This window comes from Coenobita brevimanus, chromosome 98, assembly GCF_032717465.1.
Source record: "Coenobita brevimanus isolate Jiangsu-jjx chromosome 98, ASM3271746v2, whole genome shotgun sequence".
Lineage (NCBI taxonomy): Eukaryota > Metazoa > Arthropoda > Malacostraca > Decapoda > Coenobitidae > Coenobita > Coenobita brevimanus.
This window is the reverse complement of record NC_137051.1, coordinates 40,551,226-40,623,314: the sequence shown is the minus strand read 5'-3', so window position 1 is coordinate 40,623,314 and position 72,089 is coordinate 40,551,226. Positions and strand designations below refer to the sequence as shown.

The 72,089-nt window shown below is 42.5% G+C and overlaps 1 protein-coding gene across 1 annotated transcript; it reads right to left on the bottom strand.

The window, feature by feature from the left end:
- Nucleotides 1–45,737: 45,737 nt before the first annotated feature.
- On the bottom strand, nucleotides 45,738–53,745 carry LOC145414046 (protein Star-like). Its single transcript, XM_080283609.1, has 3 exons — nucleotides 53,689–53,745; nucleotides 48,156–48,384; nucleotides 45,738–46,462 (listed from the first exon to the last, which is right to left on the bottom strand). The coding sequence occupies exons 1-3, from the start codon at nucleotides 53,743–53,745 to the stop codon at nucleotides 45,738–45,740; spliced, it is 1,011 nt and encodes a 336-aa protein (XP_080139735.1).
- Nucleotides 53,746–72,089: the final 18,344 nt, after the last annotated feature.

Below are 72,089 nucleotides of genomic sequence, written 5' to 3'. Positions count from 1 at the left end.
GGTTTTTCTCTTTACGCCCCTCCCCCTTGTGTCGTATCATACAGATGTAAAAATCCTTATGTATCTCTTTAGTGTCAGTGCAGGCCAGAGTTAGCCTAAATAACACTTACATTACTGATGATCCAAGGGTGGTGCTTAGTGAGTCGAAATTAAATACGACCAAAAAGATGCACTAGTTACGACACTACTCTTTACCCCTAAAGTCTGAGGTGTTCCTTAGTTAAATAAATCCCCTGAATAAATAACTCGACAGAATAAATCATCCTGTCTTTTAGCATGTTTGATCAAAACACAAAAGTATGTCAGAAGAAGAACTACGTCGTGTAAAAAAAAAAAAAAAAAAAAAAAAAAGACACTGTGACGTCACCGGGAATAGTTCTGAGAAAGAGGGTTGTTGATCACCCGGGTAAAAGCCAGCGTAATTTTTTTTTTTTTTGTACAGCTATTTCCACGAAGCTAACATATACATCAAGTACTACAAGAGTTGTAGATAGCTTAATGATTTCTCTCTTCCCCACTCCCATCCTCCCCTTTGAAACTTTGAGTTGGAATATACTAAAAAAAAGTTATAGGAATATTCTGTGTTGCCTGACCAAAGCTGTAATGGTGCTATGTGAAGAAAAGGTGAAATTATAAGTTTGTGGGAGAAGAATGTGTCAGTATCGTTTTTATTCCCCTAATACCCTCTGACCACTGGGATTCCTCTCGACTGAAGAAAGTCGTTTTGTGTTAGCCTAAATTCAGTTCATGGGTGTATCGGTAACAGAGGAAGTGTTAGTTAGGACAGAAATGGAAGACTCAATGGTAAGATTTTTCGCAGTTGAAGAAAATTCTCTGAACACAATATCGAAGTGCTCTAATCGCAGTGAAAGGGTTACTAAAACTCTCAGGCTGTTATGACTCACCCTCAGCTGAATCACATCGTCTGACGTTAGCTGGAACAGAATACTAGAATTATCCCCATGCTGAGAGGGTCAACTTACCAAGTAGAGTGAGCAGCAGCCAGCCTGCTATGTCGCGGCCGGTCATTTTGTCCTCTCGCTGTCTTGGGTTGCTTCCTGGAAATGAGGCATACTTTTAGTCAGTGTTTGTTGAGTTCACAGGCAGAGTAGTATCTGCAGTGCTGAAAGTCTGAGAAGATTCAGTGCCCGTACTTAATGCACTGCAGTCTGTGGATACAGCGATAAAGCGACAATGTTCAGATCAAGGCTACAGCAAAACCAGGAAATATGTACAATCAGCATCAAAAGTCCTGTCGCTTCATCTCTCTCTCTCTCTCTCTCTCTCTCTCTCTCTCTCTCTCTCTCCATGGACTTTGAAAATCACTGTGGTGGACCTGCGGTAAACGACGCTGATGACATTGATCTGAGGCCAAATCAAGTTACTGGTGTTGGCTGCTTCGGACTGACCACACTGATTTACAATGTGCATGAACAGAAATACAGGAGACGGGACAGGAGTTTTGATACCGATTGTACAGACAGGGACAAAAATTTGGTCTACTATTCCACTGCATCTACTTCACACTTAGGGCATGTCCTAGCCAAAGAATCCTCTATGTGCAGGGAAATGTACTGATCCAAGCCGCTCTCAGTTTAGGAATTAACCAGCGGAGGAAAGAGAGAAGTAGAAAAGAGGAAATATTAGGTTAACAGATATACCATTCCTCTCTCAGCTTTGGAATAATAACCAGCAAAGGAAAGGAAAATGTGAGAGATGAAATACTAGGCAGAGAAATACATCAGGCCTCTTTCAGATTAGGAATATTAACCAGTAGAGGAAAGGGAGAAGTAGAGGACGTGAAATATTAGGCAGTGAAACACGCCAAGCCTTTCTGCGCCTAGGAATTTTAGCTAGCAGAGGAAAGACACAGAAGAGGTGGCATATTAGATAGAGAAACACACCAAGCTTTTTTCAGCTTGGGAATACTAGTCAGCAGAGGAAAGTGAACCGTTGTATCGGTGAAATATCAGGTGAACTTTCGTCCTTGATTGCACATGCAGGAGGATCAAACAAATGGCACAAAATATACGAACACACTCCCTTTTTTACGGCACCCTCATTCTCAAACCTCTCAGTGGCACACAAATGAATATCCTGTCCTGCCTGCGTCCGACACATCCAGCATTTGCAAGGCGAGACTGGAGAATAAGAAGAGATTAAGTATTCACGTATGTCTGCCTCGGGGTCTGTCTGTTTGTGCTTGATGGAGTGAGATGGATGAGAGGACGCACCGGCTCTATAAGGGTTCTCTTGATTATTGATGGAGGAGCCTGAAAGTTTAAGATTACGGAAGATTTGTGTTGTGCGGGTATTGAGAGGATGTGTGTGTGTGTGTGTGTGTGTGTGTGTGTGTGTGTGTGTGTGTGTGTGTGTGTGTGTGTGTGTGTGTGTGTGTGTGTGTGTGTGAAACAGAATATGCGTTTTGCAGTGTATTATGATATGTACACGTGTCATCTTGTCATTGTCAGTCTCTCTCTCTCTCTCTCTCTTAGATGGGGTGAAGTGCTACTAAAAAAATTGAGTTTTTGTTTGTGACAAAATGTGACACGAATACCACGCCTCCCTACCCCCTCCACACACACACACACACACACACACACACACACACACACACACACACACACACACACACACACACACACACACACACACATACACAATGCCTGGAACTGTAACTACGTGAATGGGGCAGTTTTTCTTTTGCCCTGAGCGTTACTGGTTCTGACAAGAGAGATTTCCACAATAGACGCAAATATTTCTCGAACAGACACAAAAATTTACACTCGATGAGATAGATTCCCACAGAGGACAAGACATCAGCTCATCTCTCAATTAATCGGGCTTTCCTGTGGGACGATTATTTACCCTTGGACTGATTTTATAAAGTCAACTGTTTTTCTCATTCCAAAATGCTTCACTGAGTCTTTACCTGGGATCATATTTCCACATTCGCGGCAAAAGAAAAAAAAAATACTCTTCTTTTATTTTTTTCAGGCAATTATTGACCTATGCACCCAAATCGCATCATATTATTTGTTTTTCTTAATTTTTTTTTTTTTTTAACCCCTGAAATCAGTTATCGTGTTTTATAGGCTTGTTTTTTGTTCTACTTCCGGACGATTTTGTTGATGGAGGCGATACACAACCTGTTTTGCTCGCATATGTAGGGTAAAATCGTCTGAAAGGAGCAAGAATAAAACAGTAAGTCATGGTAGTGAAGAGGTTGCTACTGACACAAAGTCGTGATTGTGGGTTAGTATAGGAAACCCACAAGACCATTTATCTGTCTATCTATCTGTCTTTGTCTGTCTGTCTGTCTGTCTCTGTCTCTGTCTCTGTCTCTGTCTCTCTCTCTCTCTCTCTCTCTCTTTCACCAGACGCCTTCTACTCGTAAAGAATGGTCAAAAACGATTCACCTTCATACCACCCTGTCCTCTGCCATTCTGCTGCCATCTCTCCAACCCACACCTCCCTCTCTCATATCCCTCTCCAACCCATCCTTCCATCTCATCCATGGTCTCCCTTTCTCCCTCCCCCCCTCCACCTCCCTCACATACATTCTCCTAGTCAGTCTCTCATTATGCATCCTCCCTACATCGCCAAACCATCCCAGTGTATTTCTCCTAATGCTCTCTAGCACATCAACGCTGCTCTCGATCAACAGTAATAGGAGAACGTGAGTTGTAAACGGTGCCACGGTAAACAGATCCAGCAGTTTGAGATGACAGTTTTAGGACAACTTAAGGCAAAAGGAGTATGGCAATTCATATAAGAGACTGGAGCTTAAAGGAGTCCCTCAATATGAAAGCAGTAGTTTATGGTGTCGAAATTAGCTCCTCACCCAATTCCACTGTCCCAGAAATTTCTTAAGGGAGGGTTCAAACAGTGGTGGGTGGGGTGAGGCAGGGTGGGGTGAGGTAGGGGTATGGTCAGGCATGCAAATGGAAGGCTCATGCATTTCTTAGTCGGTGGGGCGTTATTAGAGTCTATGGTTACAGAGAAGGACGCACATCGATACATTACGCCCGTCATTCAAGGCAGGGCTGAGGGACTGTGTAAAATGATTATGGGGAGTGGTGATGACAAAGCTGGCGGAGAGGGAAGGGAAGGGAAGAATCTATCTATCTATCTGTTGCCAGACGCCTTAATCCTGTAAGGGGTGGCCACAACAATATCGCCTCCACGTTGGTCTATCCCTTACCATTTGGCTGCCCTCCCTCCAACTCACACCCCTTCCCTCATATCTCTCTCCACTCCGGGGAAGGAGGGTGGAAAAGATGGAAAGAGAAAAGCTAATGAGGAAGGGTGGAGTAAGACGGGGGAGGGGAAAGCGATGGTTAGGAGGACGGGGGGGGGGGGCAAAGGATGGTTCGGAGGAAGAGATGAAGCCTTAGAGTAATGCCTGTAGACTACACGAAGGTCATTTAAATAGATAATTGTTTTTGCTGGGTCTTAGCCTTGTCCTAAAATATGACTCGCAACAATCGAAATTACATCCAAGTCCTCAAATGTAGTGTTGGATGGAGAGAGACCAGATGAAGGTGAGGGGCACAGTAGGTGGGAAGGAAGAGGTGGCTGGCAAGAGACGAGAGTACCGCTGTGGAATGGAAGTGATAAGAGAAGGGGAGGTAGGATGGTGGTGGTAGTAGTAGTAGTAGTAGTAGTTGCTGTTGTTGTTGTTGCTGTAGCCCTAGGTCCATATAAAGTGTAACCCGATGGACTGCAGGTTGAAACTGTGTTCATCCTGTAGGTCACCATCCTCCTTTTGGGGGATAGGGAAGTAGCTGAGGGATGTTTGTATAACCAGACTGATTTGAGCCACTTGGTTATATCGGTGCCACCACGTGAAGGCATCTCTCTCCAGCGCCTCACATAAAGTACAGGAGGTGGACAGGAAACGTGTACGAGAGTGTGTAACGAGGGAGGTGTAAGGTGTGGCGTGGGTTAGAACAAAAACAACAACAACAACGAGTGGTGAATGCCGGTCAGTGGATATGCACCAGGTAGCTATACACTGTTCACTTTCCCTTGGGCTAAAATTGTCATGTCTTTATTTTGAATACCGAATTGTAACAAGAGATTACACTAGAATGTGGTGTTAGTCACAACTCAAAAAGAAGTGATGTGGAAAGAATGTAGAAGCGTATCATTCTCTTATTCTGCCACTGAACTGCAGGAAATCATCCGGAAAAGGACGAAATTTTGCTCCAAGTTAAAGTGAATAAACTATTGGGATGCAGGGGAAAAGGAGGGATTTCGAAAGATTTAAGGGTGTGTGTGGTAGTTTCTGAAGAGAGGGAACGAGTGCTAGTTAAGGGGAGGGGGAGGGGAATTTGACTGCAGGTGTGGGCGATGTAGCAGTAAAAAGACTACAGAGAGGAGCATGCAGTGGTTGGAGTAAATAAGCATGAAGCTTTGTTTGGTGAGTATATACACATGGTTCAAGAAAAAATACATCAATGAGTACACGCTGATGACTAACTTATGCTCTGGTGGATGGGCGCGTAAAGGAAAGGCATTTTTTGTGAATGTTCTTATGAAGGCAGCAGGGATTTCGGAGTGAGGAGAAGGGGAAAGTGGAAGTCCAGGACGGATTATGCCAAATATATCCTGAATCACACAGGTTCGAGTATCCAGGAGGGTGCGAGGCTTGTATGACATGGAACAAACCGGAATAAAATATTTTATGGGGGATGACACATCGTCACAGTAACAGGCAAGAAGTGAAGCAGCTGTGTTAAACCGTAATCAGAGGGGGCTGATTATGGATGGTTTAAAATCGCTCTGATGTAGTCCACTACATACGGCAGATGAGAGACTGAATGAGAGTGAATGCAGTTGCTTTCTCCTATTTTAGGGTGCCATCCCACTGCAGTATTTGATTTCGAGCATGACCTACTGTATGTTTGTATGTCATGGACTAATAGGGAACAATTTAGTCTCGTCAAGTGGTTGAATGAAAGCACTTCAAATGTAGACCTGCAAAAGATGTGGAATGCCTTTAGTGCACAGTATGAACATTGTCGGGGCCAGATAGTCGGGGCCAGAACACAGCCTTGTGGGACACGAGATCTTAAGCCAAAAATTTCACCCAAGACAGAGTTTATCTTACGATCCTGACCTCCCTGTCATCCAGGAAGTGTCTCTAACTTTTCCAGGATAATAGGTGGCTGCAAGTGCAGATTTCGTATACTTCATTTTTAGATGGCAAAATCATGTTGAATGTTTTTGAGATATTCTTCAAGATTAGTTGGCACTGCTTCTGGTTTGTTTTGTAGGTGACAGTCTGCTCTGTTATTAATACAAGTGCAGGTATAGTTCTCTTACCAGAGAGGAATCTGAACTAATCGGGGTTATGCACGTCTTTGTCTTCTGTGTACATCTTAGGAGCTTGTGTATTATCCTCTCAAGGATCTTTCCACGGACCTCTAACAGAGATACTGGTTTGTAGTTCGAGGAATTCTCTGTTCTTTTACCGACTTTGGATATAAACTTTATCGGTGATATTTTGAATTTATCTGGAAAACCCACCTGACAGGGCTGCACTGTATATATTGTTAAGGTGGTGATGTCCGAGTGTGGCAGATGATCTAAGACTATTATATTAAGGCCGCTCTCACTCGGGTAGGTGTATGCGTCGGCGTGATTATTGCCACTATTCCGTCCGTATTGATTAGCTTTGTTAGGTATAAGTAAGGTTAAAGTCTTGATGGATTGGTATTTTTGAAAGGCATTCTGTCTCTGCTGATTTTTAGGAAGTTTCTAACTCTTAGTTTCTTTTCCTCTCCTGTCAGGTTGTCGTCTTACTCCTTCACCGCATTAAAAAAAAAAAAATCCAATGTTTTTGTGTTTTTTCCCTGTTCATCATCTGAGTATCTTTTTTCTTGTGGTCGTTAGTTTAGCGGGGTCACTGGTGCATTTGGTGTTGTCTGCCCTGAGAGGATGCGAACTTCCCTCCCTCTGTATGTATTTTCCAAGTATGTTAAGATGTTGCCCCGTTCCTCGGCTTCTTCCTAGGACTGTGTATATTCTAAGGATGCTTTGAGTGCACTGTAGCGTATGTAGAGTAATATATTTCAGGCTTTTGTTTGAATGTGTTCCATGAGGGCGTTGTACGGTACTATGCAATGATCTGTTGTGTTTCCTGGCTGGATGTTGTAGCTGCGATAGACCTGTTTGCAGTGTTAGGAATAGTTTTAATGACTGAATGTCTGTGCTGGTTGGTCTTGTTTTGTCTATTTCTTCTGGTGTTCCATAGCTCAGATCTGCGCGTGTGTCTGAGTTTGTGTCGTTGTGTGATCTGAACTGTTCCTTGTTGGTAGCTTTGAAGCTGGGACATGCAGGTGTGGGAGGTAGAATAGGAGTTATACTGTTTTCGGTCAGTATAAAGGCGTGGTCGTTAGTCAGGGATCCTTGTGTTATATGTATGTTGTGGTATGTTTTGTAACTGGTGATAATGAGATCCGATGTGTTTGCCGACCATGTAGTATGTGGGGAAATAGAGGCCTATGTGCTGAATGGTTCTGTGTAGGATGATTAGTGTTAGATTACAGAAAAGGTATGCAGGTGTGCTTCTCCTGAACATAGTGCTATAGTCAGACACTAGGATGTACTGTCTGCCTGGAGGAATGTAGTACGTGGCTAGAGTGATGTGTCCAAGGTAGAGTGGGATTTCTATGGCAAGGAGGTTAATGATGAAGCTGTCTATTAGTCTGGGAATAATGTATGTTTGACTGATACCATCCACAAATATAATGTGTTTGTTTAAGATATGAATGCTATGCCCCGGAAATCTAAGGGACTCGTCATCCTTCACTTCTTGGATATGGAGTAAAATTACATACGGATTTTCATGGAGGTCAGAGAAATATGTTGTCTTTTTAATCTCTGGACCATCTTTGTTTGGTGCTATGAGGATTTCTAGTTTTTTTTTTTTTTTTTTTTTTTTATGCGAGGAAGAAGGAACCAAAGGCCATGAGCCCGCAGTAACAGTTCCCCCCAAGAGAAAAACAAAATACAATATAGAGCCAAATTCAAGATCCGATCATTTTGAGATGCCTGGACACACTGCGTTTGAAAGACTGGAGATCATAGGCAGCAGGAAATACAGACAGAGGGAGACAGTTCCAGAGCTGACCTGTTGCATAAATGAAAGACTGGGAGTAACGGTTAACTCTTGCATTAGAGAGTTGGACAGAAAAAGGATGAGAGTCTGCTGCCAGACGGGTGCTACGCGCCCGTCGTAGAGGTGGAGGAATGCATGCAGACAGTTCAGAGGAGCAGTGACCATTAAAGTAGCGATAGAAAAGAGATAAAGATGCAACAGTGCGGCGAAGAGACAGAGGTTGAAGGGAGTCAGTAAGAGGAGGAGAGTTAATGAGACGAAAAGCCTTTGACTCCACCCTATTGAGAAGAGCTGTATGAGGGGAGCCTCCCCACACATGAGAGTTGCTTGGTTTTGTTTATTTTCTTCGGTAGTTATTTTTGTGTTGGAAGGAAGTCCTCTATTTGATGTACAGAGTTGTGGAATTTGGTGTTTGTGTGACAACGCATTGGGTGATATTTGATATGACTGAGTGGGCTGCAGCTCTGGCTTCCTAAGGGTTTGCGGTGGTGTAGGAGGAGTCACTTGAGGGATGCTGGTGGAACTGCGGTCTGTTGGCTGAGTTACTTCTTCCTCAGTTGGGGATTCATCTTCCAACTCGAGGAATCTGTACCTTTCTTATTTTGAACTATATCATTGCTTATCAACTGTGCAGCTACTGGGAGGACGTCTTCTGCAATATCTTTGGATGGTGCGTCTACAGAAAAGGGAACTCTGGCATGGTTGCTTTTTTGTGTGCCTTTGTCAAACGTCTCTTGGAAGCTGCCAGGCTAAATCAAATTAACCATATAGGCATTTGTGAGACATAATTAATAAGATGCTATGGAGCTGTTGCCCTCAAAGATATCTCAAGCTATGATGGTGTTAGTAACTACTGAGACTGCCGTTTTGGCGTTATCTGAGTATTTTTTCTTATGTACTTTTTCTGTGTGTTTTTTTTTTTTTCTCCTGACTCGAATGTCTCTTTCGCTTTCGGGCACTTCATGGTCATTGTCCTGTGAGTAACACAAAAGTTTTGGCATTTCTTTTCTTCGAATTTGCAATATTGCCATGTGTGCTCAGTGTAAGAGCACTTAGAGCAAACTTTGTGGCTGGGAGGCTATGAGCATTCATTGGTTATATGAATTTCTATATCAAAGCATTTTATGCATGTGTTCACGAGAATGTATTTTTCATTTTTTATTTGGTGTTATGCAACTTATATGTATAACACGAGGACGCATTATTTTGCTGTATCTGCCACACGGACGTCTTCAAACACGATCTTCGTCGTGTTTATTTTCCTGTTTACGTTGAGGAATTTCACTTCTTTCCCCAACTTAAGCCCGTCTCTGTTGTCGTTCAGTCATATCGGTAATTTCTTGTGCTTCATTGCCAAAGACATCTAGTTTTTGACATAATGGTTCTTCGACATTTTGCCTCGGGTTGGATGATAGGATCGAAGCCTTCTTTCTTTGATAAGGCCGTTCCTTCAGAGTTCAAAAGTAGGTATATGTCTCTGTTACGTGCAGTGAAGTTATGTTTTTGTCTACTACTGTCTCTAAAAGTTTGAGTTTAGTGTCCCTGTCTTTTGGCTGTTTATACTTTAATGTGGCCTTAGCCATGTTATTTCCTTAATTTTCCGGGTAAAGCTAAATAGTACAGTATTTCGGTGTAGAGGGATGATGGTGATAAATCCTGGGCTGGGTTCTTGCCTGTCTCTAGGGCTGTCCTTGCCTACTGTAGTGCTCTTCCTTGTATCAATGAGTATCGAAAAGTCCCAAAACAGTTGTCCCTGAGACGTCACTTGTGGGACAGCCAACCTTAACCCTATCAAGCGGGGGACCTACTCTTGTTTCTTCCCTCCCCATCCCTGCAAAGAGGCCCTTCAAGCATGTAGCGTCAGGGTTCTGTTCGGGATCCGGTAGAGACTCTAGTGGCGAGCCAGATGATTAGTAAAGATGGGTGTGATGACGTGAGAAATAATGTAGTTGTCCGTTTGAGCGGCTACTGGATGAGGTGATGGTGATAGTAGTGCTGGATCCAGTTGTCCTGTGGTGAGAAAACGTCTGCTGGATCGAGCGCGTATAATGCCTGATCAATTTAGCTTCATTTAGGGCCAGTCACCCCCACTCAGGTTCATCAGTGCCTCTTGAACACAGTTAGGCCCATTACATCAATTTCGGCCAATTTTCGGGTGAATCTGGGGCAGCTGACCGGTTGATGGTAATATAAAAGTAAACATTATATGTATATATATATATATATATATATATATATATATATATATATATATATATATATATATATATTTTATATATATATATATATATATATATATATATATATATATATATATATATATATATTATATATATATATATATAAATATTATATATATATATATATATATATATATATATATATATATATATATATATATATATATATATATATGACTGATTCAGAAGAGAGATTGAGACAGTTGGTAGAGGAGTTTGGAAGGGTGTGTGAAAGGAGGAAATTGAAAGTAAATGAGAATAAGAGTAAAGTGATGAAGTGTACGAGGTTGATAGATGGTATGGGGATGAAAATAGTTTTGAATGGTGAGTTGCTTGAGGAGGTAGATTGTTTTAAATATCTAGGGTCACATGTTGCTATGGATGGAAGAATAGATGCAGAAGTGAAGTTTAGAATAAATGAAGTAGGAAAGGTGCTGGGAGGAATGAAAAAAGTGTTTAGATGTCGTTCGATTAGAATGGATGTAAAGAGAAGGCTGTATGAGGGTGTTGTGGTACCGACTGCATAATATGGGGCTGAAACATGGAATATGGGTGTAGCAGAGAGGAAAAGTTTGAATGTAACGGAGATGAGGTGTCTGAGGAGTATGTGTGGAGTGATGCGTATGGATCGGGTGCGAAATGATGAAGTGCGAAGGAGAACTGGAGTTGTTCGGGAGATGGCTGATAGAGTTGAGCAGAGGGTGTTGCGATGGTTTGGGCATATGGAGAGAATGGATAATGAGCGATTGGTGAAAAAGATAACTAGATCTGATGTGAGAGGTGTAAGGCTGAGAGGAAGACCACGAATAGGATGGATGGACAGTGTGAAGAGAGCGCTGGATGCGAGAGGGATGTCTGTTGAGCAAGGAAGAGTGGCTGTGCGTGACAGAAATAAATGGAGAGAAATTGTGAATGAATAAGTAATGACGCAGCCCTGAGGGGATATTCTCCCGCATTTGGTCTGATCAACTAGTTAGGTCAGGTGCGGGTAAGGGGATGGGTCTGTTATGATGTGGCAGGGGTAAACCAGTTCTGCTGTCGGGCCCTGCTGCGGATGTCACTGATTGTATTGCGCAGTTGACCCTTGTGCGGTGTGGTGCAGTGAGGATCTGTCCGTTCTCCCCTTTGGGGCTAAGATGCGAATGAATGTATTTGAATGGATGAGTAAATGGGGAGTGTGTCGTCCTGTCTCGGCTACCTCCCTTTCCTTGGGGGAAGCAGCCTAGGTATATATATATATATATATATATATATATATATATATATATATATATATATATATATATATATATATATATTTTTTTTTTCCGTAAGATTTTCGACGAAATATAAGTCCCTCTTACAGCAAACGATGAAATGCGAGTCCCAGTATAGGTTTATCTGTCTTTCTGTGTTGTTAGGCAAAACAGAACTTCCTTGTTCATAGCTTCCTTGTAACTTCTACCCGCACGCACTGCTGATTTGCTGCTTGAAGAACTATACTCTTTTTACTCTAACTTGCCCTAAAATTCCCATCTCTCCGCCATGAATGGTGAGTCGAATAAACACAGTACAAGAGGATATATGCTGATCACGAAGGAAATAGAAAGGATGTGGAGCCGTAGCATTGTCTTTTTCTGGCAGTGAGCTACGTAAAACAAGTTGCAAAAGAACGAAAATATAGGCCAAGTCAGTGTAAAAAGAATTAAATATATACAACAGAAATATCATTAGTATATCAATGACTCGCTGGGATATTTTCAACGAGTTACTCCCACCAAGGATAATATTCTCGTCGGGTTAGGAAGTCCCTAACACATCCTCCTAGGCGATTTGTTTTGCTTATTAAACCTTGCACAATCCTCTTCTGTGATATTTTAATGATTTTAATAGCGCAATACTCTGCATAAATAACATGAAAAAGGATATTAACCTGGCGAATCCAGAAATAAACTAGGAAAAGCCCATACCCCGTTCATTTGAACTAGGCGTAAAGTTGCCCTCTCTCCACCCTGACTGTTGAATTATAACAACAAATTAACACTAGAATATGGTGCTAGTCACGAAGAAGAACTATGGAAAGACTGTAGAGCCGTAGTATTGTTTTATTCTGTTACTGAGCTACGGAAAATAGACTGAAAATGTCCTCCTAGTTGAAATGAATGAACTATTTGAACCCCAAATTTAAAACTCTTGCCCGCCAACCCACTCCTGATGGCATACGATAAATATTTTTAAATCTTACAATGGTGCAATGTGTTAATAATGAGTCTTCGCTGTCTTTTGCCATTATGAGGCGTAGGCAGAAGTACAGTACTGTTTGTGTGGTGTGTACTCGAGTTACAAATCTACACTGATCAGCTAAGGAGGCATCTGTGTGGCTGATGACGTAACAGCCAATCAGAGGCAGGTTGTTGCAGCTGTCTGATCAACTTCGAAGGCCTAAACCACCATAATTTAAGGCCAGCTTCGAAAAATAAGGCTTGTAAATTCGGCTTGTAAATTTTAACCACCGCCATGACTTCTTGAGAATAATTCATCGGCCAGAGACCAATCAGTTCAGGTTCATTTTCAGTCTATGCAGGTTCAATTAGTTTTTTTTTTTTTTTTTTTTTTTTTTTTTTTTAATATTAATTCTGGCTGTCAAGTGAGTTCAGGTCCAGTTAGGTTCATTCAGGTTCTGTTAGGTTCATTCAGGTTGCCATTCATGCTCTTTCAGATCCTTCATATTAATTCTGGCTGTCAAGTGAGTTCAGGTTCAGTTAAGTTCATTCAGGTACAGTTAGATTCATTCAAGTTCAGTTAGGTTCATTCAGGTTCAGTTAGGTTCATTCAGGTTCAGTTAGGTTCATTCAGGCTCAGTTAGATTCATTCAGGTACGGTTAGGTTCATTCAGGTTCAGTTAGGTTCATTCAGGTACGGTTAGGTTCATTCAGGTTCAGTTAGGTTCATTCAGGGTCTCCATATCTAACCAGGCCCAGTCAAATCAGTTCAGCTCAAGGCACGTCCATCCATGTCAGCTTTGACCCTTACTAGTCACTCGACCTCATTTCAGCCGCGGTCACACCCAAGGAGGTCAGGTCAGGTCTATTTCAGTTCATTCACCTAAGATCCTCTCAGGTCACTTCAGCTCCACCAGGTCGATTTAGGCCAACAGTGATCGATTTTGGTGATATCTATGAAGGAGTGTGCCAGAGATCAGTTGTATCAGGGCAGTGGTTGAGATAAGGCAGTTCAGGTTTCAGATCTGGTTCAGGTGGATGGAGTGGACAGAGATGAGAGGGCAGGAAGGGCTGAGAAGATGATGTATGATGGAGCACAGTGGAGAAGACTGACTTTCTGAATTTTGGCGGCTGGTAGTCAGGGCAGTCGTTAGTATGATATTTACCCATCGAGGCCTTAACCTTAAATGGGTGGTGTGGGAGGGCAGGAGTGGGTGGGATGGTCTGGGATGGTGGTTGGTAGTGGAGCAGGTTGAGAGAAGTGTGTGCTATGAAGACAGGCGTTGCAGGTAGGTTACTAAGATGCAGATCAAGCATGTGGAAGTAAAAACAAAAACAAAAAAAATGAGTGAGCTGAGACGGTGGTGGGTAGTGAAGCAGGACAGGACAGTGGGAATCGATTTCTCTTTAAAACTAAACATGCAGGTGGTGATAGAGGAGTGGAGTGGGTGGAGAGAGGTGTGCAACATGGGTGGAGGTGGCCTGGTTGGTGGGGGTGGGTGGAGAGGGATGTGCAGGATGGGTGGAGATGATCGTGGGTGATGGGGTTAGGTGGGGGTGATATGCCCTGTGAAAATGGGTGTTGTAGGTTGGCCGGTATGGGCGTGGTAATGGTTTAATGCATAGCGTTCTCAAAGCATAAGAACAGCCTTAACAACAACACAAAGAAGAGAAGAAGAAGAAGAAGAAAAGAGAAGATGGAGGAGGAGAAGGAGGAGGAGGAGGAAAAGAAGAAAAAACTAATTTGATTCACCTGAAGTATCATAAGACTGGGAATGAAATTAACATACAAAATAGCTTTGGTAGTGGAGAGATTGATAGTGATTGCATCTAAAGTATTCATCAACAAAGATTAAAGGAGTCTTGTGCTAGTAGAAAAACTATGCGAGAAGTCATCGTATTGTAGGGATTAAATTATATATAGTAACAGTCTGCCATCTTCCTATGTGCAATATAATTGAAGCATTTCGCAAAACGTAATGACACACTAATCTAGAAATACACGAACACTGTATAAGAACATCGCCGGAAATACAGTTGCATGGCTATTGATGATGATGATGATGGTGGTGTGTGTGTGTGTGTGTGTGTGTGTGTGTGTGTGTGTGTGTGTGTGTGTGTGTGTGTGTGTGTGTATAATACATTGCAACTAATGTATGTGGCAGTAAAGTTGGTGGGGTAGTAGGGGATGGTGGGTACTCTTGTGATACTTGGTATGGTACTGTAATGGTAATGCAGGTTATGCTCTGCATTTCTTATAATCCGCTACACTGTTAGAGATCATGCTATAGATTGATCTATAATTTTCATACTCCCTCTGACAAAATGGTTATTTAGAAGGCTGTGTCAAATATAAGCTGTTCGAATCATACAATTAATGTACTGCCAGAGTACAGGAATAATTGAATAACTGGCTATTTAACTATTTTTATCACTAAAACTTGGATAATCTTCTTTAGCCACATCAAGATAAGGTTAGGAAATCAGAGTTGTTTGTAATTCATGACAAATGACTCTCAGTATCAGTTTTTCAGTTTCTGCAACATCTATAGCCTCACTGGTTCATCATGTGAGGGCCTTCACATTTAATTATAAACATATATAGCTGCTATTCCTGACTACAGTACTTTGAATGTACAGAAAAACCTGAGCCATGATTTAGGCTAAGACCAAGCTGAGCTTGTCAAGCCTCTCTCTGTTAAATCTTGCTTCTGGGCATGGCGCCGTCCCAAGCCAGAATTTTACCTGTTCAATACGGTGACCCATTTTTGAATTCGCTCTTTCTTCCTTCAGACGATTTTTTATGATTTTAGAAGAATCTCTAGTACAGAGGAGTTAATGAAAGCTATATCCAAAGTCTGTTCTAAGCTAAATAATTAGTCTAAGATCGAAAATAAAAGAAAACATAGGGGATGCCACACTGTTGCAACTCTTCATCTGACCAAGCACATACCCTCCACCTCCCTGTACACCTAACCAAGCGCGTAACGGCCCTCGCTCGCCCCAACCTTTTCTTTTAAAGGCGGACATAAGGAGAACGTTTTGAGGACACATAACCTGGGCCCTTCAGGGCCTTGCGTAGGTCATATTGAAATCTCTGGGGAAGTTATTATTTTTTTTACTTTTTCATTATTAAAAAAAAAAAAAACTTAAGACACAACATACTACCTATCAAAAGGCACCAATTCACTAAAAGACACATAACTGAGTGAAATTTCATGACTCTAATGAATACTTTCTGAGTTCTGGCCCGGAAACGAAATCTCTGCGCCCGGACAGCCACCCTGCCGCCTAACTCTACGGACGAACAGCTATTGATCCCAGTGATAACAACACCCTCCTGTGACTTTTTCAGGTGGAGGGTAAAAAGAAATAAAATCGTCTGACTACACCAAGAATAAAGCGGAAAGGTAGATCATCGCAGTGAAGGGGCTAAGAGTATTGATAACAGTGAGAAACAACTATCTTCCCAGTTCCGTCTGAAGATAATTTACTACTACTACTACTACTCTCTACTGCCAGACACCACAATCCCGCAAGGGGTGGCCATTTTACTTTGAGTTATTTGTTTTACGGGGAGGGGCACTAACCCTCCACCAATCCACTTGTTGACACGTAGGGAGCACGAATGGTTTGGTTATATGGTTACCACCCAGCGTTGTAAATGGTTTCTTGGCTTACAGGAAACCATTTGGCATGTCACTCAATGTAAAGCCACCTGCAAAGGAAAGAAAAGCAATAAGAAATGACAGGAAAGATGGGAGAAATAGGAAGAGAGGAGGGCAGGCACAGAAAAAGAATGATAAAGGCTAAGGAAGAAGTAGGCAGCACTACATCAAGTGAGTGGATGATGGTCGCCACCACCTACCACCTAGAAAATTTACACCTGACGAAATACAACGAAACCCCAGCCTCTACTTGCGCGTGTTTCAATGGGTCGACTTTGACGCTATGTGTTCGTCAAACTCACTCAGTGTCTGTCTGTCTACCCACCCCCCCTCTCCCTCTCTCTCTCTCTCTCTCTCTCTCTCATTTTCTGTACAGCTCATACTAAGATCTGCTCACCTTTTATAATTTCTGGGACTATAATTTCCAGAAGAGGGCTGATTCCCCTAAAAATCATGGTTGGAAAACTGTATATATTGGAAGACCTTCCCAGCAATGAAACGAAGTCACCTGGCAAATGCCATTCTAATCTTTCCTTTATTTCCGTTCATTTCTATTTCTGGGAGGGGACCTGACTCCCCCAAGAATCATTAGGCGGTTCATGCTTCCCAAATATCGCAGTACGGATGGGAGTTCACTGTACAACACACCCTAAGATATTAGAGGCATATCTGTCCTTCTTTCACTATTTCTGAGGATGTTTAATTAGGCGCAAGGGACTGAACCCTTAAACTTCAGGTTTGGAAAATTTTATATAGTGGAAGATCTTTGGATTAACCAGACAAACTCATCTAGGAAATTTTATTCACATATTTCTCCCTTTTTCGAATCATTTTTATTTTTGGGAGGGGGCTGACGCCTCAAGAATAATTAATTGGGGTGGGGGCACGCTCCGCAAATGTCGCATTTTGAATGAGTCTCCATTGAACAACATGTACTATCAGAGGAGTAGACTGTAGCACCAGTCGAGCAGGGCAGTACTCCCGAGGTGGATGGAAAGCTGATGACAGGGAGTGCTGGAGCTCCCGTTTCATCAGCCCTCAGGACTAGTTCCTGACCATCCCCCTTTGCTGAACTTTTTCAGTGTCTCAGTTACACAGAGAGTAGGCCAGCATGCTCTCCAGTACAAATTTCTCTAACTATCTTCACCAAACTACATGCACAGTACACACAACACTTCCTATTCAAAATTTACCAAAAATGGCGTCGTCTTATCAAGCCTCGAGTCCCCAGAGGAGACCATAAATGCCCCCACCATCTGCCCGTCTCCCGGTGACGACTCAAGGTGCCTGGAACCACGGTCTGACTCTCTTCTTCTTCATTTCTGCAACATTCGCGGCCTTTCCTCTAACTTTCGCTCTGTTGAGCACCACCTCTCCTCCTCTAAACCTCACCTTCTTTTTCTAACGGAGACTCAGCTGTCTGAGGCAACTGACAGCAAACCCTTTTCTGTATCCTCCTACTTTCTCTATACTCATTTCAAAGCCAAAGGTGACTGTTGTGTATATATACGCAACGACTTATCTTGCTCTCGTGTTCCTGAACTTGATTCTTCTGAATTCTCCACACTCTGGCTTCGGCTTTCCTGTCATTCTCTAACTAAATATATCTGTGCTGTTTACTTATCCCCTAATTCTACTGACTATCAAAAATTCTTCGACTATCTTACTTCTACGATGGAACACATTCTATCCATTTCTCCTTTCTCTGAAATCTCCATTCTTGGAGATTTCAATGTTCACCACCACCTTTGGCTCTCCTCTCCTTTCACGGATCCACCTGGTGAACAAGCCTACATCTTTTCTATCCTTAATGACCTAGAGCAGCTTGTACAGCACCCTACCCGTATCCCTGATGGCCTTGGAGAGAGCTCCAACATACTTGACCTCTTCCTCACAACTAATCCTTCTGCTTACTCTGTTAATCTTTTCTCTCCGTTGGGCTCCTCCGATCACAACCTTATTACCTTAACCTGTCCTATCACTCCGGTACGGCCTGTGGACCCTCCAAAAAAACGTCGTCTGTGGCATTTTGGAGCCGCGGACTGGGGGGCCCTCGGGCAGTACTTCTTTGATTTTCCCTGGAATGATTATTGCTTCCATGGCCGTGAGCCATCTGAGTGTGCCTTGCGCATTACGGAGGTTATTCTCTCGGGCATGGAAGCATACATTCCTTTCTCATATCCTTTGACTAATGCAAGAAAGCCTTGGTTTAATCACGCTTGTTCTAATGCTGTCCGCAACAAGGAGAGGGCCTACAAAAGGTACTGGAGCCAACCCACCCCTGAATCACATCATCTTTACGTTTCTGCCCAGAATCGTGCTAAGTCTGTTCTTCGCCCTACTAAAAATAATTTCATCCATACTAAATGCTCTCAACTCTCCGACTCGAATTCTTCCCGCTCCTTCTGGCATCTTGCCAAAAATCTTTCTAACAACTTTACCTCATCATCCTTCCCTCCTCTTTTCTACTCTGATGGTTCTGTAGCTATTTCTTCTACTGATAAAGCAGATCTCTTCGCACAGACTTTCTCCTCCAATTCTACCTTAGACGATTCCGGTGCTGTTCCTCCATCACTTCCCCCCTCTCACTTCCTCATGGCTGACATTAAAATTTCTTCAGTTGATGTATTTTCTGCCATCACTGGCCTCAGTACTAACAAGGCATATGGGCCTGATGGGGTCCCTCCTGTTGTTCTCAAGAACTGTGCTTCTGTGCTTACACCCTGCCTAGGCAAACTCTTTCGCCTTTGTCTGTCAACTTGTACCTTTCCTTCTTGCTGGAAGTTTGCTGTCATTCAGCCAGTCCCAAAGAAGGGTGACCACTCCCAACCCTCCAACTATCGTCCAATTGCTTTAACGTCCTGTATTTCAAAAGTTTTCGAGTCAATTCTTAATAGAAAAATTTTAAGGCATCTTTCCTATCACAACCTTCTTTCCGATCGTCAGTATGGGTTCCGTCAGGGACGCTCCACTGGCGATCTTCTCTACCTTTCAGACTCCTGGTCATCCTCCTTTCGGGACTTTGGCGAAAGCTTTGCCATTGCACTTGGCATCTCAAAGGCTTTCGATCGAGTCTGGCATAAATCTTTAATTTCCAAACTGCCCTCCTACGGTTTCTATCCTTCTATCTGTGCCTTCATCGCTAGCTTCCTTTCTGGTCGTTCTATAGCCGCTGTTGTAGACGGCCATCGTTCTTCTCCTAGATCTATCAACAGTGGTGTTCCTCAGGGCTCTGTCCTATCACCAACTCTCTTCCTTTTATTCATCAATGATCTTCTAAGCTGTACATCTAACCCTATCCACTCATACGCTGATGACTCCACCCTTCACCTTTCCATTCGGTTCCTGCAACGCCCATCTCAACAGTTACTTCAACAAGCAAGGGATGAGGCTGTGGCACACCTAATGTCTGACTTGGCTCGTATCTCTGACTGGGGTAAAAATAATATGGTTGTCTTTAATGCATCTAAGACTCAGTTCTTACACCTATCAACCCGACAAAATCTTCCACAGGTATACCCACTAATGTTTAATAATATTCAGCTTAATCCTGCATCATCCTTGAACATGCTTGGGGTTTCATTTACTCGGGACTTATCTTGGAAAGATCATATTACATCTCTTGTAAAATCTGCTTCCAAGAGATTGGGTGTGCTATGCCGACTCCGCTCTTTCTTTACCCCTGCGCAATTGTTGACTCTATACAGGGGTTTTATCCTCCCCTGTGTGGAGTACAACTCTCATGTGTGGAGAGGCTCCCCACATACAGCTCTTCTCAATAGGGTGGAGTCAAAGGTTTTTCGTCTCATTAACTCTCCTCCTCTTACTGACTCCCTTCAACCTCTGTCTCTTTGCCGCACTGTTGCATCTTTATCTCTTTTCTATCGCTACTTTAATGGTCACTGCTCCTCTGAACTGTCTGCTTGCATTCCTCCACCTCTACGACGGGCGCGTAGCACCCGTCTGGCAGCAAACTCTCATCCTTTTTCTGTCCAACTCTCTAATGCAAGAGTTAACCGTTACTCCCAGTCTTTCATTTATGCGACAGGTCAGCTCTGGAACTGTCTCCCTCTGTCTGTATTTCCTGCTGCCTATGATCTCCAGTCTTTTAAACGCAGTGTGTCCAGGCATCTCAAAATGATCGGATCTTGAATTTGGCTCTATATTGTATTTTGTTTTTCTCTTGGAGGGAACTGTTACTGCGGGCTCATGGCCTTTGGTTCCTTCTTCCTCGCATAAAAAAAAAAAAAAAGATGCCATTACTGTCCTCCTTCCTCTATTTTGTATCCTTTATAAATTTTGGAGGGGGCTGACCTCCCTAAAATCATGGTGGTAAGTTTTTTATAGTGGAAGACATTGTCAGATAACCAGATGAAATTACCTGAGAACTTTCATTATAATCCATCTGCTCACTTTCCTCTATTTCTGATGGTTTTCCTTTTGGGAAGGGGGGTCTGACCCCCGAAGAAACACTGGGGAGTCACGCTCCTCAAGTATTATGGATAAGACTCCATTGTACAACATTTACTCACATATCAAAGCCATATCTGGCTTCCTTTCACTATTTCTGAGAAATTAACATTTGGCTGGGAGGTTGACTCCCTCTTAAAATAACTGTGGGAAAATTGTATATAGTGGAAAGCTTTCCCAGGAATCCGACTAACTCATCTGCGAAGTTCCATTAAAATCCATCAAATTGCGCAGGAGGAGTTACAACCCGCACATGCAGGCTCCTCTTCGCGCGCGCGCGCACACACACACACACACACACACACACACACACACACACACACACACACACACACACACACACACACACACACACACACACAAAGCCTGAGTATAGCGGGACGGTATAGGGCTGGTTGCCGAAAATGATACTATCCTGCTCCCAGTAGTTTCTTTCAGCTGTTGACTTGCATTCTTAGCATTCTTGTTGGCTTGGGCGGAGGGCGGTACGCTTAGTACCCATCCGCCAAAATCCCTCGCACAGGAACTCTGGGAGGTAATGGGTTAAGTGGGAACAATGGATTCTAATTAATTACACTCCTCAAGGATTATTCCACAGTTTTTAAGTAACTTTGATCCTAGTTATTGCGTTACTACTCTGATATATATATATATATATATATATATATATATATATATATATATATATATATATATATATATATATATAGAGAGAGAGAGAGAGAGAGAGAGAGAGAGAGAGAGAGAGTAAGCTTCTACTTGACAAAGCAAAGTATGTTACTGTTCCAAGCATCAGGCAGCTACTGTGTGGTACTGGTGTGATGTAATGTACCGTAGTTCTGGTGTTGTGAGACACTCACCGCACAGGAGGCGTCACGTCCTGTCCCCTCACAGTCTCCAGTGCCTCTGCCGACCATCACGTTAGCCTCGTTTTTATATACACCTGTCTCATCACACGTACCCTACCTTCTTCCACCCCTGTCTTCCCTGCCTCACCTTACTGTACTGTACCTTCTCTCTCTCCCTCTCCCGTTCCTTACTCTCCTTCACGCCATCTTCTCATTGCCTTCCCATTCCTCTAACCTCTACTACGTCACAACTAACTACATTGTTCTTTCCCTACCGTTCCCATTCTCGTCATCCATCATGCCTTGTCGCTGCTCCATTTCTCACCCACGCTGCTCCTCCTTCAGTCTTCTTCCCTTCGTCCCCATCTTCTCTTTTAGCCTTCATATCATTAACTCTCTCATTATTGGGACAACCATAGTGTTCTATCCAAACTGACGCCATACTTATATATATTGTATATATATATATATATATATATATATATATATATATATATATATATATATATATATATTGTATATATATATATTTTTTTCCTTGAGTCAAAGTAACCTGAGCGGGTTAAAACTGTCACCATTAATTCCTCTCAGACGATTTTATTTAGTAAAGGGTGTCATAGGAGCCGTAGAGTTCATCCTTTCCTCTCCCTTTTATCTCTCTCCTTCCCTTTCCATCTACTATCTATTTACCTACCTACAATCTACCTATCTACCTACCATCCTATCTACTATCATCCTACCAACCTATAATCTCTACCTATCTACCTACCAACCTATCTACCTATCAATCTATCAACTTGCCAACCTATCTGTCTGTCTACCTATTTTCCTACCGACCTATATACCTATCAACCTACCAAGTCTCTCTCTCTCTCTCTCTCTCTCTCTCTCTCTCTCTCCATATTCCTTTTTCAGCTTCTTTTCTCCTCTCGCTGACATCTCTCAGACATAAACAACATAACTGCGGAAGAGAAACAAAAGATATGCACAGGAGGAGTAACAGAGCATGGCGACTCTTCACCAGGATGACGCCTTTCTCCTTTACATAGACGATTTTTCTTGTTCCGAATGATTTTATTCAGCTCTGGCAGTGGAGGGGTTGTATGAAGGCTAAATCTAATCCTTCCAGTTCTATGTATCCCTTAAGCTGCACCAAACCGTCTGGAGATGGCAAGAATTAAAAGTAAGTCACATTGATGGAGGTGTTAACAGCCGCAGGACAGTAAGTTATCATCATCTATATATTTTTTCCCTCCCCTCCTCTTCCTGATCATCGTCGCTTCCCTTTTATTTTTTTTTCATTTTATACATGGTGTGGGGACATCATGACTACAACTAAACTGACCAGTTACAGGGCAGGAATAGGTGGAAAAACGGATTCTCAGCTCCAGAACCCCCTTTCTGGTGTTATATGATTTACGGGTTCTTTGCAGTGCAGGTGGTAGGCGGCAAGGTAGGGTAGGTTAGAACTAAAGTGAATAATGATAAACTGGAGGTCTCCCTTCTCTCTTTAACAGACAACAGACCGTCCTGAAGAAGACTTTGAAAAAGTGAAGTTTCATTGCACACCCTACTAAGAAGCTTGGTAGAGGGAAAAATCTTGTGCGTTCTCAAAACAGCTAGTATCTGGTGTGGTGGCCGCGATTAGAATAGCTTTACCTATTATCCTTAAAAACACGAAGTTAATAACAATCCTGGTGAGCAAAACACAGGTGTTCTGTTTTACTTGGCCACTTAATGCCACAGTTCTCGTCAGTAACACTGACTTTATTTCCAACGCTTCGATTTTGAATTTTAAATTCCTAGTGTAACAAGCATATTTGGTTCCTTTTTTCAGTGCTAATTTTCATTATTTCTCTCATTTTCCCTTATCCTTAAATGTCTCCCCATTTTGTCTGGAACTTATGATTAACAAGTTATGTGGTGCGTCTCCCATATCTTATACTTAACTTTCAGTAATACGCAGCTGGTGGCTACAGTAAAATTCTGGCAGAAAAAAGAAAGTTCATTAACAAGACCTTAATGTCCATTTTACCGGTGCTGGTTGTATGTCCATACTCATGCTGGCATATGTTTGCATCTTGTTGGTTCAGACCGATGACATTTTATTGTCTGACACACACACAGATTTAGCTACTCCGACAGTTCAACTTTCACAAGTAACTCTCTCCTTACATGCACCCTTTCCCAATTCCTGCTTGTCAGTATGAGGAACAAGAGCAAGGTTCAGGGGGAGTGAAAACGATACCATACAATACATTTTGCTGTCAAGGCTGATAGCAACACGCAGATAACAACTTAATGCTCTCTTATACCTTGTTTGCTGTAGGTAAAACTGATGGAGCAAGGTGGTGAGAGAGGAGAGGGTGGAGGATAACGTTAGGTTGGGATAGGCTTGGTTAGATTAGGTTTGTTTAAGGTATGTCAAATTTAATTAGGATGCGATAAGTTTGATATGGATAAGTCTGGTTGAGCTAGGTGCGTTAACTCGGAAACGGGACACTTGTAACAGAAATTAAAAGAGAGAGAGAGAGAGAGAGAGAGAGAGAGAGAGAGAGAGAGAGAGAGAGAGAAAGAAAGAGAGAGAGAGATAGTGCAAAAAAAAGAAAATGTCAGTGACAGTACGAACGCACCAGCTGACCATAAAATAATATCAAATGCCCTACATACTGACCAGTGCTGTCCTCTAGGTCTAGGCTATGGTACTTACCTGTGGATGGTCAACAGCTGATGGGCTTGAACCGTTGTGAAAAATGTAAGAGGCAGCACAGCAGTGACGTAGCCGTATCAATATTGTTCTGGATACTTAAAGCCTAAATTTTGGAATCTCGAGGCTATTACAGTTTCTTAAAAAAAGGTGCACTTGGTTTTGATGCAATGACAAGTATGTATACACTAACAGATTAGATCAATGTAAAAAAAAACGACGTGATACTAGAAAAAAAAGATAGCTGGTTGATAGATCAGTGAATTTCTAAGGGCTCGCATTCATGCACAATTGTGTCAAATCAACTGCACAAAGTGTTTCGAACATGCCGGTTTGAGCGTGTGGATGCTCGTATCTGTGCATTCACAGGCTTAAACCGACATGTTCGAAACACCGCGCAGTTGGACTGACAGTGACAATTTAAAATGTGCTGGTGTACAAGCCCTACGAGTCTGATATCGAAAGCCATTTTATCTTAATGCTGGTAACAGTATCGACGCTCTGGTTTCATCATCAGCACTGTCAAATAATCTTATTTACCACAATCGCGTATACGTATTATTTTTCATGTAGTATAATTCAGCTACTTAATAATATAGTATTTATATCATTTTGTAATTACATATCTTGTTTGTGCGATAGTGTAAGAAGTAGCGAGTGTTTCGTTGGTTTACTCGTGGTTAACGCCATTCTTGACTCACCGTATCATCAGCATCTCATGTAGAGTTTGTCACGTGTTGTTATGGGCCGATTTTAAGCATATTAAATACATATTGACACTCTCAGGCTGGTATGACTCACTTTTGTGTTAATGATATCCTCTGGTGTTAGCTTTATAAAATACTAAAGTTGTCCAAATCATTTTAGGGTTAACAGAATATACTGTACAGTAAGACTAATAAACCTATTACCTTGATATAACCCCATTTTATTTATGCACATTTTATATACAATATGTGCACATTATTTCCGCAACCAACAGGTAAACACACGGTTGCATTTCTTTGTGGGGAAATGCCACACCAGCCTCACAACCCTCTAACTTGTAGAGATTTACTTCACCTCAGGCATCTATGCAGACAGACATAAACTTCACCCATTCAACCCACTTCTCTCTCTCTCTCTCTCCCTCTCTCTCTCTCTCTCTCTCTCTCTGTTTATTCCTGTTCAAGTAGTGAAAGGTTTAATCAGAGCTAAATTTAACCCCTCTCCACCAAATTGGATAAAAACAAGGCGAAGACCACAGGAGTAAAGTATATAATGCGTCATCAGATTAAAGGGGCTGAATGTACTGCACTTCAATTAAAAAAGAAAAAAGGGGGGGGGGTTAAGTGAGGTGTGTGTTTACTTCTCCTATGCTAACGTAACACTTTCTACCCTAACTTGCTCTCTTCACAATTTTATATCCTCAGCATATACAAGTACTTCATAATCACATTTTCCTCTTCCAGTAACCAGTATGTCACTCGATCTTGGTAAATTAATCTTGAGGGAGCATACCACTGTCCCACATCCTGCTCCATAGCAATGTTTGTTGCCACTTAGAAATTCACGCATTCTCAGGAAAATACAAGAAGAATCCGACACACATGGATGACCAGATGCGTTAAGCGTGTCAAGTGGCCTTCTTACAACTTATAATCACGTTTTGCCATGGTTAACGCCAGACAATTTGACTTGCCGGAGATCCTGTACACTTGAATTACTGTGGTTGGTGAGCGAAACAAGAGAGATACGAAGTCTCAGAAAATTCATCATTCAGAAAACAATGTAAGATATAGTAATAGTAGCGCCCTATACTCTTCGCACACACATTTCCTGACTTTACTTCTCACTACGGCTTCCAAAGAGAATATATCGACAGACAAAATACTGGTTACTTCCTTCAACTGCTGATACAAGAACAGATCGGTATCAAAATTTACAGTATATCCATGTAGAGAGGCCAGTGCTCTTAAAAAGAAGCTGTACGTATTTCATTTCAACCAGCTTAGTGAGGAATGGGGAGGTGCATGAAATTATCCGGTAAGCACACACGCGTCCACTCACCTCTCCAACATACCAACACAACCGCACAACCTGCACCCTCCCCTAACACACACACACACACACACACACACACACACACACACACACACACACACACACACACACACACACACACACACACACACACACACACACACACACACACACACACACACACACACACACACACACACACACACACACACACACACACACACACACACACACACACACACACACACACACACACACTCGCTGGTGCAGTGGTAACGCTCTCGCTTGCCAACTGGTGGACGGGAGTTCGCGCCTCGCTCAGGTTGCGAAAAAGTTTCACTGACGAAGTGGGTGGTTACTGTCCCCCTTGAGCAAGGGGACGGGTGTGTGCGTGTGTGGAGGTCACAGCCTTGCCCTTAGATCGGACAATATGAGCTCCCAACTCCCTTCCGGGAGGGTAAAAGCTGACGATCACGACCATCAAGTGATCCTGACCGACCCGGTGAATTACACACACACACATACACACACACACACACACACACACACACACACACACACACAGGGTGAGTGTAGTAGGTTGTACAGTAATGGCGGTGTGAAGGTATATATCAGTTTTCTACTCAGCGCTAGAACGTGAATATGCACCTCTCTCATATACCTGTGGTGCGACACAGATCAAGAAACAAAACAAACCTTTGATATGCCCAATGATAAGCATATAGCTAACAAATTGGCGCCTGGTGGTCTACTGGATTCAGATGATGCATCCGGGTGTGGTATACAAAAAATTAAATCAGAGGGAAGTCTGGGTTTGTTGTTCAGATAATGTCACTCATGCAAGGAGGACTGGTTACTCTAGTCTTATACATCTGGACTAAGTAGCCTACCTTCTTTTCCAAACTCCCGATGTGACAGTAAAGGATGAATCAATAGTCAAAACAGGCCTAAAGTATTAACCTCTCCTTCCGTACTGGTAACAGATCCCAGAATGGTGAGTGCGACAGCAGGATGGCGTTAAACTACTCTAATCCCTTCCCGGCCTCTTCCTACCATGTCCTATGTTCTGACCTTTCCCTTTGCGGTGTATTGGTGGCCAGTGACCTTTGAGGGGCGGGTGGCACAGCTGTAGGGGTGGTGTATCAGTGTAGGTCCTGATGGTATGGGTAGTGAAGTAAATATAATAACCATCTGTTCTCTCTCATGTGATATTTCAGGACATATGGACGATGTGGTATCAGTTGTGCCTAAGAGATGTTGGTCGAGATACGTGGAAGGTGTAGGAACTTAAGAACGCTTCCACGGTAGTTGCTTTTTATTGCGATGCTCACCAACGCAGTCTTTCCTCGTTCACCTTTAGCAGTGATGTTGTGTCGTTAATATGAACATTATCAGAACGTTAGTATGGCAGCCTTAGAAAGCGCCATATTTCCCTGGTGAAATTTACCTTGTTGAGGATTATTTCTGATGAGATGCAGAGCAATCAATTGGTGACGCGGCCCATAGTCAGCAGAGGGATGGGGAACTGCTTGTGTGATGACGAGAGGATGATGGGATAATAGACAGAGTAGGGAAAATTTTAAGCTTCCAGAAATCTACTCCAGTTAGCTCGTGGGTGAAGGCAGTGCCGGACAGATTCAAATTCAGCCTTAAAAATACACGAGAGTGCAGGGTGGATGTTAGGGGACTATTATTTTGTGGTTTGAATCCAGTGCGGAATGAATGGAGGGGCTCATGCGGTTGAAAATAATGATTCACAAACTCTTTTTAGTTTATGTACTCTTTATGCTATTAGATTTTATTTCTAAAACCGAATTTGATTTTTTTTCGATTTAAAGAAAAAGGTAATTTGCCGACTTTAATTCCCGTCCAAAAACTATTGCTCAGAATTTGCCGAATATACAGAATCAATGAGCGTGGACTCTACACCTAATCATGCTGCTGGTGAAGGACAACATAGCCTCCCTGTGCAGGGTTATACCCGTACCCTGTAGGCTGCGTTGGCTGTCGAGAGATAAAAGAAGCATACCAGTGGGGAGTTGAGTGTAGCAGCAGTGACGATGGGTATACGATGGATGACGGAGGGTGACTGTGAAAATTAGAAACATGTGGTGAATCATTAACAGAGAATTAGCTGAAACTGTAAAGATTCGTATACAGTAGTCAAAAAAAAAAAAAAAAAGTCTTTCTCTGAGATGAAGTAGGGATATAAAATACACAGCCCTTGTTTAACACAGTCCTGATGTTCTTCATGGAAGCACGTGAACCTTTCCATATTTATTTTTAATTTTTTTAAATAAAGGAAGGTAATGACCATAAAGCTGAAAAAAATCTGTAGCCTTATGCTAGAGTCTCATAGGCCTACATTCATCCAGATTATGATTGTCAATCCTGTGTCGTTTCCCAAATTCGTCACAAGTGAAGTGGAAGAGTTGTGGACTAGCTTTACTAAAAGAAACTGGTGTAAGCATGTTATCAGTCTCGAGTTTGTTACACGTAATCTTTGTGGTGCATCGGTTAGCACATCCAGCTGGCAACTAGACCCTGAATTCGATTCCCGGACGGATCAGACTGTTGAGCTCAGTTGTTTACCCCGCTGCCTGATTTACCTGGCAGTATAGTCGTGGTCATACGGGCAACGTCATTTTTTTTTTTTCTTTTTTTGCGGGTCGTGTCCTGGGGGAAAACTAGGACTGGAACGAACTTGACTAGGCATATCAGCCCTAATGCTGTCATGCAATCGAGAAGCATATCTCTAAGTCCTGTATTGTACTGTATTTTTTTTTAAAGGAGAATTTAATATATTTATGGATAATAGGCTTGTCGTGTGTACATGTGTGTTGGGGGAGAGTTGTATAAAACATTTAAGTACAATTATGACATCGTGTGTTTGAGGGGTATGAATGTATATATTTGCTTGATTATATATATATATATATATATATATATATATATATATATATATATATATATATATATACACTATACATATATTTATTTATTTATTTTCTGGTGTAAGAATGTATTACTCTTCTGTTCACAAGTAGACATCATTCTTGGTATGGCTCGTGCGTCATTTGCTGTACAATACGTGAAGAGAGTATTTTTTTTTTTTATATAAGAGATACAAACCCAACAGAAACTATGCTATATAGACTACTTTGGGGTTTAAGTGACACGGAGGTAACGCAAATAGTTTATTGGTGTGTGAAGTTACTAGGCCAGGTGGACAGACAACACAATAAAAGGGTACCACACTAGTCTTGAATTACTCTTAACCAATAAAGGTCTCTCCTGACAATCAATCCTTTTCCAGATCCATGCATGAATGGCTCGAATATGGACAAATTTAAAGAATGAATGAATATACGTCAAATGTGAGGATGATCATATCTATTTTGTTATTAAAGGTCCCTGTGATATTAGTTCTCCTTCAGTGCATATTAAGCACAAAGAACATGGAATTACTTTTTGATAAAATATTAGTGCCAGGCATTCTGCATACTGAGTCCAGTGGCAGATCAGTTCATTCCCGTAGGAGACTGACCCGTTGGTGGTGGTGCGAAAGGAAATGGGTGGGGATGAGGGTGGCACTGCTCATTCCTTCCACCCACCCACACGCCTCATTCCACCACTGAGAAATAAGGATATACTATCATGTGAGTATCAGACAGAATTTTTTCACAGCACAACATTATCACCGACACTCCGGTAACGTGTTTTTGCTAACTTCGTTTTAAGATTTTTTTTTCCTCGTCGATATCAAACAGCATTATACATCACACTTAAAAGAAACATAGAAGTGCTTCGAGTCTTACACATTCTGGCGGGCCTGTGAAGTGTGATGAGAGGGCAGCTGGGACAAAGGAACGCAAGCGACCATTGTGTGTTGTACAATGGCTAGCTGTCCTTTTCGGATTCCAGGTACACTCTTCTTCATAAGTAAGCTAAATACTTAAAATTTATATCCATGTAAAAGTTAAAGTGTATTACTCTGATTCCTCTTCCTGTGCCATTAAAAAAAAAAAAAAAAAAAAAAAAAAGGGCATACTGTACGTGTGGTGTAGCGCAATACTGCCATGTGTATTTGATGAGCCTCACCTCAGAGAGCGAGACTGGGAAGACTAATGGGAGCTAAAGGGATATTCATTTCTTTATTCATGCATCTAGTAATGAACCAGCTGAGCGAACATTATCAAGCTCGTCTTACATGAGCGGTGGTCATAGCTCACAGGGAAATAACATAAAAGCACCAGCAACAATGTGGAAGGACTCAGTTCGTTAAAACATTCAAATAATTCTTATTACAGTAGTTTCACGTGACGCTTCCTGCAATATACACATCCATCAGGTTCAAGGAAGGAACACCATCTTCTTAGCACTGAAAAGACGCTGGACATCATAGGTTAATAAGTCTCGTGATTCATATCCGGCGAAGAATCCCACTGAAACTTTTTTAAACGATTGTATCCTGCCTATCTTGATCCAGACATTCTCACGACTCCTCACTCAATCATCTTTCCGTGACCACATAACGAGAGTAAAATTTCATACTAAATCGCCATACATGGCTGCGAAATATGCACTGCTAAGGTGCTCTGCTTTCAGATATCTTGTCCTGAGCAGAGCAGCTCCTACCCATGTCAGAGAGACCAGCCCCACCTTCTACCATCCGAAGTTTTGATGGTGTGGTCAGGTGACCTTCGCTAGACCATCCTCATTCCACGAGTCAATGAGCGACTCACTATTAAGCATGAGAGTCTGTACATTTAACTTATAATTATAAAAGCTGAGGTTATCATCATCTAGACGTTACACGTGACGAGAGACTTAGAAAAGACCAAGATCAGACAATACAAACCTAGTGGAGTAATGGCGATTCTCGTTAAGGAAAGTATAAGTAAACAAACAATTAAGGAGCAAGCAAGATAAACAGGAGATTATGCACCTCTTCACTGACAACACATCATCACAAAGATTTTCTTTTTTAAAGGCGATATGTTCAAAGTGTTGCCTAATTCTTCTTTCGCCTTTATCATTCTATTTCTGTGTTTGCCCTCCTGTCTTTCTATTTCTCCCATCTTTTCTCTCACTTTTTAATACTCTTCTTTCCTCTGCAGGTGGCTTTACATTGAGTGACAAACCTAATGTTTCCTGTAAGCCAGGAAAGCATTTACAACCCTTAGAGGTAACCATATAACCAACCCCCACGTGTTCCCTACGTGTCAACAAGTTGGTTAGTGCCCCTCCCCGTAAAGCCAAAAACTCAAAGATAAGCTGCCACCCCTTACGGGATTATGACGTCTGGCCGTAGAGCTTTCCCTCAGTACTCGTCTAACGGTCGTCATCATTATCATCATCACCACCTTCCCAATCCTAGTTTCCTTTACCTTCTCTCCACAGTCAGAACCGAGGAAGCACAAAACTGGCAGAACTGTCGGCAGTGTCCAGTGCAATGGGCAAACAATCACTCGCATATGATCATTCAGGTCTTCGAAATCTTTGTTTCACACACACACACACACACACACACACACACACACACACACACACACACACACACACACACACACACACCCACACACACACCCACACACACACCCACACACACACCCACACACACACACCCACACACACACACACACACACACACACACACACACACACACACACACACACACACACACACACACACACACACACACACACACACACACACACACACACACACACACACACACACACACACACACACACACTCTCTCTCTCTCTCTCTCTGAACATTTTTCACTTTTTTAGAAGCACTTCAAAACCCCTTGTGGAACGGAACTATTCCATCGAGTACTAGCTCAGTCGACCTACGTTGTGTCGGTATATATATGAACCAGCATGACCGTCAGCGTAAGTCAAAATGGCCTATAATTTTCAAGTGTCACCTAATATGAAAAAAAAATAATAATAATAATAATCGGCTTATTTAGGCTGCTTTAGGTAATGTTACATTGATTGCTTAGGTTATATCAGCCATGTTCAGATCCAAAGTAATATAACATCCCCCCCCTTTTTTTGTTATTTTTTAATGGCCCGGTCAGGTGAATTTTGGTTCACAGAAGCTGGTTCCGGGTCATTCAGGTTCAGCTAGGTTCATTCAGACCATTGTAATTTATTCACATCCTTCACATCCCATCCGGCCCAGTCAAATCAACTCAGGTTTATTTGGGAGAATATTAGGTCCACTCAGAGCCAATTTCGAGGTTTACTGAGGTTCGTTAATGTTGCCAAGGGTCCGGTCGGGTCACGCACACCCATTTCGGCAGTCACTAGTTTCAGGTCAGTTTAAGACAATACACATCTCATTAGGTCCCTTCGTGTCTAGTTAGACCCATTTAGTTAGGTCTCTTCATATCCTTCACATTCATTTAGGTTCAGTTAGGTCAGTTTTTGTCTGTGAATATGGGTGTTGTGGTGTCAGTATGGGGGACCGGCACTCAAGGCAGTCGTTATTGTGATATTCACCACATCAGACCAGAAATGGTAAACATATTGAAGGAAGAACAAATATAATAAAGATAATTTCCTCAACTACCGGCCGTCCTACAGCATCCATATCCACAAGGTATACTTCCCTCATCGCATCCACCACCTACCATCATCCTGTCTCCCCCCCACCACCACCATCCAGTCATGAAAGACTTAAATCAACGCATCTTAAAACCATTGCTTCAGTAGGGCTAAAATATGAATCACGCCTTATTTCACATGTGTGATCGAAATTCATATAACTATACTGATCCAAGTCGATGAAGTGACCTGAAAAGAACTTGTGTGACTAAAGCGTCTGAAATGAGACTGAACTAAGCTACTTGAGTCTGAACATTGCTGGCATGAAGTAGAAAGTGTGGGATGGACCTGAGCTCACGTGGATGGGCTTGGGTGGGCCTGAAGTTGCGTGAGTGGACCTATGATAGCTGCACTTGAACTGACTTAAGTGAAGCTAAATTGCTATGGCTGGGCCCAGAAGGACGTGAAGGCCCTGGATAGAGTCAACGGATGCAAGAAAATGACAGACCATTTCTACTGCTGTTCTGTTGATGTCTGTGCTGGCTGGTGGATGTACTGGCTGATGACTTCGGTGACATGACACAGGTATGCAGTAGACTAATATGTTTGCTTCGTGTGTAGTTTGAATTCATATCCAAGAGTGTGGAGAGAACAGGAATTGACAAGAATGGTATTGCCTTTGTACACCCAAGGGATAAGAGGAGGGTTTAGGATTAACGCCAGTCGATTGCACGAGCGTCATTGAGTCAGACAGTCCTTTTTGCCAAGTCCTAATCTTTCCCTGCAGAATGATCCCGAATACTCGGTGTTACGTCCAGGTCCTTAATTTTATTGGTGGGGGAACATGAACAAGGTGTACACACTAAACAAGCTCTGCTCAAAGGTGGCAGAATATAACAAGATTTTCTTACCTACTAACATCATTGCTGTGTCCCTTCTTGTCCGGAAAATCTCATCAAATTTCCTTTTCCTGATTTCTTCACCTGCATCCTCTCGCTTAACTCTCAGTTAATCGTTTCGTCTTCCGCATCAAGTCTGAGACAACACAGTCCCCACTAAAATACCGTCTTCTTAAAACTGCAAACTTCATTCAATGTCCTTCTAAAATTCTGCCTGTAATATTGTATACCTGACTACGGAAGACCACGGGACATTTTCGTGAGACACCCAGTGGGGGAAACATACCTTCGAGTAAAGTAATGTTAAGTATATCTTTTAATGGTCTGGGTGGTCCAGTGGGTTGCAGTGTTGCCTCCCAGTTAGAAAACTCTGCGACACATATCGTCAATAACACAGACTCTCTCAGGGCAGATTAGTGGAGTGTTTTTCATCAAGGTAGATAGCAATTAAAACTGTTGCCTGACATCATTCCCACACTGCATGACCACAGAACTGGCCATCTTGCGTGAAATTTCAGAATCTATTCACCGAGTTATGATCGTTCTATTTCCTTCATACACTGTACGATGTTTCTTCCATAACCGTCTTCATGAACACAGTGTCTGCCATGAAGCTCTGTCACGCTGTCGTCAACGTCCAATAGGATGCTGATTACACCTGCGCGGGCGATAACCCATAGGGTGTACTGTTTTACCCTGCTCTAACTCCCCCCCCCCCCGAGTGTGTGTGTGTGTGTGTGTGTGTGTGTGTGTGTGTGTGTGTGTGTTCAAATTAATATTACCGAATCTTGCTCAACATACTGAAAGGTGGATTTCGTTTCCCAGCTTCCCAACTGGATGCTGGGTTAGGTTGGGTTGAGTTAGGTTAGGTTAGGTTAGGTTAGGTTGAGTTAGGTTAGGTTAGGGTAGGGTGGGTTAAATTATTAGGTACAATTAAGCTAGGTTAGGTTAGGTTTAGTTAAACACTTAGATTAGGCCCAAGATTGCCATAGTCATATTATGGTTATTATTCATTTGCACAACAAATGAGACCTCAAAACACTCAAATGACCTAAGGAAAAAAAAAACTATTAAATGGAAGAAAAAAGAAAAAAATAGAAAACGGCAATAAAGGATATATTTAATATAGCCCAACGTTGTTTTCTTTCACATTAAAGATCACTCATCTTCCATAACATTACATGTATTTGACACACACACACACACACACACACACACACACACACACACACACACACACACACACACGTTTGCGTTGTCATAAAATCCTTGATCTTAAAATATACAGATCCCAAAATACGATATGCAGAAAATAAAAACATTTATTCAACATGTCAAACACAAACATGACTTCTTCTCTGCGTTGTGTCAATAAATTCGTTCAGAACCACCTTCAGATGAAGACTGCCACGTCTCCTAGAATGAACACTCAGACACATTGTGTGGTTTAGCCGTTTGTGGGTCACTGTGCTCCTCAAGCAAGTCTCTCAGTCTGTAGATAGAGTTACGATAACAAACACAGAAACATAATTATAAACATATTAGAGAGAAAATAAACCCCAAACCAGAAGGCAACAGAGAGATACCGACAACGCTTGGCGAACAGCAATGCCACACAACGTAAACATTGAAAACATCATAACACTACCATGGTGTGTCTCAAATATTTGTGCCAACAAGATTTATGATAATATTCGACATATAGTACCAGTACAACGGTATGAGCGAGGCCATTTAAATCCGAAAGCATTGAAATGTCGCCTTACACCCGAAGGATGCCTAGAGTATACTGATGGCTATCTACCTACCAAGCTTCGTGCCCTTACTACAAACTGTCTGGCCTGTGGCCCTCTTTTGAAGATTTTCGGCATGATGCACTTCGCGCGTGTCACGTACCACGTGCACCGCCTGGGTGTTATGAAACCTGTCAAAAACAAATCTAAAGAATTGGCCTATCATATGGTACAAACCATGCAGTAATCGGCCCTATGGTTGCTGAGATATAAGCTTCTCAAAAGCATTACGATCGGGCCAGGTTAGGCCGGGCCGGGTTGGGCAACTCACATGTGAGAAAATACCACTACTTGAGAGATTCGCGGGGGCTTCGCTCTCGCTCCTAATCATACTTTACTCGCAACCTCAATCTTAGCTGAAATTTTGACAAATTAATACACATAAAATATTGAGGGGACTATAGCCCCCCTTGTCCCCCTAGAAATTACGGTCCTGCTAATGTTTAATTACAACTCACGCCAGATGATTTATATTCGTATGAGAATGAGTCACAGGAGTCTGAGAGATTAATAACACTGAATTATTAGTGCTGAGAAGAATTAAAAACAGCATGGAACTTCCAAGACATATACAGTAACTTCTCTTTTTTTTTTTTTTTCATACATCGCGGTGAAAGTACAATAGATTTTGGGACTGTAGACAAACAAGAAGAGAGATTTCAAGATCACTGAAAGTAAGAAATAAGTTTTCTATTGTAACTAACTGCGAAGAAGAAAACGGTTATTTGAGGGTAACATTATAATTCGGTGCGATTTACCGAATGGGCCAGCAGTACCCAGTGTGAACTATCTACTATACGCTCTGCCCTTGACTTCCTTATCTCTCGTCACCTACCAGGTCTAATCATCACCGATTCCCAAGCTGCCTTTGCCTTACTTCGCAACCCCCTCCCCCATCCCGACGCCCCTCCTCTCTCTTCGCCTCCCTTTACTCTCGCCATCATTAGGCTCATGCTCTTGGTCTCAGAGTTTCTTTTATTTGGATTCCAGCTCATGTTGGTCACATCCGCCACGACCAGGCAGATCGCCTGGCCTGAGCTGCCTGCAACCTCCCCCTAGCTACCATCCGCCTCCCTGTGTCCACGACAGTTGTCCGTAGAATCCTTCTCGAGGAGCCCAGGGAGGACCTAGCCCTGCGTACTGATGCTGAACGTCCCACTAGTGTCACTATCCAGCACTATGACACCCACCGTGGCGTGAGACACACTTATGGCAAGCACCTCACCCACACCCGCCGCTGTGATGTGGCCGTCGCCGGCATTCGCCTGGGGTATCACTCCCCAGGGGAAATCACCGGACGACCGATCTCCACCAGGCCATGTAAACTCTGTCACAATCCAATGGATGAAGCATTATCCCAACATATCGTTAACTGCCCAGTTATTGCCCCCTTCAGACCCCCTGGACTCTTGTTTTCTGCTGTGTGTACCTACTGCATCACACATCTTGATGTACTCGAAGACATTCTCACCCTTCACCCCGACTTCCTTTCATTGTAATGCTCTGACACAAGGACAATGATCGGACATTTAGGTGTGTGTGTGTGTGTGTGTGTGTGTGTGTTGTCCACGCACACGCGCACACATCAGGCGCATGTGCATGTAGTGTCCTAGTGCTAGGATTTTGAATCAAGAGGTACTTTTATCATGCATATCGTGTTTTTTTCCCCCCTGTATCTACCCACCTGTGTATGTGACTATGTATATGTATCTACTTAGGGTGTATGTGTATATACTGTATATGTCTACCTGTCTATGTATATATGAACATATCATATATATGTGCATGTTGTATATGGACGCACGCCTGTACACATACCCATATCTCTATACATACGTACCTATCCTGTACGTGAAATATGTCTGTTGCTACCTGTGCATGAATATATACATATATGTATAGATATATAAGTATTTGTATGTGTGCATATGTGCCTCTCTCTGCATATGTATGTACAGTCGTCAGCACAAATTCGCTGCAAGCCTGCTCGTGTGATGTGGGTCGTTTTGTCTGGCAACTGTGTATGGGAACTAATTGCCACACAGGCTTTTATACGTTTTAAAGACGTGTTTGTAAGAATTAGTACTATAAATCACCCAGAATTCAATATTCTTTATATCTGTTTAGCGTAAAAATGTGCAAAAGACGACAAATGAATGTTGTCGAATGGGGAAACTTCTGTTCTCTCCCTCGTATCCATCCCTTGTCCCTCCCCACCCTCCTCTCCTCCTTCCCTTTCCCGCTATCCTTCATCTCCACTCCTCTCTTTCTCCACCCTGTCTACCTTATATCACCCACAACGCTAATCTACGTAATAAACCGCACTCTTCTCTATTTCTTGTCTATTCCTGTAACCTTTTTGCTCCTCATCATTTGAGAGTTTCATGCCATGCAAGTCTCCTTCTCCCACTCGGTATACCAAACACGATGCAGCAGTTCGAAACTTTAGTGTTTCTGATACTGCTTCGTGATTCAGTGAATAGTATGAGGAGAATGGGAATATTTTCCTAGGGAAAAGAGAGGGCGAGAAGTAGAAGGAGTGGGCACAAATGTTTGTTTAATTTCGCCTACTGATATAATAGGCACAGACTTCCAGGCTCACTCAAACAAATACCAGCAAGGAATACATCACAAGAACGAGACCTCAATGTTCCTGTATCTCCCGGCTGTTGGTAGTGGCAAAGGTTGGAGAACGGAAAGACAACTGGAGAGGAGTGGGAAGGAGACGAGGAGGGTAAGAATGGGACTAGAACAGGAAGGAATATTGATAATAAACCTTGGATATAGTTGGTAGTACTGCAAGCAACTGGGAATATGGCAGACTGGGTTTAGAAAACAGTCAAGAGAGAATTGCGTTGCGCCAATCAGGTTAGTGCCGTGGATAAATGAATGAAGATGGAGAGGGTGGGGAGAGGAGACAGTGGAGAGGCATGAAAGTGAGTGGGGGAGAGGAAACAGAGGGAGGGGTGGGGGGGGATATCAGGAGGAGTAAGGGGGAGAGAGGGGAAGGGAGCTTAGACACGGTTATAATGAAGAATACCAGAGTATTACGCTCATACGTCTTTCCATAACAGTCAACTCTTGCAGTTTTTTACACTAATCAAGTACGGTATACAGAAAATTGTACTCTAGGCAGTCTCTAGTACCACTTTTGAAAAACACGTCGTTAAAGTGTATAAATGTCTATGTGGCAACTCGTCCCTTTACACTGTTGCCAGACAAAAGGACTCGCATCACACCAGTAGACTTGCAGCGAATTTATGCTGACGACTGTACATGCGTGTGCATCTATGTAGGCTACCACTTCACTCATATCAAAACATGTAATGGTAAGTACTGTGCCAACTTTGTACCATGTATGTATCATTGTATGTCTTTGTTCATTATTGTGCTTGTAATGATAATTCCTTCTGTACTGTACCTTCTATGCCCTGTAATACCGATTTTGTTTTCCTCATGCACCCCTCCCTGTTGGCCTTCAGGGACGGTGTTCCCCAGAGTGTTGGGGCTTGTACTGAATGGTAAATAAAAACCCTAAATAAAACAAATAATACCGAATCGGCACTCTTAATGGGAAAATAGTATAATTTTTATCACCATATAGATTTACACACACCTATTTACCTGAAATCCATTTAAAAAATGGTAAACGTAGATTCATAACACTAATAAAGGGACAGGATAGTCTGCCACTAGACGGCAAAGTACACGTCCACCCACCCCCAACCCCCAAATCCCCCTTTTTGCTCCACCAAATTATGTACACAGCCACACACTTCCCTTGATATTTTCAAGGGTGCCAGAAAGTTGTTTAATAAAGTGGAAACTACTCGGGCGTGCATCCTTAGGACATGTTTATTCTGTTTGATATGGAAATAGGGGGGGAGTGGTGATGGTTCGGACTTTTTTTTTTTTTTAATATTTCCAAAAATTCAAGTTTGAGCAGTAGTGTCATCGTGTTTATTTTAAAATGTTGCCTCATCATTTGGGTTTTCAGCCTGGTAATATCAAACCCATAGCTCTTTCTAGTTTTGAGCAATAGTTAACAAAACAATAAGTTTCTAAATCGTCCGAATCATCCCTGCCAGTGGTGATGGTTCGGACACAGGGCGGGATGGTTCGGCAACATATATTGCTTAGCACATTCTTTAAACTGTGTAACTGCAATTGGCTAAAAAGAACAAAATTTATCAATTCAAAGACATTTCGTTTTCGTAAAGTACAAATTAAACTTCAGAATCCAAATGAACCTCTTCATATTTGTTAAAAAAAAAACATTTTAAAACTGAAATAATCTGCACAAGAATTATGGATAATTAAATTAGCCTCTTACTCTCTGCCTTAAAATAATGCATAACTGGTCCTCTCTCTCTCTCTCTCTCTCTCTCTCTCTCTCAAGCATAAATCTGACTGCAACATCCATAATAAACTCTACACAGTCGTTCGAAAATATATTTTGTATACATTGAAATTAAATTCATCAGAATTATGGATAACTGACTTAACCTCATACTCTGCCTAAAGTGATCCTTAATTGGCCTCATCTCTCTCTCTCTCTCTCTCTCTCTCTCTCTCTCTCTCGAATACTGACTTCACTTCTCACTTTCAAGGCCTCTATTTCAGATTGCAAAAAACTTTATCTCTCGTTTTATCTATTTGTTTCCCAATTTCTGACTGACTGACTGACTGACTGATTTGACTTTTTAACGCATACTGTATATAGACTATTGTAGCCAGGGATAGTTCGGACTTGGCACTGACGAACCATCCCCCTCCTCAACTGTCCGAACCATCCCCCTCCTCAACTGTCCGAATCATCCCGAATCTATATAATTAAATAGGGAGTACCCTCAAATTTTACATGAGAGAGGTTAACATTCTCTTTTGATAACAATGTCTTCTACATGCAACACAGATTCACCATAATAATGCATGATTTGCTGCTTGACACGTTCATGGAGGTAGAGCTTACGATATTCACTCAAATTATAACATAGGTGCAAAAAAATATATATTTATATATATATATATATATATATATATATATATATATATATATATATATATATTTATATGACCTTTATCGAAAAGTGTGGCGTTTGTAGCTTTGAGGTTCCGTGTGGTAGAAGTAAACAAACTAACGCACTTTTACGCAAGGTCTCGCTGCCCTAGGTCCCATACCTTTCTCAGGAAATGCACTGTCCGAACCGTCACTGCTCTTCCCTAGCATGCATAAGTAGCACAAGCAAGTGATAAAGTGCCACATTCTGAAGTACCCTGTTTAGGAGATGCCTAGGAGTTGAAGACCATCTCATAGCTCCATTATTTTAGTATTCTTTTTGCACAATCTGCACCCATTTGCTTCTGTACCCCAAAGATGACAGAATGTTTTTATTGATCATGTAATGATATCAGGGATGTATGTTGGTCTGCCTTTGACCACTTAATGATGTCTTTTTTTTTTTCCCCTGTAATTATCACTCACAAAGATGGTTAGTATTCCTACGCACTTTATTTTGAAGTCTCATAATTTTCCATGTCCATTGTGATTGCTGAGTTGTAGTAATAGATTAACACAGGAATATGATGCAGTTCATGAAGAGGTGTTATGAGAAAGATGTAGAGCGATATCATCATCTCTTTCTGTCACTGGGCAGTGTGAAATAAACCAGAGTACCTGTAATACAAAAATCTGGCCAAGTTAAATGCATTATCAATGTGATGAGAAGGTACACTGAGATGATGTAGACTTGTGGAGAGGATGGACGATGACAACTGGGTGCGAAGGATGAGACATAGGAATGTAAAGGGAAGTTACGACAGACAGAAAAAGACTTGGGACGAGGACGTTCAGTGTAACCTCAGGTGATAAGGGACTGAAGAGAGAGGCTGCTACAGATCAAAGTGTGCGGAAGTCTGCAGATGCTTGTGTTGTCTGTGGAAACTGATCATTAAGTTGATTAAACTTCGATATGTAAATTCCTATGACTTTTTAAAATTTAATTTGTATTTTAATGCAAGGAAGAATTAACAAAAGGCCAGAAGCCCGCAAGATTGTTCTTTCCAAATATAAATAAATAAATAAATAAATAATGAATACAACAGAGCCAAACTCAAGATCCCTTCATTTTGAGATGCCTGAGCACACTGCGTTTAAAAGTCTGGAGATCATAGGCAGTAGGAAATACAGGCAGAGGAAGACAGTTCCAGAGTTTACCTGTTGCATAATTATGAAGGACTGGGAGTAACAGTTAACTCTTGCAGAAAGAACAAGGCAATGGAGGTTTTTGCACTCCTCCCCCTGATCTTGCAGAAAACAGCTATATGCAGCTGTAATTTTTCTGCCACTTAAGATTTATTCGTGAAGTCAGTACAGGACAGAGAGGAAGATTCTACAAACTCCTTGTCCCTCTTGCAGGTCAAAACCTGGCTTATGATGGGGAATTGATTGCAAGTGTGTTTGTGTATTCCGATCTTGGATGTTGAGATGACTTTAATTCTTGCTACCGTCAGATGATTTCATTTAGCCTACAACACACTTTCCCAACTAGACAGGTTAGGAACAGGCTTTTGTAATACAACCCCTTCTAAACAAGGTAAATTCCCCCCTACTGGACAGAATCATCTGGAAAAGGCAAGAATACAAAATATCAGTGAATTAAAATGGTAAAAACTTTCACCGTGATGACATTTTTTATTACAGTACATTCTTGCTCTCTGCACTTGATTTTATCCAGTTCAAGAGGGCTTCTAGCTGTGCACTGGATAATGAAGGCTATACCTAACCCTGCCAGTTTGAGATATCTAGCTTAAGCTGAATAAATCTGTTTGGAGATTGCATGATGATAAGACACACGTCATTGGACAGTACATACCATTAATCTGATGAGGTATTTTTAATCTTACGATCTCCAAGTGATTTTATTGATCGTAAGAGAGACCTTTCGAACTGAAAAAGTTAGAGACAGGCTTCATTAACACCTTCACTATGAGACACCTTTCCTAAGCTGAATAAAATAATCCGTAAATAGCAAAAACGGAATGGAAGAGTACAGCATAGGACTGAAGGGGTAAACAGAGGGAAGTAAAACAGTGTACGTAACTCTTTAAAGTTTCGGTAAAATAAACACTATACATTCAGACTAGTAGTATTCCTTCACTGATGCCCATTTCATACAACACAAGCTTGGCTACAAACACATTCCATAATAGTGTCGTATTGACCATTTTACAGTATTCATGCTACTGTCAAAGGATTTCATTACACTTAGTAGACTTTTTGAACTGAAGAAAACGAACGTCAATTTCATAACTTTCACTACTGTAATAACAACATTCACTTTCTTGTCTGGCACAATCAGCCTGAAATACGAAAGTGCAACAGTTATTTGTATCTACATAAAGAAACAGCTGATTACTATACATTACTTTTAAAGAGTCTGTCAGTAATGATGTATACAACACAGATATACGGGACAGGGTGACTCGGGAATTGGAGCACTAAATTCGGGATGTGATCTTTGGCCTAATTTCGAATAAAACATGCCATATGAACATGGCACTGATTCCAGACTGTTATGGAGTTACAGTTATTGATGATGAGTTCTGCAAACATGTTATTCCTCCTAATTCACCCATGACAGTTTGATTTTGAACCATGTTGATAGACCATTTTTTCTCCCTCAAAATTAGCCCAAGAATCGACACTCATTTAGTGCGTCACGTCCTGGGTCATGTATACGTGACCCACTGAACCCAGGGACAGCTTCTTCATTTCATGCTTGCCATCTCCTGACAGTTCAATTCAGCTCAGGACAGACTATTCAGATTGAAGGGATTATATATAACATTAATAAACACTTTCAATAAGGGAGACCAATTTTAAGTTGTATGAATAAACTAAAAAGGGCATCACTAGGAGTCTGAGAATTAGAATTAGAAAAAAGATGATAGCTTGTGCAGAAACTTTCCACAACAAGTGAAACAAAAATAAAATAATCTAGCACATGTACTTAAACGGAGCTACCCAAAGGAGGTAATTCAGTATACAATAGCAGTTGTAACTCTAGACTTAACATCGACCTAGTGGACTGTAGGCTGAAGATGCCCTCTTGTAGTCCACCATCCACATTTTGGGCGATAGGGAGGGAGTTGAGGAAAGTTTGTATATCCAGGCAGTGGTGTTGACTGGTAATATTGGTGCTGTTGTGAGAAATCATGCCTCTCCAGTCCTCGTTATAGCCAAGGGATGTGTTTTAAATCATAGCTGATGTGGTTAGAGAGGCAACCTGCTGTCTAAATGGCTGAGACTTCCTTTCCAGACTGCCACAAAACATTTTGATGAACTGAATTTGTTAAAAAGGACTCCACTGATCTTCAACAAGGTTCAGCGATGTCTTAATAACCCCCTTACTTACAATATGAAACCAGTCCTGAATGAGAAAACCCTAGCATGTACTGAATGCAGACAGAGGGTATTAGTGCCAAAGTGGTGACATGAAGGTGTTTTACATATGAACTTCAATTTCTTAACTCTTGTGACACTCGACATCTCAAAGGTTTTCGACTCTTCAGCCGAATCGAACTTTGACCCTGCCCTGTGACCTTGACCTCTGACTGTATGTTTTAAATAATACCATATCGAGAGGACGGAATGAATGAAAAATAATGTCTAGAACGACAAGAGAAAAATTAGCTAAAGGAAGGATAACAAAAATGTATTAAAAATTGGCGACAGTCCCAAGGGAATGCAGGATAATCTAAAAAAAAAAAAAAAAAATCCAGCACTGAAAGAGGGGATTGTCCTCACTCCTCCTCGCATAAGATGGTTAACTCAACAAATTCGTATTATCACTATCAGCTGAATAAGTGAGTAAAAAAAAGTGTTTGGGAGTATTTGCTGAAGGAAGAAATGTACCAAGTTTGAAGTGAACTGGTGAAGAGATGAAGGAATGACACCAAACTGAAAGAAAAATAACGGAAGGAAGAGGAAAGAGGAAAGAAACTGAGACGACAGTGTGAAGGCCATGTGTGTTTTGCGTAATTAATTCCAGCTTTGTATATTGGTATAACAAATACTATTTACAAATAGAAAAGGGTCTTATTAGCACCAATCGAGATCATATAAAATTATTAAATTATAAATTACTTTATGCTATGTAGCTAACGATAACGGTGCTGTTTAGGGAACATTAATTTCCAGTAACCTGCATAGTTCATCATTATCAAATACTTTTATTGATTTCAGTTTGGCGTCCTCAGAACGCTGCACTGGGGACAGATGTCGTCCCTTACCTCTTTCCACCTCCCCCACCGTCCTCCTAGGCCGGCCACTGTTTATGATCTCAAATTCAAATCCTCAAATTGTTTCCTGCAACAACCGGGATCGAACTTGCGACCTCAGTCCCCATTCAACCGCTCTTTCCAATTCACCTCCTCCTCTTCTGTGACGTATATTAATGTTGGATAATCAGTGAATCCTGATAGAAATGTCGCTTTTCTTCTTCCTGATGGGTGTGTCAGAGTATCATAGAAGATCATGAATACATCCGACGTCTTTTTAACCACGACATTATATGGTTCGATGCCTGAAAACTATTGCACTTACGCCTCCTTGGGACTGACACTCTGGCCATCAAGTGACATCAAAATGAACATTAGTTCCCAGGTTCTCTGTACCTTTCAGCCAGGTTGGTGCAGTGGAAGTAGCTTACCCTCTCACATGAGGAACTTAGCTTCAGTTAATGGACACTCGTACTACAGGAAATTTCTAATGCTGAGAATGGTATTGTAAAGTACATCAGTCTCTGAATGAGATTTATATGAAATGCTACCCCCGACATCTAGTGATATATGAAATGAAACATCGCCATATCAACAGCTGGTGACCAAATAAACTCCAGTGCAACAGTCACAAAAACTTTTAAGCCAGGCTGGTACAAGAGATGAGGTCTGACCTGTCGACTGATGCGTCTGACCTTATTTTGGGGGGGACGCATCACTGTGAGAGACTAGTTGTACTTTTAGTTGCATTGCTGTTACTTATATATATATATATATATATATATATATATATATATATATATATATATATATATGTATGTATGTGTGTATGTATGTATTTTTATATCCTATGGGGTTCAACTGCCTAATATCAGAATAGCCATTAACGCTTTTGAGTAATGAATTAATTGAGTTTGTTCAGGAGTTGTCGTTGGAACCTTCATTATCTAATTTGGCAAACATTTTTGTGTACACAACGTTTCCGTTCTTCATATCCAAGACTTTCAAATACCAGTCGTTGTGGGAGGTCAGGCGTGTGAAAGCCGAGTCATTAGTTTTGACAAAAATGTAATCCACAGAGTTGCCCACCAGTACATAACCTTTTACACGTAGGTACTCCACGAACTCACTCTGGAAGTTCTTTTCGTCAGCTATCTCCACAACCAGCACGCGTATTGTCACGTCCTCCCACGGGATGGACTTCACTATGTCTATTTCACTGCCTTGTGTGTCCAGACTCAACAAGTCCACCGTTGTGACGTTGAGGGCCAGGAGGTACGAGTGGAGGGGGAAGCAGTGCGTCATGTGGTACGTCTTATCAGCGATGTTGAGGAAATCAGAAAAATCATTGCCAAGTTTCATTCCGAGTTCGTAGCTCGTGCCTTTCACAAACCATTTTGGATTATCGTATCCCACTCGCATACTGAGATCAACGAGGATGGATTTTTTTGTGAAGTTATCGGACGAGATGCAAGAGTTGGCCGTCCATGCCTTGCGGTGCTTGTGGCGGAGGTGCTGGTAGCTGTAAGGGTTGGGTTCTATGAGCAGCCCCGTCCAGCCCAGCTCCTGTTCCAGCCACAGAGTGTTAGACAGCTGCTGCCCGTCCAACGCCCCCGCCTCCACGAAGAACCCACCACGCTCACCTGCAACAGTTGATTCAGCTGTGCATATATTTCTTGGCCTAAAGCTTATAGGTCTTATAGTAGATAAAGAAGGTTAAAAGTTTTAGTCGATGCAAGAATGCACAACCCGTGACCCTTGCCACATCTACTTGTGAACAGGTACTTATCGTCCTCTCGCTCAGCGGGCCTCAAGAATGGATTATGTAGAAAGCAGCTACGACTGCAACAATATACACAGAGAAAAGCCAAATGCAGAGTACAGGATCCAGTTTATTTTCAACGTTTCGCCCACCAGGGCTTCTTCAGGCATAACACCAGTGGACAACACTCCACTACTTAAATAGTCCCTAACCTGGCTGGTGACCTAAACACAACAAGGCAACAATTATCTGGCTAAGCTGGCTGTTCGATAGTTAAGAGGTATGCCAATGGCTTCGCTGACATAAAGAATCCATTGTTTTGGTGGATATTACTTACATTTGTAATAAAAGCGGACTCATAGCATCTACGTTTCATGGTGTTGTCTACATATTCAATAATTTTAGAATTTGTCCAGTGGGCATTAAGGCCTGTGTCAAACCTTTGTTTCACAATGGCATTATTCATATTAAAACACTTCATGTCATATTTGTGTTCCATCACTCGTTTCTCTAAACCTCGAAATGTTTCACCAACATATACCGTCTTACATCCTGACCAAGGTACACTGTAAACTCCTGCCTGCCGTACATCCTGTCTGCTCTTTTTCTTTTTCAGTAAATTGCCCACTGTTACAGAAGCTGTTCTCACAACACTGATGCCAACTTTATTTAGCAGTGGGGATACATTACTAGCTACTGAGGTATTGGGTAACATGATTCTCTTTTCACATTTCTCCCTTTTCTCTTTTCTTGTATGGATATTTTCAGCCTCTTCTTAGCCTTCATAATAAAGTAAGGAGGGAATTTTAATTCAGTGAAAGCATTAAAAATATTCTTATATTCTTCCTCTAGATATTCTCTCGAACATATTCTCAAGGCTCGAAGGTAAAATCCAGTGACAATGCCTAGTTTAGTCTTATTGTCGGTAGCAGAATAAAAATGTGCATAATCATTCTTAGAAACATTTTTCCCAGAAATTTTAAACTTCAGTCTGTTTTCGTCTTTTAACAAAAGTACATCTAGGTAAAGCAACCTATTGTCATTCTCATATAGGTTACATTTGAGCAGGCTTTTAGATCAGGTAAATAGGGTAGAAAATAGTATAAACTTTACGGTAGAATATGGTGGACGAAACGTTGAAAATACACTGGATCCTGTACTCTGCATTTGGCCTTCCTTTGTGTATAAGAATGGATTATATTAGATCTGTGTTTGCTATGTGATGTAAAGCAAGTGTCGTCTTCAGAATAAAGGACCAGCTTCAGTCTCTGTCACGGGACTTTTTGTCTCATCCGCTGTGTTTATACAAATTTTGAATGCCCACTGGAGGCATGAAATTATTCTGAATGTTTGTGAATGGGTTGTGAGTACACCCCAATGTTAGCAACAAGAGGTAAATGAGATATGCTTTTGATTTTTTTATGGAACAGACATTCAAAAAATTAAGCAATACAGGAGCTTCAAGCAGGACACAGTGAATAATACTCCCATTTTGAATATCATCACAGAAAAAAATATTCATATTATCCTGGTCTTTATAGAACACTGTAGCGAATTAACATAATATACTCTACCATCGAATAGTCTGGTAATGTAGTGGTTTATGAAATTCCATGAACCAAGTTTAGTGGAGGCCAGGTAGGTAGGATCGGTGGAGAGGTTGTATGGGAGGGTTGAGGGTGGGCGGAGATAGGTGGTGGTGAGGGTGTGGAGAGCCAGAGGGTGGGTGGCGGCCAGATGATCCAACGACGCATCCACAACCGCCTTCCCGCCAACACCCACATCACTACCTCTCAGGCGAACCTATACCAGACAATGAAATTAAGGTATATAATATTTTGGTTGTAACGTATTCATGAAGCTAAGAATGATACTGCACATAATCATTTAGTTGCAAGCAATTCATGAAGATAGGAATATAAAATGATTACAGTCGATAAATTATGGTTGCCAACATTCCAAAAGGTATGGAGGACGGTCTCAGCACAGCCATGATGATCAGTGAAGGAAAGATAATATAGGATCCCCAGACGTCTGCGCACGTGTAGTTTGCCCTTAGATCCCATAACTCCCTGTAGATGACTCAAATAAATATAAATGAAAAAGCTGTCCGAGGGTATGTGCTCAAGGAACAATTGTACCAAGTTTGAAGTGAACTGGTGGAGAAGTAAAGGACTGGTACTAAACTGAAAAGAGTTTGGAAGAAGAAGAAAATTAAGCAAATACAGCTGGCGTCCACGGTATGGTATGGAGGCCTAATTAACAACATACTGTATTGTTTAATTAAGAACATTTTGTTGCTAGTATATGTAATATCAACCTTTTCGTTCATTCTTTTTGCATACATTTTAGTGTTATCTCTGACGGGTGCCATCCCTTTGATGACGGCTGGGACACTAGTTTTTACCCTCCATCTGACAAAGTCCGAGAGGGTGTTATCATCACTGGGATCCATAGGAGTCCGTGGGTAGAGCTGGGTTGCTGGACTGGCGTAGAGATTTAGTTTCCGAGCCAGAACTCACTATAGAGTCATGAAATTTCACATAGTTGTGTCTTATGGTGAACTGGTGCATTCTGACAGGTAGAATGCTGTGTCTTAATTATTTTTTTTATATAATAAAAAAAAAGACAGATTTCAATGCTAAATGCACAAGGAATCTGAAGGGCCCAAGTTGAACTGGTGCATTCTGACAGGTAGAATGCTGTGTCTTAATTAGTTTTTTTTTTATAATAAAAAAAAAAAACAGATTTCAATGCTAAATGCACAAGGAATCTGAAGGGGCCCAAGTTATGTCTAAAGGCGTTTTCCTTATGCCCAACTTCAAAGGAAAAGATTGGGGGCTGAGGGCCATTATGCACTTGGTTAGGGTTGGAGGGAGGTGGGGGGTATGTGCTTGGTCAGATGGAGAGTTGCAATAGCATAGCATTGCCTATTTTTTTTTTTTTTTTTTACCTCGAAGGAGAGTGGAAAGGCAGTAGATAGGGAGATAAGTACAAAAAAAAGATATCAGTTGTCGGCATATCAGTAACCGAAGTCCATAACAAAACACTGTATGTGAAAGTGTTTTCTTTCCATATTAATGACCCTTCGCATTCCAGAAGTGTCCCTTCTTTAGATACTTTTCCACTAAACACCCAAGAATGAATATCTGATCTACACAACTTCTTCTCTTCCTAAAACCTCCCTGTTCTTCCCCAACTAATTCCTCTGTTATTTCCCTAACTCTGTCAGTAAGTATCCTACCATATATATACTTCTATTAGACTACGAAGCCAAATGCCCCTGTGATTACCATACACTTCTTTTTTCCCCTTTTCATTTGTACAGGATGATAATTATACCTGACTTCCAATCCTTCGGGACACTACCTTCTTCCCAGGCTAATCTGCAGATCTTTCACACACATCCATTCTACTGCTATCTCTCCCCCATGCATCAGCATTTCACCACACACCCCATCAAATCCCCGGACTTTCCCCATTTTGACTTCCTCTCTTCTCACATCCCTCCGTCTCCCAGATATTCCCCAGCCACTTATACTTGCATTATTTTCATTCTCCATGTTCAACAATTCCTTAAAGTGTTCTCTCCATCTACTCACTTTTCTCCCTTCTCCAGTAGCAATCTACCATTTTTATCTTTCACTCCCTGACAAACTTCTCAATCACCCTGTCTAATACTTATTACCTCTTTCCAGAACAATTTCTTACATTCCCTACACTTTACACTGAAATTCCTTCCAAATTCATCATTCACTTTCTTCTTACTCTCCCTTATTAATATTTTCACCTCTCCCTTCCTCTGTGCATATAACTCCCTCTTCAGTCTCTCAACTTACTTCACGCCCCTGCTTCTCATCCACTCAGTAGCTATATGCTTTCTTCTTTTGTTCCACAGCCTGTCTCACCTTTTCTTTCCACCGTGCTGTTCACTGCACCCCTTTTCGTCTTCTCTTCACCCCACACACCACCTCACATGCTGCACAGATTTCTTCTGTGAATATCTTGCACACACCTTCCACGTCCCTCATCTGCTCCAAATCATATTTACCCAATGGCTCCTCCATTTCTCTCTTATACTCTGCCTTTTTTCCATCCTGTTTGCAATCTTTCTACCTTCCTTGTATGAACTACTTCCTCCTGTCCTTCTCTCACTTCTATTCCTCCATTTCATTTGAACCTTGACTTTCACCACCACTAAATGGTGGTCAGAAAGTCCAGTCTCCCAACCTCTATATGTTCTTGCATCTCTTACACACGTTCTATCTTCCACACACACATAATCAATTATTGCCTTCCGTTCATTCAGTTCACCACCCACACTTTTCATCACTTGCCACGTATACCTGTGGATTATTTTGTGTCTAAAGAGAGTATTGGCTATCACCAACCCCCTCCCAGCACAAATGTTCACTAGAGCACTGCCATTCTCGTCCACTTTTGCTGGCACACCCTACTCACCAACTTCTCCTTCCACCTTCACATTCCCTACTTTTCCATTCATTTCTCCAATCAAAAACACTCTCTCAGTCCTTTCAGACTGGGTGAGGAAGGTGAGAAGTGTTAATATTGGGGGTGGGGTTATGAGGGGTAAACCGAGAAAGACATGGGACGAGGTCATTAAGTGTGACCTTAGGGTTAAGGGACTGAACAGGGAGGCTGCAATGGATCGTGCAGCAGGGAGAGCCGCCATTAGGTGACCAAGGCCGACACATGTAAGCATGTTGGAGCCTTTAAAAACGAAAACGAAAACGAAAAACGAAACTTCTGCATTTGTCCAGAACTCTCCTTTCACTCTACTTGCATGATCTTGCTTTGGCGCACACACACACACACACACACACACACACACACACACACACACACACACACACACACACACACACACACACACACACAATCGCCAACATCTGTAGTCCAACTTTGAGTCTTACCCACACGATCACTGAGCCAACTGATCCTTACTCTCTTATATTCTCCTTCCATCTCTTCCACACAACAACACACACTCCTTCTTTTGCCATCTCATTCTCATCCACTCCCGCGCATATACCTCACCCATACTCCTATTCTCTCACACTCTCATCTTATCCTTTAGTCTCGGCTATTCCACATACATCCAATTTTGCATCCTCAGGCACGTGGACAATCTCTCTCACCTCATCATTCGCATCCCTTACATTCCATGTCACTATTCGTTCCATGCCCTTTGTTTGGTACTTTTTCGTCACCTGTTGGTCAGTCCTGGTCCGAGGCTTCTTGTTCGTATTTTTAGTTAGTTGTTTTCCTGGCAAGGGCCCTAACCCTTCGCCAACCCACTTGTTGTCACGTAGGGAACACGTGTTGGTTGGTTATAAAGGTACCACGCAGCGTTGCCAATGATTTCATGGTTTACAGGAAATCATTTGGATGGCTACCAGTGTACAGCTACCCTAAAACAGAGTACCGCTACACTGAGTGGGTGGATGATGGGCGTCCCCCACCTGCAACAAATAAATATGATGAGCCTTTTAATCATTAAAAAGATAATTAACAATAAATGTAATACCCATAATGAATCGTTGAGGAAGGGGTGCTACTGCCTAGAATACGGCAATATTTCTTGTTCCGACCCCTGTGAGAAGAGGCCCATGGAGAATACGGCGACTGGTAGATAAATTACATATTTACCTACCATATATAGATGACCCAGCGCGGTGAGGATGAGAGGCAAAGGCAGCCAGCGAAGCACCCTCAGCCTACCAGCGAAGGCGCACCACCATGGCCACACAGAAGTCATCCTCCTGTTTAATATATATATATATATATATATATATATATATATATATATATATATATATATATATATATATATATATATATATTGTTATCCCGGTAGGGTTAGTGTTGTGTTTTGCATCTGGATATATGGGGAACCTTCTAAAAATTAAATGCCTTGTCATAGGTTTAGGCTAAGGTTTATATCTGGAGGTATGAGGAACATTCTAGACTCTAGAGATTTTGGCATGTCTGTTTTATTTTCTTTCTTAACCTAGGAATTAGTTCTTCTCATTATCATTAACTTACACTGTTAATATAAGCGCATTATTGCATCAGAAAATGTGAGTTCTCTCCTAGGTTTTAGAGTGTTCTGGGTTGCCCTGATAAGTGGAGTCAGGGAATTTTTTTAAGAACCGTTTCGCATCTGAGAAAGTCAGTTCGGTTTAGGCAGAGGGGCAGTTTTACTCGAGTGAACCCAGTCAAACAGCAGGAGTAAGCAGTCAGTCAGGGTCCGGAAGTCAGAATTAGTCAGCCAATGGGCACGCAGTAGTGAGTGAAGGACAGAGTTAACATGAGACAGAAAAGTCAATGTTTTGAAAGTGTACCTCAGCTGTGGTTAGAAAGAATAAAACCCAGAAGTGTTCAGCTGCTTTTGATAGCCTCCTGGCTTATCTATGTTTCGTTCTCGACGAATCTATGAACCACTACATTTGCAACAACTGATGTCAGGAATGGAACGAATCCTACGTTTGCAACAGTTGGTGTCAGGTGTGGGAATACGTTTTCAGATATGGAGATGAATGGACAGGCTGACAAAACTGCAGACATATCTCTGGCAAATATACTTGCAGTGTTGGGAGCAAAGCATGAAGAACATGAAATTTTATGAAGGAGAAAAGAAATTTCATGGAGAAGTAAAGAAATATTGCGAAGAACAAAAGAAATATTATGAAGAAAAGAAATATTATATAAGAACAAAAGATTATACTCGCAGTGTCGAAAGCAAATCAAGAAGAACAAAAGAAATATCAAGATGTGCAAAAAGAAGGCCAGGCCCAACACCACGCAAGACTAGAGGGACCAGGAAACTGAAACAACAACAAGAGGCGACATGTGGGCAAGGTAGAGAGAATAAATGATCAGGCATGAGAAGTGAGAGGAGAGAATTAATGTACAGTGAAGGATAAAGTGAGAAGTGAAATACAAAAAGTGAGTAATGGGGTAAAAGTTCTTGAACAGAGTTTGGATGAGGGTCAACACCTACAACATCCCTTTAGGTGTCAGTGACAGGTGTGTGTGGAAGGGGATGAGGAGACTGAGGGAGTAACGTGCCCAAAGGTCACTGACACAGGACCTGAGGGGCACTTGGAAGTGTTGGTCATTGGCAACCTCCAGAGATTTCATAGCGGCTGTGGGGAGTTATTGGGCGCTGTGCTGAGTTTGGGGGACCGGTGGGTGTTGGGATGCGGCAGAGAGGTAAGGAAGAGACCCTGGCCGTGTGTGTCGTCGATACACAGGACCCCTGCAACTTGGGTTTGGACAGCCTGGTGTCCCGCTGCTGCCTGCTTGACTTCCATTCACTTCAAAAGCGGGTAGGAGGATGAGGTGTCTCTCTGAGGGCCATGGAGCATGGAAGTTTATAAGAGACAACGAGGTGAGCTACAGTTATCTCCCCTGAGTCAGAGGTGCTGCTGCCCTGCAACATCTATGACACACTACACACTTCCCTTGGACTGGTGGAGCATTGGAGCCATGGCATGATAGAAGGGTGAATGATGGTGGACAGGACCTTAGTTGACCCTGTGGCAGAAGAATTACCCAATGTCACAGCCAACTTTTCACAGCATCCTAGGAAGATACATCAAGGCACAGTTGTGGGGTAGTGCCAAGAAATCAATCAGGAGCCACCGAACAATGTATGCAAAAGAAGCATGGAGTTCTCCCCAGGGAGAACTACCTGACCATTTTGCCAAGAGTGCCCAGTTTCTGAAGAAGCCACAGATGGAGCAGTTGGAGGGGCTCTTGGTGAGGCTAGCTGATGTATTTTCCACATTAGACCTGGGCCTGTGAAGTGCTCTTAAAGTAGAACCATTTATCTCCTGGACACCGGAAATGAAAGGAGGGCCTAGGAAAATGACGGAATTGACAGCACTGGAGACACAGTTCTCGCCGTAGGACCTGGACAGAAGAGATGACAGCGACGACCCACTAGTCTGGGGGTTTATGCTGCATATAGGTAGTAATAGGTGGATGTGCCAGGGACGACACAGTTTTGAGGGAGGGGCAATGCCATGCCGGTAGGATTAGTGTTTTGCATCTGGAGATGTGAGAAACCTTCTAGAAATTAAGTGTTCTGCCGCAGGTTTAGGCATTTTCATTTTATCTTATCCTACGAATTAGTTCTTTTCATTATTGTTATTGTTTATTGTTAATCTAAGTGCATTATTACGGCAGAAAATGTAAGTTCTCTCCTGGATTCTAAAGTGCTCTGGGTTGCACTGGTAGGTGGGGTCGAGGAGGTTATTTAAGGGCTATTTTGCATCCAAGACAGTTAGTTGGTTTAACCAATGGGGCAGTTTTAGTCCAGTGAACCAGGGAGCGACAGACTATTAGTTGTGTGTGGGAGTTCAGTTTTTCGTTGGTGAATCAGTGACAAAATTAGTGCGTCAAACAGTGACGTGACAGTAATCAGTGAAGGACGTAGTAGTCAATCTTTATCAGTAAGTGAGAATTAGTCAACCAGTGAGCAAGTAGTAGTGAGAGAAGGACAGAGTTAAGGTATGAGAGAAAAGTCAGTGTTCTGCAAGTGTCCCTTAGCTCTGCTTAAAGGGACTAAAACCCTGCAGCGTTCAGCAGCCTTTGATTAACAGCCTGGCTTGTCAACGTGTCGTTCTCAACGTATCTACGAACCACTAAGGTTGTAACAATATAATATATAAGTTACTGTAGGATGTCAGCTATACTAAGTTCATATTTACTAGGCGTGAAAATTGCTCTCTCTCAATCCTGAATGTTGAAGTGTAGCAATAGATTAACACTGGGATATGATGCTGGTTACAAAGAAGTGCTAAGTATTGTCTTCTGCCATTGAGTTATGTGAAGTAAGCCATATAATCCGCTCAGTAAAAACGAAAGAATTATAGGTATGACAAATTGTGCATAGTTTTATATATGTACTTATTTTTTAAAATGATTTTTTCACTTAACCTCATGGATGAGATGACGTATTATACTGGTCTATTCTTGCAACTCCCAAACTATTTTATTCAGCTCAGGAGAGGCATCTCTTGCTGACCGGATTAATGAAGGCTACGTTTAATCCCACCAACTCGAAAAAACTCTCCAGTACAGAGCAACGTCGCTTGAAACAAGAGAAAGTAGAGCGAGAAATACGTCATTTTACTGAAGTAACTAACCCGTTCGTAAGCGAGTTTCTCTCTCTCTCTCTCTCTCTCTCTCTCTCTCTCTCTCTCTCTCTATATATATATATATATATATATATATATATATATATATATATATACAGTATATATCTGTTCTACGGCCACTGTAAAACTGTTCAGCTTAGGGGAGACTTTTTGAAGTGGAAGAGTTAGATATAGCCTCACTAACCCTCTCACTACTTGCGTGCTCTAAAACCAGTAAAGTGAGCTTTGTGAGCGCGTGAAGAGGGGGCGAGCGTTTGTACATTTGCCTCATCAAACTTTCAGCTTGGTGTAAACTCTCAACATTTCTGGTGAGGTAGTTGAACAATAACAGAAGAAAAATTGAGCCAAAATATTTATTTTCTCACTTTTTCACACACACACACACACACACACACACACACACACACACACACACACACACATGGAATCAATATTAGAAATTGAAAAAACAATTCATACGTTGCATATGTTATTCTCATGGTGCTTTAAATCGATTTCACAGTGAAGCATGTGATTGGACTGGTTGACGGTCGTGTACAAATTACATTAGTAATAAAATGGTCACTCCTAATCATCGGAGTATCATTAATTTTTCTCTCCGATTTAATACATAAGAAAGTAAGGGAAGATGTCACAAAGACCTAAACATTTCAATGTTTTTTCCCCCCTAGATAGGCCTGATTGTGGACAGCTGGACCTCGGTGGAGCATTTGGTTACCCGACTTCTTGGTCATAGGTACTTGTGATGTTTGAACATCGTTTTAATAAAAGCCAGTCTGATCTGGAGAATATAATTTTCACATCCCTACCAATAGGTTGGTTTTGCTTGACAGGTGAAACTTAAATATAGGTCCATCTGTGACTGTGATGGTTAGAACACATGACTCCAACCTAGCACGTCCTCCCATATGTGTCAGGTATTTGTAGTTTATGGAGGTCCTCTTCTAGCTGGAGAAATAAATCACTGACATTAGATACTTGGTACCACGAACACGAGAAGGCGCGATTGTTGCAACATCAAGTGTTGTAATGCAGTACAGTACAACCATAATCCTCAAGTTACTTATAATCACTGTACCGGAACTACATAGTTACAATACGTAAGTAGTAGTAAAGGTGCGTAGGCACTGTGTAACCACTTTTTTCATATAACAATCAGTTTTATTATTATTCCATGTGTAAGTTATGCTATTGTTATGTCCCTGCCCCACACTGCCACGGGCTCCAACAGAAGTAATTCAATTTCGGAAGGACGTTGCCCAGTGAGTTGTTCTTTGTGTAGTCAGCCCTTCGGTGTGCAACAACAAGATCGGCTCAGGCGTGGAAAATAAACACTGGCTTCTCAAGTTCGCAGTCTTTATTCACCAGATAATTACACTTAATGCTTGCCAACCGCACTTCACTGTTTTCACTAGTACTGGAGCTATACAATCTTCACTAGGCCGTACTTACACTGAACTGCACTGAAACTACGGTCGTACCATTCTAAAGTGGCGGTTTGGGTGGGGCACGAACCTCTGTACAGTGTTGCCACGTTTTCCATACTCGCGATGCCCCCCCCCCTCTCTCTCTCTCTCTCTCTCTCTCCTTGGGGGATGTGCATCACCCTAGGGAATTTTGTTTCTTTTATGTCTTATAAACTTGTGCTTTCATTTCTTTATTTTGTTTTTTATTATATTGTTTTACATATGGCGCCAGATGACCTCGGTGTTACGGCGCCTTTTCATTCAATCATTCTCGCCCTCCTTCCTTCCCTCCCTTCATCTTTCCCTCAGCTTGACAATGCACTCAACACTGCCCCTTGCCTGCCTTCTCTCTCTCTCTCTCTCTCTCTCTCTCTCCTTGGGGAGATGTGCGTCACCCTTGGGAATTTTGTTTCTTTTATGAGTGACTTATAAACTTGTGCTTTCATTTCTTTATTTTGTTTTTATAATATCTAATTATGTTTAAAAATATTATTGTTTTACATATGGCGCCAGATGACCTCGTTGTTGTGGCACCATGATTTGTTTTCATTCAATCACTCTCTCCCTCCTTCCTTCCCTCCCTTCCTTCATCTTTCACTAAGCTGCACTCAACACTGCCCCTGGTCTGCCTTCCCCCCCTCTCTCTCTCTCTCTCTCTCTCGTCTGTGGTATTTTATGATACATTTTGGTTATTTTCTTTTACGTTATAATGTACATATTGTAAATTTGACTTTATTTCCACACCACCCAGGAGGTTAAAGTCTTGGCGCGTATTTTTTAAGAGGTGTCCCCAAACAGGCCTATTCCTCTATCCCTCACAGATAACCAGGTCGGACTGGGTGTGTGTGAGTGTTGCCGCTCACGAGGGTTTAATGTATATATTTTTTTTACTAAGAAATTGGCATATTTTTGCTTATAATCCTGCATATTATCTTATAATCATAATTGTGACATTATTACCAACCCCATCAAGGCCAGGACTGGGGGTGAGGGGCTGGTTTTGTGGATTATGCAGACCATCCTGGCAGGACTGACCGAGAATTGTCATTTTCTTACGGCTTGTGAGAATGAGGTGGAGGAATGAGGTGGAGGAACGGGGTGGAGGAATGGGGTGGAGAAATGGGGTGGAGGAATGGGGTGGAGGAGTGGAGTGGAGGAGTGGGATGGAGGAGTGGGATGGAGGCATGGGGTGGAGGAGTGGAGTGGAGGAATCGAGTGGAAAGGAATACAAATAAGGATGATGGTAGTTGGAGGTGAGGCGGCTTGATGGCAAAGGACAGGGTGGCATAAAGGCGATTACTTCGTGGCTTCCCCTTCTGACATTATATATATATATATATATATATATATATATATAATATACAGTGTAATCCATCGAAATTACAATAATATAAATATATTGTTGTGTTAATAAAAGCGTGAGAAATAAGAAAGTCTTAAAAGGGGGTGACGCATCACCAACACGGGGATGCATCACCCGAAGAGTCCTTGCGTATTTTGTGGGGGGTGCATCACCCGAAGAGTCCGTGCGTATTTTGTGGGGGGTGCATCACCCGAAGAGTTCGTGCGTATTTTGTGGGGGGTGCATCACCCGAAGAGTCCGTGCGTATTTTGTGGGGGGTGCATCACCCGAAGAGTCCTTGCGTATTTTGTGGGGGGTGCATCACCCGAAGAGTCCTTGCGTATTTTGTGGGGGGTGCATCACCCGAAGAGTCCTTGCGTATTTTGTGGGGGGTGCATCACCCGAAGAGTCCTTGCGTATTTTGTGGGGGGTGCATCACCCGAAGAGTCCTTGCGTATTTTGTGGGGGGTGCATCACCCGAAGAGTCCTTGCGTATTTTGTGGGGGGTGCATCACCCGAAGAGTCCTTGAGTATTTTGTGGGGGGTGCATCACCCGAAGAGTCCTTGCGTATTTTGTGGGGGGTGCATCACCCGAAGAGTCCTTGCGTATTTTGTGGGGGGTGCATCACCCGAAGAGTCCTTGCGTATTTTGTGGGGGGTGCATCACCCGAAGAGTCTTTGCGTATTTTGTGGGGGGTGCATCACCCGAAGAGTCTTTGCGTATTTTGTGGGGGGTGCATCACCTGAAGAGAAGTGTGTGCGTATTTTGTGGGGGGTGCATCACCTGAAGAGAAGTGTGTGCGTATTTTGTGGGGGGTGCATCACCTGAAGAGAAGTGTGTGCGTATTTTGTGGGGGGTGCATCACCTGAAGAGAAGTGTGTGCGTATTTTGTGGGGGGTGCATCACCTGAAGAGAAGTATGTGCGTATTTTGTGGGGGGTGCATCACCCGCACAAGGATGCCCGACCGTGTTCACGGGGTTCACCTCCGCACAGGGATGCCCCACCGTGTTCACAGGGTTCACCTCCTGCACAGGGATGCCCCACCGTGTTCACAGGGTTCACCTCCTGCACAGGGATGCCCCACCGTGTTCACAGGGTTCACCTCCTGCACAGGGGTGGGTCACCGTGTTCACGGCGGGGGGGGGGTCATCGTGTTCACGGGGGTGGGTCTACACAGGGGTAAGTCACCGTGTTTATGGGATGGGTCATGTACACGGGGGTGAGTCATCGTGTTCACGGCTGGGGGGGGGGGTCATCGTGCTCACGGGGGTGGGTCTGCACAGGGGTGGGTCACCGTGTTTATGGGATGGGTCATGTACACAGGGGTGTGCCATCGTGTTCAAGGGGGTGGGTCTTTTACTCAGGGGTGGGTCACCGTGTTCACGGGGGTGAGTCACCAGCACGGGGGTGAGTCACCACTGAGAGGCCACTTGGGGCAGTTAGCATCAGTGAGAGGCGGGGCGTTCACACCGCCACCGACCAGCGGGCACGGGCCGCCCTGCGTCTGGCCTTGGCGGTGGTGCCGTCCTCGTGTATTGATTTTACCCCGAATATTTTTTCCAACCCCCTACGTCGGTCTTTTTCGATAGCAAGGCGGGCCCTCGTTTTCTGCCAGACCTGCGCGTCGGCCCGCCATTGGTCCCTTTCGGCGGCGTGAGCTCGCACGAGGGCGTCCAGCTCTTTTTTGGCGTTCTGGCTGTGATGGCCCAGCTGCTGCTGGTGGCTCTGCTGCAGGTCACTGAGCACCTGGGCGTGCTGGGCTGCCTGGGCCTCCTTGGCCACGGTGAGTTCCTGCAGGTCAGCCTGGTGGGCCATGATGGCCTCAAGCAGGTCCGCCACCGTCTGTTCGTGGCCTGCAATGGTCTCTTCGTGGCCTTCTATGGCTTTTTCATGACCCTCGATGATGGTGTCGCGTCCCGCCAGCGCCTCCCGCAGCGTGGACACCTGGTCTTGGTGGGCGTCGCGGTCCGCGCTCAGAACACTCACGTGCTGATTCAGATCACCCAGCTCTTGGCGCAGAGCGTCGGCCTCCTGTTGATGCGCCAGGCGCGCCTCCTGCAAGCTCCGGTCGAGCTGGGCGGTGTCCTCGGCGTAGGCATGATGGGCGGCTTTGATCTGGCCCGTCAGGTCGCGCACCTCCCTCTGGTGGGCGTGGTGCCGGCCCTCCAGTTCTTGCACCAGGTCTGTGATGTACTGGCGATGCTGCAGGAGGGAGGCTTCGGCCGTGGCCAGCTCCTCGTCACGCTCGCGAAGGAGTGCCTGCGTCTGCAGCAGCTGGTGCTGAAGGAGGGCATTAGCCCGCTGCAGATACGCTACTTGACCCCCCAGCGTGGCGACGGCGTCAGCCATCAATTGGCAATGTTCAGTACTGATGCGTGGGGATCGCACACCCTCAACCCCCACACACCCACACCACACCACCACCGCCAGCACCACCCACACCCCCACACCATACACCACTCCCATGATTTTGAGATTTAAGAAAGATTTTGTAAGAAATTATTGAGAAAGTTGTATTATAGAGATGGAGAAGGTAATATAATGGGAAAAAGAGGGTAAGTGAGATGGGAGGAGGAGGGAAGGGTACATGAGGCGTGTGGAGGGAGGATGGCCGCAGGACAGGAAGTAAAGGTGTGGAGGGAAGGCAGGAGGCGGTGGATGGTGACGGCCGCCACAAATAGTGCCATATAGTGCACCGTCAACAGTACACTACACACCACCACCAGGCTTTCTATTTAAAACAAAAATCCTTCAATTACCAACAAAGTTATAAGCACGTTGGATATCGTAATAATAATAATCATCATCATCATCATCATCATCATCCGGACCTCCTCTCCCAATCTAGGGCAGGGTGAGGAGTAGCAACGTCCAGACAGCCGAAATTTGCCCAATCCAATAGGCCAAGCCCCCGGAATCCTGGATCTATCTGATACGCCAAAAAACTTTCACCACATTCTGTAGCTTCACATAAACGTATCCGATAGAGTCAGTCCGGACGCTGTCACGTTAAAAAAGGGTGCCAAAATCCTTGATCATGCACTTCTCACAAAATTTATCTAGCCAGCTCGATCTCTTGTCAGTCCCATAGCCTCACTGACTTCCATACCTTTCTTCCTCACACACTCACCCACCATATCCCTCCACCTTCTCCTTGGCGTACTTCGCTTCCTCCCTCCTTTAGATTCGCTCAGATATACATTTTTCACCACTCTGTTGTTATCCATTCTCTCCATATGACCATACCATCTCAGTACACTCTCTTCGATTCTGGTGTCCACCGACTTCCTCACTCCGCATCTTTCACGAATCACATTATTTCGTATCCTATCCACTCTCTGTACTCCACAGGCATTCCTCAGCAGTCCCATCTCCACTGCTTTCACTCTTGACTTTTCATTTTCATGCCACACCATAGTCTCACATCCATATGTTAAAGTTGGCACTAACACTACTTCATGTAAGCCTCACGCAGTTGCAACACTCAAGCCTCTGTTTCTTATCAAGGCCTTCATGGCAACAGCTACCTTCCTTCCATCCCTGTGTCACTCTGCTTTCCACTTCTTTTGCATATTTAACTCTCTTTTCTATCACTGTACCCAGGTATATGAACTCTCTCACCAATTCCATTCTCTCTCCATTCACTGTAACATCACACTGGGAGTCACCTTCTCTCTTGATTACCGTCACTTTACTCTTTTCTACATTTCCTCTCAAGACACGACGCTCACAGATATCAGCAAAGCTCTGCACTAGTCTACTAAGTTCTTGTCCGGTCTTTGCAAGTAGCACTGCATCATCAGCATACAACAAATATGAGATATTCCATCCATCACCATTCATTACCAATTTAACGCCATCCCTCTCTCCATTACTCGTATTTTTACTGCTCTCATCACCCAATCCATATATGTACTGGACAACCATGGGGACATAACACAACATTGTCACGCCCACATTGATCGCGAACCATCCACTTAGATGCCCATTTACCCTTACACATGCTTCACTACCATCATAAAAACTCTTGACGGCACCTAGCAGCTTACCGTCTACACCGTTCATGGCAGAACATTCCACAATCCTTCTTTGTCTACTTTGTCTTATGCTTTTTCCAGATCCATAAATGCCATTAACTCCTTATAGTCCTTCTCACAAGCCCTCTCCACTATCTGTCTCACTGCAAATATTTGATCCACATGTCCTCTGCCACTCCTCAAGCCACCCTGTTCATCACACACTAGGACATCTGATATCTCTCTTACTTTATAATAATTCTTCCAAATACCTTCCCTGCAACATTTAATAAACTCATGCCACGATAATTCTTGTACTCACCTCGCTCACCTTTATTTTTGTGCATGGGTACAATCATAGCCATTTCCCTCTCTGCTGGCACAGTTTCACACATCAGTGCCTTCATACATATCTCCAACAAGCACTTCATTCCGCTCTCTCCACAACACATAATCATCTCTGCATACACCTCATCAACCCCAGCTGGTTTCCCATTTTTCAGCCGCTTCACAGCGTTCTTCACCTGTGTTAGTGTCACCATTCCTGGCACTGCATTCCTTCTCTGCACATCCCCCAAACCAGTCATGTTTACAGTGGCTGTGCTCTCTCTATTCCCATTCATCAGGCTTTCAAAATATTGTTTCCATCTGGTCCTTACTTCATCCCCATAGGTTAATAATCCACCTCTTACATCCCTCACACTTTCATATTTCTTTCCACTGTCACTTCTACATTTCCGCACCTCTTTCCAGAATAACTTCCTGTTTTCAGAGTAATTTGCATTCATTTTTCTTCCTAGATCATCATTTACCTCCTTCTTTTTCCTCTTCACTAGTCTCTTTACGTGCTTCTTGCTCGCAGTATATTCGGTTCTTATTTCGACTGAATCTCTTCTGTATTCACTCTAGCCACTTCTTCCTCTTTTCCTCCATTGATTTCTTAACCTCTTCATCCCATCATTCCGCACCTTTCTTCTTTGTTGTTTCTCTTGCCACACAACACACGTATATATGTTTAAAAATAATAATAATAATAATAATAATAATAATAATAATAATAATAATAATGATGATGATGATGATGATGATGATGATAAAAGGATGTTGGTAGGGATTCTGGCAACTTGAAATGTAGAGCAAAAGTTACCATGTAGTAGTAGTAGTAGTAGTAGCAGTAGTAGTAGTAGTAGTAGTGGAGAGAGGGAGAGTTTTAATCTAGTGTACTCGTTTGGTGAATGTTGTGGAAGAAGAGAGTGTAGAGGAAACAGTGAGACGTAATGTTGTGTGTGTGTGTGTGTGTGTGTGTGTGTGTGTGTGTGTGTGAGAGAGAGAGAGAGAGAGAATGTGAGGGAGTGTGAAAGTTGTGTGAATATGTGTGTGTGTGTGTGTGTGTGTGTGTGTGTGTGTGTGAACGTTATTCTGTAAGAATACGTATGCATACGTATGTATGCACACAAAAAATTCACACGCACACACACACACACACACACGGCAAGGAGAGAGAGAGAGGGGGGGGGTGAAAAGCACTCGTGTGATTACTGTCAGGGTGAGAGACAGGACACACACACATTCCATGTATGTATGTATGTATATATGTATGTATGTACGTACTTTTGTATGTATGTATGTATGTACGTATTTTTGTATGTGTCTGTGTACGTATTTATGTACAAGTATGTGTGTATGTATTTGTGTATGTATGTATGTATGTTATGTATGTATGTATGTTATGAATGTATGTTTTTATGTATGTATGTATGTATGTATGCTACCCTGTTTCTGTGTATGTTTTTTGTTTATTTTTTCACGTTGCCTATGTTTATGTGCGTGTATGTGTATATGTATGTATGTATGTTTTATGTCTGTAAGTTTATGCCTATGTGTGGGTATGTTTATGTGACTGTGAATGTGTGTGTATAATTTTCTAAATGTGAAAGGGAGAGAGAGACGGACAGACAGACAGACTGACAGACAGACAGAGACAGAGAGGGAGAGAGAAAGAGAAATATTCACTGTAATGAGGGTGCAGTTCAAGAAAAGTGTGTGTGTGTGTGTGTGAGAGAGAGAGAGAGAGAGAGAGAGAGAGAGAGAGTAATATTCACAGTAATGAGTTTGCAGTTGAAGACAATTGCACATCTACCTTTTTATTTTTATTTTTTGCTGTCGTAATGTTGTGTTGGATTTTGATGTTGTTTTTTTGCTGTTGGGAAAGTGGTTGCTCTCAGTTATTATTATTATTATTTTTATTATTATTATTATTATTTTGATTATTATTGTCAAAAAGGCAGTGTTACGGTAATATCAGTGCCCACAAAGAAAGTGTTCCGCTTAAAGGCCGCCTTCAGGTGTCTTCGCTCGGTATCAAAATGCCAGAAATGAGTCATAGCTCTGGAACAGATGGCCCGATTGGACTGGAAATTGTTTTATTCTTCAAGTTAAATTATGCTACAATTCGCTGGTTTTGCTGTGTTACGGTGACAAATGGACAAACCATCAAACATGCAGAAATCGGATCATTATAATATGGATTATTTTTATTTATACTGGTCGTGATAATGATGATGATAATGGTGATGATGATGATGATGATGATGATGATGATGATGATGATGATGATAATGATGAAGTTGATGTAATAATAATAATAATAATAGTAACAATAATAATAATAATAATAATAATAATAGTAGTAGTAGTAGTAGTAGTGGAAATAATAATAATAATAATAATAATAATAATAATAATGGAGGAGAAGAGAGAGAGAGAGAGCGGGGGGAGGGGGAGGGGGATAAAGTGAGCGAGAGTGTGAGTCTTAGTAATGAATCCAATTTGTTTCACTTTCCCTCTTGCTCATTTCTCACCGTATCATCCTCCTCTTCCACTCTTTGCTCTTTAAATGCTCTCTACTCTTTAAATACTGTCAGCTCTTTAAATACTCTTCTTTTTAGATACTCTCTTCTTTTTAAATACTCTGCTCTTTAAATACATTCTACTCTTTAAATACTCTCTGCTCTGATTACACTCATTCCATAGCACCGCTTCGTGACTAGCATCATATTCTAATGTCACTCTCTTGTTCCAGCTCAGCATTTAAGCTGGTGATGTCAATTTTAGGCCAAGTTAGAATAAAAAGAGTATAATAACAGCACAGTGCCTTCTTGACACAGTTGCAGCAGCAGCGTTCCTTTTGAGAGAGCAGCTACAGAATCTTAATATCGTTTAGACGTACATCATCATCATTATCATTATCCTCCTCATCATCATCATCATCATCATCATCATCATCTTCTGTATCACCATCCTCCTCCCCCTTCTCATCATCACCATCATCATCATCAACATCATCATCTTCTGTATCACCATCCTCCTCCCCCTCCTCCTGCTCTTCCTCCTCCTCCTCCTCCTCCTCATCATCATCATCATCATCATCTTCTTCTTCTTCTTCGTCACCCTCCTCTTCTTCTTCCTCCTCCTCCTCCTCATCATCATCATCATCATAATAACCATCCTCCTTCTCCTCCTCCTCCTCCTCATCATCATCATCATCATCTTCATCTTCGTCACCATCCTCCTCCTCCTCCTCATCATCATCATCATCATCACCATCTTCGTCACCATCCTCCTCCTCCTCCTCCTCCTCCTTCTCCTCCTCCTCCTCATCATCATCATCATCATCATCATCTTCTTTATCACCATCCTCCTCCTCCTCCTCATCATCATCATCACAAATGCTTCAACGCCTCCCAGTCTCTCCCAAACATAATACAACCACTCAGAAACAACACATATTTAAAAGGAGAAAATAAAACACAAATAAAGCTAATTTCCAGACATCCTTTATTGACTACGCTACAAGAATTCTGGCCTGACATTCACAAAATAACTTACGAGAAAAACGTTATCGTAAGTAAAATTTTTTGAAAGGAAGGAGTAGAATAGGAGAGAGGTACCAGATTTTTTGAGTGATTTCCTGATTCTCTCTCTCTCTCTCTCTCTCTCTCTCTCTCTCTCTCTCAAATCAAACCACAACAAGGACTTACTATGCACCACACAAGATTAATTTTCGCAAGAAGAGGGAAGGAAGAAAGCAGCAGAATTTTCCCGTAAATTTATCTTTTCTCTCATCTTCCAAATAAACAAACAAATAAATAAATAAATAAATACATAAATAAATAAACACGTACAGCCGACAGCAGAAGTTCGTCCCTCTTAGCGTGCGTGATACGAGCCTGTTGATCTGGTAACACTGTATGAGATAGAGTTGACAGGTACGCTTTAAATGGCTAATATTAAAGAAATGTGTTCGGAGATAAGAACACATTCCCTAATGATAATATTAATTTGTAGCAGGTGGGATAATGTTATTGTGAAATGTTTGACATTGGTGTATGAAGATTCTTCGTAATGGACACAGACGCATAGGTTTATTTGGACTGGACTGATGTTGCCAGCAAGTATTATATGAAATATTATAGAACGATTGCAGTCCTAAAGGTGAGGTGCAAGAAAACACTAATTACGATGTCAGTTACACACTAAACAAACACAGAAACTGACAGTTCGTGTTTCGCCAGTATGCGGTTTAGTTTTACAAGTTATATCACTTCCTTTTCCGACCTCTCTCCCCACCCGTCTCTTCTCTTCCTAGTCATGCTCTGCCATCATCCACGTTTTATCGTTAATGCTGAATACCGTATGTCTGTAGATAAACTGTGGGAAACAATATAAAAGTGTCAAATGAGCTTCATTTCCTCCTCCATCACTTGAAATGTTATCCATGACTTGAATATAAATGTTAGTAACATGAATAAATCGTCACTGTGGTGGTTAGGAGACATTACTCGTCACATTATATAACATTTATATAACCATCGTTAATACAGTGCTCCAAATACACTCCCTCTCCACCCCCTCGCCGTCTCCTCCCCTCCCCCTTCCACTGTCTCCATCACTTCTCCCCCCTCCCTTCCCCCCCTCTACCAGTACCCCTTGTTTCTCTCCCTCAACACCCCCAACCCTTCCCAACGATTTCATTTAACTGACTCTGCTTCTGTTTACCTCCCTAACTAGATCGGTTCTTCATAATTTGAATACAGTTATTACCATTTACAGGACTTTGAGTCTTAATTGTAATGACATTATAAACACAATACTCGTGCACGTTATATTGCCAACTGTATTACACACAAATAACCAAATTACTTACATAACAATATGTCCATCGTAACTATCAGTGTTCAATACCATCCCCCCCTTGTGGATTCCTTCCCTCCTCGCCTCCTTCCCGCATTCTGTATCCCTCACTCCTCCCTTCACGTTATAACATATTTATCTGTGTCCCAGCTTGTAATATATGTAATCCCTTCCCTCACCCAAAGTATTCCTGCTTCCATAATCCCCTCCCCCCCCCACACATTGTGTTCCGCACTAAAGTGAGACCTATGAGATACGTCTACTTATATATAATTTAAAACAATATGCCATCGACATACTTTGATCTGAACTCCCTCAACGCATGATCTTACAAGGTCAGAGAATGCAGCCAGCAAGATTATCCCTATCATTCCATTCCCATAGCTGCACTGCATGGTTAGAACAAAAGGTAACGGCATGGCTGTCCGTCAGCGCCCTGAACATCTGTTCTGCAACTGCCGATATTATCGATACAGGAGTGACAAGGACTCGGATGGATAGGAAGCGAACCTTTACCATAATTAACCCTTACACCGCGACAATCTCATACTTCCACTTACATCTGCCTGCTGTCCGGGCTCATGACAAGCATATTCCGATAAGGGCTTAATCTACTCATCCAGAGGGGTATAATCCCCCTTCATCGTATATTACGATGATTATGGTAGCCAAATGTATGAGGATACAGCTTTTGTGACTATCATCTATTTTCCTATATTTAATCGTAACTGAAGATCTACAAATTATCACCAAGAATACTGACAGTACTTTTAAGAAAATATTTTCTGGATGCGTGTAGATCATACAACATCTATCTATCTATCTATAGCCCGACGCCCTAATCCCGAAAGGGTTGTCGCAGACAAAACGCCTCCAAGTCGCTCTGTCACCCATCATTTGACTCCCCTCCCCCCAACTCAACCCCCCCTCCCCCATATATTCCTCTCAACTCCATCCCTCCACCTCATCCTCGGTCTACCCCTCCCTCTCCCTCCCTCCACCTCATCCTCGGTCTACCCCTCCCTCTCCCTCCCTCCACCTCATCCTCGGTCTACCCCTCCCTCTCCCTCCCTCCACCTCACCTACATACACCCTCTTAGTCAGTCTTTCATTCTCCATTCTCTCCACATGTCCAAACCACCTCAGTCATACAACATACGCAATGATTATTTTTCATTTTATACTTTCTTTGGTGAAAAGAAGGACGTTTGTGCTTCATATTTTATGTATGTTGGGATTTATAAAATAAGTGTAAGCAAGATATTAATGGCTAGAGGAGGAGAAATAAAATGATCATTAAACTGAGGCACTGACTGCCGTCCTTTGAACAGTTAATGCCTCTTGACCGCCATTGTCACGGTCATTATAATATTACACATTATTAAAGGATACTATACAAAAACATGACCCAAACATCGTTATGTTGTTCGATTCCCGAGACAAAATGAAAAAGGGAGAGAAAAAGACATTTGAAATGACAAGGGAGAGAAGTTGGGCAGGGTCAATACAATAACACGGTGGGGAGGGATTCGGAGTGTTGCAGGCTAGAAACAAAGGTTACTGGAAATGGGGGCGGAGGGAGGGGGGAGAAGTGATGGAAACAGTGGAAGGGGAGGAGGAGACGGCGAGGGGTGGAGAGAGAGAGTGTATTTTGGGCACTGTAAGAACGATAGTTAGGTAAGTGTTACATAAATGATGACGAGAAATGCCTCCTAACCACCACAGTGACTATTTATTCATGTTACTAACATTTATATTCAAGTCATTGATAACACTTCAAGCGATGGAGGAAAAGAAGCTCATTGACACTTTTATATTATTTCCCACAGTTTACCTACAGACATACGATTTTCAACATTAACGATAAAACGTGGATGATGGCAGAGCATGACTTGGAAGAGGAGAGACGGGTGGGGAGAGAGGTCGGAAAGGGAAGTGACAACTTATAAAACAAAATCGCATACTGGCGAAACACGAACTGGCAGTTTCTGTGTTTGTTTAGTGTGTAACTGACATCGTAATTAGTGTTTTCTTGCAACCTCACCTTTAAGACTGCAATCGTTCTATAATATTTCATATAATACTTGCTGGCAACATCAGTCCAGTCCAAGTAATCCTAGGCGTCTGTGTCTGTAACGAAGAATCTTCATACACCAATGTCAAACATTTCACAATAACTTTATTATCCCACCTGATGCAAATTAATATTATCATTAGAGAATGTGTTCTTATCTCGGAACACATTTCTTTAATATTAGCCATTTAAAGCGTACCTGTCAACTCTATCTCATACAGTGTTACCAGATCAACAGGCTCGTATCACGCACGCTAAGAGGGACGAACTTCTGCTGTCGGCTGTACGTCAGGAAATTGATCGTAAGACTGTGTGAATCTTGGCCTTGAAATATTTAGGATTAACCTGAGAGCTGACTTTGGTAGACTTGAGTTGTCTTTACCTACTGCCACGTCACACAAGGGGGAATAGTCCAAGGTGGAGCTAAAGGGGAGGTGGGGGGTTGTAATGGAGGCAAGAGAGGAAGGGGGAGGTGTTCGGGAGGCTGGGGGTGTGGGTTGGTAAGGGGGAGCACAAGGGGTGAGGGTGTGAGCGTGGGTGAGGGTGTGGGCGTGGGTGAGAAAGTAGTGTTGTTGGGGTATAGTTTGTGTGTGTGTGTGTGTGTGTGTGTGTGTGTGTGTGTGTGTGTGTGTGAATAAGGTATTTAGGGTGAGTTGGGGTGTGAGGTACGGGTAGCGATTGAGGTTAGGGAGGGGGGTGAGGGTGTAGGGGGGCGCGCATCCTCCCACAGACACAGCGAGGGGCGAGGGGGCAGCTCCGGGAGACGGGGAGGGGGAAGAGGCGGGGTGGGACGTGGGTCATGGCTAGCAAGAAGGGGCTGGGCTGCAGGGGGGACAGAGTGGAGGAGGAGGGTGGGGTAGGGGCGAACTGGAAGAGGTGGGGGAGGAATTGGGGTACTAGTGATCGGGGAGGATAGGAAGGGGGTGAGGGGAGGAGGGAGGGGAGGGGGTGCTGGGGGTGGGTGAGGGGGTGGATGAGGGGAGGGGTGGGTGGGGTGGCTATAAAAAAAAAAATTGACTCCCCTGGGCTCTTCTATCTCCTTATATAGTCTTGCATTACACTCGAATCTTCTAGTTTACTCTAGCACCCACAGTTACCAACTCGGAGACATCCAAAACATGCCAGAGTTTTCTTGCAATACATAACACTCTAAATGCTTTAGCATATAAACTGAAATAGAATTATATAATTTAACAAAGAATCACATAAATAAAACATTATAGAGGAAAAGTGCGTAAAATTTATTGCATATCTTTACAAAATGCCTCTGCTCACAGCTAACTGGCAACTCTGACTCGTAACTGAAAAAATAAGAGAAGTACTGAGCCAGTACTTCCTACCTATCAAATCCCATTTCTCAACACTGTTCACCTGTTTGTGCCTAGCTAAATTGCACCCTTTTACAACATGAAAATGATTATTACTCATGTTAAAGTGATCTTCGCCACAGTAGGAGTTGGCCATTGTGATGGGGTACTCCCGATGTGCTGCTCACCATCACACCTTCCTGGTTTTCATTTCTCTTGGAACAGTCATGAAACACTTCTGGTGTGATCCTACTTGTGTTCTTGCACAGTGGAACAATGCAGCAATGGTGGTTACTTGCTGACTTGGCCATGACGAAGCAAAGCTTGACTAATCAACAGAACCATATAACACAAATTAGCTGAGGATCACAGTCTTGTTTGTCTCCGTGCATGGCAGTTTGTAATGTCACAGCCACTCCAGGCTTGCGATGCCATCAACCTCTTTTGTGCAAATCTGAAGGTTATCTACAAATTTTTACCCTGGTTCAGATTAACTATATCACGGGATAATTCAGCACATTTATCACCCAAATAAATTATATACTTAAAAAAAAAAAAAAAAATCGACGTTCAACCAGTCCAATGAAACCCTTGGTACTTCCCCTTGGAAAGGAAGGATTCCAATGGTTTCTTTGGTCTCATGAGTAATTGTATAGCTTAAAACAAAATTAATTGACTATCTACTACCTGCTGAAAGAATCTCTTCTTGATCTCGCATAGTAGACAAGTTATTAGCCTCTGAAAACCATCGCTGTCGTGCCGTGTCATATTGGCCAGAGCCAGGTCATGTCGGGCCACTCATTTGTCAGCTGAACATAAACATTGCTTAACTATGCTTGCTCGTATATATTTTTTTTATGTGCCTGACTTGGGGCATAGGCTTCATAGCCCATTCTCAAGGCCCAGTAGTCCTCTTACAT

Excerpts from the sequence above, each read along its gene's own strand:
- LOC145414046 (XM_080283609.1), bottom strand. The coding sequence starts at position 53,745 with ATGAAATCTCTGGAGGTTGCCAATGACCAACACTTCCAAGTGCCCCTC. Across the intron at positions 48,385-53,688 it reads AAGTGCCCCTCAGGTCCTGT|GTTCGCCTGAGAGGTAGTGA; the intron begins GTCAGTGACCTT and ends TGTCTGGTATAG. Across the intron at positions 46,463-48,155 it reads CATTACCAGACTATTCGATG|GTGAGCGTGGTGGGTTCTTC; the intron begins GTAGAGTATATT and ends CAACTGTTGCAG.